This window comes from Desmodus rotundus, chromosome 6 (assembly GCF_022682495.2).
Source record: "Desmodus rotundus isolate HL8 chromosome 6, HLdesRot8A.1, whole genome shotgun sequence".
Lineage (NCBI taxonomy): Eukaryota > Metazoa > Chordata > Mammalia > Chiroptera > Phyllostomidae > Desmodus > Desmodus rotundus.
The window spans coordinates 97,027,782-97,096,473 of NC_071392.1; the positions used below are offsets into that span (position 1 = coordinate 97,027,782).

The window sequence follows — 68,692 nt, forward strand, 5'->3', positions numbered from 1 at the left end:
GACGTGAGGAGGCTGCCGTCTGCTTTGTCCCGCTGCCCGCTGTCAAACGGGCCCTTTGTTGACTCAGCCAGCACTTTCCACAGTGCCCACGGTGCAGTCAGGGCCCGGTCGGCTGCCCCGGCCACAGCCAGACCCCGCACTGGCTGGCTTCCCCAAGTTCCCAACTGGCTGCCAACGAGGGTAGCGGCACCCAAGTAGGACTGATTACAGGACCTGCGAGTCCCCTTGTTCAAACTTACCAATGAGGAATTTCAAGATGGTGATAGTAGAGCAGCAAAGCGAGTGTGGGCTGTGGACCGTACCAGTCACACCCCCGTGGAGGGGCCTGGCCCCTGAGCCCAGCCCAGCCGGGCCTCCTGACCAGCTTAGACCAGACTCTCTCTCTCTAAAGGTCCCCCTGTGGCAGATCCAACCTGCAGTCAGGACAGACAGCACATGTGCCTTCTGGAGGCCCAGGAAGGTGTGTCCCCAGCAGTTGCCAGGGGACATGCACCATTTTCACAGTCCTGTGACCTGTAACTGACTGGGCTGGGCAGTGTGTCCCAAACCCCAGACTTCCTGGGACCATGAGGATCCCTTGGCCCCTCTTCCACCAAGACATTTGGCCTGGGCACCCATGCCCCTGGCGTGAGACTCCTTCCCAGCTCTTGGGCTTCCCCAGAGAGGCCACGCGGACCCCCTGGGAGCCAGCTGAGTCCAGCCCAGGTCTCTTTGTATTCTTTCCAGCCCTTGGCCCTCTCTGAAGCCATCACCTGGATTTACAAGTTTACAGACCTGCAGGAATATGAGCTCCAGGAGGGCAGGGAATTATACCTGGCCCTAGGTAGATGCTCAGTAAATGTGAGTGAAAAAAAAAAAAGGCCACCTCCTCAGGGTGGGTTGCCCCGCGCACCAGGCCTCCAGCCCATCATGACCTTATCTGAAGTGACCTAGTGTGGCTATGGGTTTGCATGTGGGCCTGTAGCCTCCCCTGTCCTCCGCGATGTCGCAGGAGGACAGGGTGTCCAGCACCCAGCACAGAGTTGGGCCCTGAATAGGGAGCATAACGTTTACTGACCGAATGAAGTAAACTTCCCTCCCTCCCTCCCATGGGCTCAGGCCAGCCCAGCAGAGGCACTCTAGCCCTGACACGCCCACCCCCACAGACTCGGCTCCCCAATCCGGGCTGAGGCCTGGCCCTGGGCTCTGTGCCCCTTCACTGCCTATCCCCCACACCACGCAGGGGGCCGAACCCCCACACCAGGGCGGTGCCAGGCATACAACTTTGGAGACACAGTTGTGACCACCATGCCTGACACCCTGCATCAGGCCTCCCGGCAGAACCAACTCAGGAACCAGGGCAGAGACCACTAACCAGTCCCAGGTGCCACCACCAGAACCTCCGTGTCACATGGCAGGCACTCAATCAACCTGGGCAGCGCTCTTGTCCCAGACAGGCCATCCGGAGCTCAGTGTGGGTAGTTTGTTGTTTTTTTTTTTTCCTCTCCCACTGAATTAACTGGTTATTTTCGCCTGCCGGCTGTGTAACCTGGATTGTATAAATGCTGCCTCATTTCCAAGACAATTAACGTGTGTTTCTTCACTGCCAGACAGGCCAGACGTCTGCTAGAGACTTAGAGGAAGGAGGGCAGGGGTGTTGCCTGGCATGGCTGAGTTCCCACCCTCAAGGATAGAGCTGGGGGAAAGTTTGTTGATTGAGTGAATGAAGGAGTGGCTGCAGGGGGTGGGTGGCAGTGATGGTGGTCTCCTTTGGCCTAGGAAATGAGTGGGACCCACAGTCACCCCAGGCCCATCCAACATTGTCAGGGTCCCCCAAAGAATCCTTGGGACCTCCCCCCACCCCTTCAGCTTTTTCTCCAAGCTGCAGAGGCCAAATTGCAGCAAGACCTGTCATCCCCCCGCCCCCTCCCGCCACGGACCTGCTGGTGAAATCAACCCCTTTGCAAGGTGGGGCTGAGACTGCCCAGCTCACAGTAGGGGTGCCCATCTGGGCCCTGGGGCTGAGACCTAGCTCTAAGGTGGAACTTCTCCTCCCAAACAAAGAGGGTCAGGGCCCTTGAACTTCCCTGTGTACTGGACACCAGTGGGCTCCCCATTAATCGTGTACCAGCCTATCACCCCACCAGAAAAACAGTTTCCTGCCTGCCTGCGTGCTGAGAGAGCTTGAGGCATTATTGTGCCTGGTGCAGGGGGAGAACTCACCCACTTCCTGGGCTGGCTTTTTCCAAATTCAGCAAGACTCTGGTTCCAGTGTATGAAAAGGAAATAATAACTTTTAGACCCCCTTTGCTCCTGAATACAAAAATAGGCTCTGCTCATTACTAAAACTCTAGGCATTACAGGGACACAGGGATATTTAAAGAACTACAGATGGGGGCGGTGGGGGGAGGGGAAACCTGCAGATGACCTGGGTTGAGCTTGGGCTCTGCCACTGCGTGGAAGCTCCCGGACTATGTGGTGACAAGGGCCCCCGGGCATTTACCGGAGCTGTCGGGGGCGTGTCCACGTGACCCCAAGTGTCCCCAGTGAACCCCACTGGGGTAGGGTTGAACTGCACCTGGGCAAAGTGGTCTAGGTGCCTCGTGGGGCAGCACACCTGGAGGCGGGGAGCTTCCTGCGCAATCGGGTAATGGGTGATCTGGGGGACAGCCCCCTCCCTTCTCTAACTTCCCCCGCCCCGAGACGCAGGGACCTCATGCTCCTTCGAGGGGACAAGCTTCCCCCAAAGTCTAGGTCAAGGACCCGGCCAATGGAGGGGATGTATGGAGGTGGGGAACGCACTCCCGCAAGTGGGGCTAGAACCCAATTCTGCTTCCCCCGGACTAGGGTGTGCAGGGCAGGGGTCCCAAACTGACCCCTCTAGGAAGGGGATCCAAAGCCCCTCCGCTGCGCGGGTCCCTAGTCAATGGGGCCGCCACCTTCTGGCCCTTTAAGAGCCCGCCCCCTTCCCCGTCACCCCGCCCCGCGGCCCGGGGAGGGGGTACAGGGGAACCTCGCCGGGGATTGGCGCAGCGCGCGCCCTCTCCCCGGCCCCCGCGCGGTGGGAACCGGCAGCCCCGTCTAGCGCTGACGTCAGACCGTCTGCCTGCCTCCGACCGCGGTCTCGGAGCGAAACCCGATCTCCTTGGACTTGAATGAGGAGGAGGCGGCGGCGGCGAAGGAGGAGGCGCTCGACTGGGGGAAGCCAGCAGCAGAGGCTCAGCCCCGGCGGCACCGCGCGCCCCGGCTGCCAGCCCATTTCCCGGACGCCACCCGCGGGCACTGCCGACGCCCCCGGGGCTGCGGAGGGGCGGCCGGGGGGCGCCGGGGAGTGCGGCCCCGCTCACTGAGTCCCGCGGCGCCCCGGAAACTTGGCGGCGTCCCGAGCCCGGCGAGCCGGGGCGCGCCTTCCCCGCCGCGCGCCTTCTGCATGCGGGGCCCGAGCACCGGGCGCCGGCCGGAGCCCCCCCCCGGCCGCCCCCGTGCCCCCTGCGCCCCGCGCTGCGCCACCACGCCGTCCATGCACCGCTTGATGGGGGTCAACAGCACCGCCACCGCCGCCGCCGGGCAGCCCAATGTCTCCTGCACGTGCAACTGCAAACGCTCTTTGTTCCAGAGCATGGAGATCAGTGAGTGACCCCGCGCCCCCCTCCCCGGAGGCCCATCGGGCTTAGACCTTGAGTGGAGGCGCAGCTGCGGGCGGGGGACCGGGCTGTGCGCGCCCCCTCGGGCTGTGAGCCCTGCGCCCCGGCTGCGCCCGCCGCGCCCCGGACGCGCCCTCCCGGCTCGCGGCAGCTGGCGGCCGGCCCGGCTTTGTCCCGCGGCGCTGCGAGCCTGGAACGGCCCCCGCTGCCCGCGCCCCGCCCTCAGGGTCTCGGACCCGGGGCTGAGTGGTGGAGGGCCGCGGGGCGCCCGGCGAGAGAGGGCTGGGGCAGGCGGCTGCGTGAAGTTTCCATTTTATTTCCCGAAGGGGCAGTCGCGATGGACCAATTAGGCCGGCTCTATATCAACTTTGGCTGGGAGGGGGGTGGCGGGCGTGTGAGACACTGTCTGGCCCGCGAGGTGTCTGGGCTCCGGCTGTGTGTCTGGAGTGTGCGTGGTGCTGTGTGCCTTGGTCTATGTGAGTGGGTTTCCGTGCGTTTGTGGAGTGTGCGTGTCTGTGTCTCTGGGTCTCAGGCGCAGCTCTGTGTGTGTGTCTGCGTCTGGGTCGCGGTCTGTCCCAGGAGGACGTGCTGGTGAGTCTCCTTGTGTCTGGGGCTCCTCTCTTGTGGGTCTGGGACCGTTTGTGTCCAGGTGTCTGAATCCAGGGCTCAGCGCCGGTGGGTCTGGCCCAACGTGGATCTCGAGTATGCGTGTCATTGTGTGAGTGTCTGTGTCCCCGACGCACCTATAAATATCCTCTGTCTGGACAGCTTGGCTCAGCCTGACTGGGACAGTGGTTACAAATGAGTCAAAGTTTGGGGCTGGCGGTGTTCCGGACCGCCCGGCCCTGACCGGGGAGGTGGGCTGAGGGTAGAGAGGGGGCTGTGTGAAGCTCATTCTGACTCCCCCTGTACTTCCCTCCTACACAGCCCACCCAGGTGGAGGTATGGTGGGATGGGGAATTGACGGCCACCCCTGGGGGTCTGCCTTCTAGCTGACCCTCCTCCCCCAGCCACCCTTTTGAGGACCCCTTGCCTCTCTGAACTTCAGTTTCCCCATCCTGGCCCCTAAGCACCCCAGACGAGGGGCACACAGCCCTTCCCTGCAAGGCCCAGCCTTCCAGCTGGGACCAGGAGCCAAGAGGCAGCTGCCACTGAGCCAGGGCAGTCACTAGGTGACTCATAAGCCAGTTTCCGCAGGCGGCTGCCACAGTTTTCGGCCCCTGAGCCTGTACAGTGAGGCGCGAGGGGTAAAAATAACCCATGACCGGCCCTGCTGGGGCAGGCTGGCGGACTCTGGTGGTGGGTCCTTCCATTCACCTCGCCCCACTCCCTCCTCCCTCCAGTCCAGGAATTAAAAGCGTTGCTCCCCCCTCCCCCCCGCACCCAGTTGCCCTGCGCCAGGGCAGCGAGGTGCCAGGAGAACCTGCCCAGAGCCAGCGTTTGCGGAATTGAGTTGCATTTGAACCAGATTGCCTCCCAAAGGCCCTTTGTGAACTCGGGAGGCTAATGAAATGCACGAGGATATTATTAAAATATGTTTGCACATGTTTGGACAGAGTCTAGCCGCTGCTAAATGGATTGCTGCTTAAGGCCCCTCCGTGCCTTGTCCTTAGCCCCTCCTTCTGCAAGGCTGCATAGGAGACCTCCTGCCCAGGGGGTCCACCTTGTGTTGAACTTGTCACCTAGAGGGCTGGGTACCCTCAGACTTTCTGTTCTTGTCCTTCCTTTGGGCTCAGGACTTTAAAAAACATTCCTTCTTATTTCTGTCTCTTCTTTGGCTAATATTTCAGCTGACGCTGAGGTGTTGACAAAACCATTGCCTGCAGGAACCCTTGAGGGTAGTGCCTGGAACCCTGGCCTGCCTAGCTGGCCCCCCGGGGGTGGCCCATTAGTCACCGTGTATTTTTTACACAGGGCCCCCTACTTACTGGAAGAAAGCCCAGGGCAGGAGGAAGCAGCTTCAAAACCCAGGTATAATGTAACAGTTTGTTGCAAGCGCTAATCAGATTTCACTGAAGGGTCTGGTTGAGGAAGCCTTGGGGGCCTGGAGTTTACACAAAAAGATAGGGAGGAAAGAGAGGGAAAGGAAGAAGGGAGAAAGGAAAGACACGGAAGAGTGGCCCCTGGGTGTTCACAGGTCAGCACAGCTGCGGATGGGTTTGGACTTCGGCTGCCAGGCAGTGGCCGGTGGCTGTGCTTCCAGGAGGGGACGCTGCCCTTGTTAGGGTCTTGTAGCTGCCTGGGCCTCCGTTTCCTCACCTGAAACATGAGACCATGAGGCAGAAATTTTACCCCCTTTCGAGTTGGGGCCTCTGCGCTCCCAATTGTGTTCCCAACTGCGGCTGGAGGCCTCTGGGCCAGAGGGGCCCTTGCTCCCACAGTGCTGGTGTGGTCTTCAGTTGTCCCCATTTCAGACCTGGCAGGGACCCCCTCAGGGTTCACGCCATCATTTTACAGAGGAGGCAGGGTGGTGATGGAAAGTTTTGCCCCAAGTCCCCCACCCACGCTCGATTCGGACCCAGGGTTCTTCCTCGTGGAGCGCACACACTGTCCCTTGAGTCTGAACTTGGGCGCCAGAGTAGGTCCACCTTGAACTTGGGGGACTCGAGGAAATGAGCGGCATCCCTTTTGCACCCTGGAGACTATGGCGGGTGGAGGGGTGGCGGGGGCGGGGGGAGTGAGTAGGAGGGCTCTGGGGAAGCCAGACACCTAGAAAGGCTTGACTTGACTTCACCAAGATGCTCCAGGAGTCCCTATCTTTTCTGAGAGCCAAGGGGTGATGTCTGAGGGCAATTCACTGTCCCCAAAACACACCCCGCAGAAAGATGCGCCATTCTTTAAAAAGCAGGGGTCTTGAGATTAAAAACAGTGGCCCCCAGTGACAACCCACCAGAGGCAGCAGCCAGCGGGGAGGGGAGTTTGCTCCGGCTCCTTTTGAGGAAAAGGTTTCCCCTGGCATGCATTTTTTTCTTGGCGTTCTTGTTGACCTGCTTTTAGTTCAGCCGGGTCTCTTAAAAATGACCCGTCTTTCTCTGTCAGCTTCTGCTCCTGGGGGTCAGGTAGCAGCTAATTGCTCTCTGGACAGACTGAATTGTCTGCCACACAGCTGTTGTTCCTTGGGGAGGCACCCCCTGCCCCAGACCCACCCTGCTCCCCTGCAGGAAGTATCTGCAGGTGGCAGTTTGGGTTTGTAACCAGGGTCAGTCATTGATCCTCTGGTGCGTCTTCTCCAGCTGGCTGCAGACAAACAGTCTCGCACCACCGCTTTCAGAAACTCACGGGATGCCCAGCCTTCTGATTGTTGGCCCGCCACATGCTACTCAAGGTTCACACTCAGCACTAGGGTGTCTCAACCTCGGCACCGGGTAATTCCTGCGTGTCCCTGGCCCCTCTCCGCCAGCAGGGGTAGCATCTATTCCCCGCACCAAGTTGGGACAACCCAAACTGTGTGCAGACTTTGCCCAACATCCCCTGCAGGGCACCGCCCTCCCACCCTACCCCACCCCCACCCTGGCCGAGAACCACTGCTTTAATTAGTTACTGGTTTCTGCAGGGCAGGTGGGGGGATGTTGGGGGCGGGATGGCAGGTCTGAATCACCAGCAGAGCCTCAGTTCCCTTTAGAAATCGGTCCCTGGAAAGACTAGGGTCGCTCTCCAGTTTGGCACCGGCCACTCGCGCCACAGAGCTTCCCACGGAGGGCCTGCTCTGTGCAGGAGAGGAGGGGCTCCTTCTTGCTGAAGTTTTCGGTTTTCATCATGGATTTGCATTTATTTGGAGGAGAGACTCTGGCACCCGTGAGAAGTCGGTATTTCAGGATTCGGCTTAAACTGCGGGTGTCGAGGGCCCATTATGCCCCTCTGTGGGCCCACCTCAGCTGGGATTTTCAACCCACAACATTTTAGGACTGGGTCTTAGGTTGGGGTGCAATTAGGGGGTTGACTTTTGACTAAACCTCAGGTTGGGCAGAGGGTCTGCGCGGAGCCAGCTACAGCGCCCGGTGTGGCCCAGGGTTGGGGTGAGCTTGGTGTTTATCAAGACAGAATGCGTAATTGCCCCTGCTTGCATGTGTCGCACACATGCACACCCACCCCCACCCCTCGTGTGCACACCCACACACACACACACACGCACATGCACACTCAGCCGCTACCTCTCTGCCTGTCTCGCCAGCTTCTTTTTTGGTGGGGAAAGGTTACAGTCTCTCCTGGGCGTGTGAAAAAACACAGGAAACAGGAAGAAAGTGCACACACGTATTGCACCACTGTGTGCACTCTCCCTTGGAGAGGAAGCGGGGAGTGGAGTGGCGTGCGAGGTGGCTGTTGGGAGGGTCCCGAGGTGGCTGCTGGGCTTCAGCACAGCAAGGTGCGTGTGCCCCTAGAGCCTCAGAGCCGTGGCTCAGGGGCGCCCAGATACCTGCCCCACCCGGGTTTTTCAGCATTTACGGTTTGGTCAGTCGTGCCAACATGAGAAAAGTTTCCAGAAGAGAGTCCAGGTGGCTTTTTTGTGTCAGGTATCATCACTCAGGGACCACGTTTGCAGGCAGCTTGGCCTCTGGGATCCTGCCCAGAGGGAAGGATGTCGGTGCCCCCGTGGAGGGAAAGATGTCGAAGCCCAGGGCCCGTTTTGTGCTTTGTAGCAGGCGCCGCTGTGCCCGCTCCTCTGTGTGCCCAAGGAGCAGTGAGGGGCCCCACGCTGTGACTGGATCCCCGAGCCAGGGTGCCAGGGTGCCAGTTTGCCCTGTGGGGAGCTGCAGAGAATGGGGTACACCCTGAGGAGCCACTGCCACTTGGCTCACCATTGCCACGTGGGCCCCATGGGGCCAGATCTTTCGTTCCAGGGACCCGGACTGCTAGATTTTGATGCAAAACCAGGATTTTAAGTACTGGTGATGAAGTGGGGTGACAGCAGCCCCGTGTGCTGGGGTGTTGGAGGTGTTTGGAAATCAGGGCGCCCTATACTCCTCCGCCCAGAGGCAGGCTGCACCCCTCTGTGAAGTCACGGCAATGCTGAGCGAACCCTGACACCTCGGGGTCTCACCAGGGCCTTGTCAGGCTCTGGCAAGACATGTCTGTCACCAAGCTGGAGAAAGTCCCCGAATGGCTGGCCAACAGGAGCAGGCGGCTTCAGCACCCTGAGGTGGGCCTGGAACAGTTTGGGGCACCCCGGGCTTTCCGAGAGCCACAGATTGGCTCCTCTCTTCTGTTTCCAGGGTGACTGATAGGTTTTTGCTTCCCCTCCCTTTCCTAGTTGGATACAGAGAGCTTATTATATGCCAGGTACTAGTGACACATTTTTCTCAGTCTTCAAAACAACTCTGTGGGAGAGGCGTTGCTAGCACCAGTTGGCCGATGCAAAAGATAGGGTCAGAGAGGGTAAGACATGTGCCCCGGGTCACACAGCCGGGAACTGATGCCCTGTCTTCCTCCCCAGGATGCCACACTGACTCCCCAAGTCCCAGCGCTTTCTTTGCTGGGCTTGATGTTGCCATTGGGTTTTAGAATTTGTCCTGAGAAAACAAGCCTTCCGGGAGGAAAGTGAGCAATTCCCCTGGGAGGGCCCCACACTGGCTGTTCCGAGTGCTGTCCCAGGTGCTCCACAACACCAGGGGGCATCCAGGCAAAGGTGAGGACACACAAGTCATGACGTCATGAGAGGCCTCCCAGGCCCCCAGACTGGTCACCCTGTTTGGGCTCCCAAAGCGCCCCATGAGTCTCCTCCGTCAGAACTGCCGCGTGGCATTGAAAATCGTGTAATTAGTGTGCCATACCTGTTTCCTGGTCCCCCAGCCCTGAGGGATTCACGTAAGATCCCCACAGCCCAGTAGGTCCCTCGTATGCATATGAACAGAGAAGGACGTGGGCAGGCCGGGCGGACGGGTTTGTAGAAGATTCCAGACAGGAGAGGAGGTAGTCAAGATGCAGACTCAAAACCTTCCTTTTTCAGGCGTGCAGATCCCTCCTGAGCCTCCCCCGCCCCTCTGTAAGCTGGCCCCGCCACACAGGACTGCTACTGGGCGGTGGAGGCTCCTCCTGCACAGTGTTACTGTGAATGCTCCAGGGACGGGGCCGCTGTTTGGGGCAGGACGCTGTACCTTAGCCTCTGGACACACTGAAGCTGCACTAAGGGGCTGGTGCAGAAATCCAGCGCAGAGGTGACCCCTCCAGCCCATTGTCCCAGGAGACATCCAGGTTTCTTGGGATCGCCTGAGTGCTGGTAAGAGCATCGAAGTGACAAAGGCGCATCACTGGCGCCTGTCCTTGCCCCAGAGGGAGAATTTCTAGGGTGATTCTCTTCTGCACACACTTGCCCCAGGCTTGGGGCATTTTTCGGTTACTCTCCTTGCCGCCGGCACCCGCGGGTGGAGCTGGCATTTGCTCTGCTGTGATGCGGAGATGCCAGCACCTGGGGCATCTTGAAAGGGGTCAGGCAGCCACGGTGACTCACCTTCAGAGGTAGCAGGCAGAGATGGCATCTCTGGGGTGTTCCGCAAATTCTGTGGTGTGTTCGTTTCCCGTTGGGGCGGGGGTGGGAGGGAGAAGGACTGTGTTGCTTGGCCTAGCATCCGAGCCTGTCTGGACACCGGGGAGGGGAGGCTCTGCTGTTCTTCCCCTGCACATGTGTTGCCCCCCACCCAATCCTCACCTGAGGATATGTTTACTGATTTTAGAGAGAGGAGGAGAGAGAAACATCCATCAGTTACCTCCCATATGCGCCCCGACCGGGGATTGAGCCCGCAGCCTTTTCAGTGTACAGGACGATGCTCCAGCCTGCTGAGCTGCCCGGCCAGGGCTCCCTTTACCTATGTTTTAACTATAGTCATTTATTATTGTTTCAGCGGGTTTGGGAAATGGCTGTACTGGCAGGAAAGGCAGTTTTAACTATTCGGTAACAAAACCCCCGGTGGCTCTGGAACCTGAATACTGGGTAAAGTTTTCTTCTGTACTCTAAAAGCCAATCCCCCCGGGGCTCTGGGGCTCCGTGCTGGGCTCCCCGAGGCTGGACAGATACGGCCTCGGTCTCTGAACAGTCACGCAGGTTTGAAACACCACCTTGCCTCTTGAACTCGGAGTAATTGTCCCACATCCGTTGTCCCCAGTGTGGACTTTGGTGGTGATAGGGGAGGGGCAGCCTTAGGATCCTAGTTAGGACCGATGGAACCTTCAGGACAGACTGGCTGTTCAGTAAACAGTGGCACAGTTGGTGACAGGGAGAACCGATGGTGTTCCTTGGTTTCCCCACTGTGGCGGCAGGGAGTTTGCGGTGAAGTTCTGCAGACGCCAGTGCGAGATGAGTCTGTCTGTGACAGCTGTCACCCCTGGTCTTCTCCGTCGGGGAGTCATCGGTTCCTGGTGTGGGGGTCACGCAGGCTTCGAGGGTGGGAGAATCTCTCTCTGTTGGTCCTTAAGGTGTCCAGGAGCTCATGCTTCCATCCCTGGCTTGGGAGGTGGGGGTAGAAAGTGGCGAATCCAATCATGGATTAGTTGGGGTGTCAGTGATTAAGAATATAGAAATACGTGCTTTTTACATTTAAAACCCCATGTCTGCATATATATAGAAAATATAATTGCGAATCTTATTATCCAAAGTGTAGAATACTCTACTCCCCGAGGCTGAAGGATTCTCTGAGGTCCCTCGACTGGACTCGCAGCTGATGTGACTGGGACCGAGCCTGAAGCTCCTCCCTGGCTCTGCCCTGGGCTCCCGAGGCAGCTGAAACCAGGGTTCCCAGGCTCTATCCTCAGAAGAAGATAAGTGAGGAGCTGAGTCAGTTTCCTAGCAAACTTTAGGCCAAGCCAACTGCCCTTTCCCAAAAGAGGGTTTTCAGCCCTGGTGGTCTTGGCTACCTGCTCACTGCTGCTCCCCTTGAGTAGACTCCCTGAGACCGCAGTGCAGCCCGCCCACCTGCCTTGCTGTGCCTGTGATTGTCCAGGTAGTTGGTGGTAAATGGGACCACTGCCTCAGAGCATAAGCCAGATGTAAGTTCAGTTTTATTCTCTCCTACATCGGCATGCCCACCAGGGTTGGACATCCTGACAGGGACACTTTCGGACTTGGCTAACACTGTCCGATGAGACCCAGGTGCTGGCCGACAGGTTCGGCCCCAGTCCTGTTGGTGGTTAATCTCAGTGCCATACTTCCACGAGGGAGGCTCTCGGCCACAGCAAACACTCCTTCTTCGCCAGCCGACGTTAAAGCAGGTAAAATAGCTTGGATCTGATGCTAGAACTCCAGGTGAGGTCAGTTTGAGAGGTGGCGGCAGAGTTTGGTTCTGTAGACGATGCATTGCAACAGCCTCATCAGAGAGAGGAGAATCTCTGTGTTCTTCTGCGGCCTGTACATCAAAGGAATAAAAAAATAAAAGTTAACGCCAAGATTTTCACTAAGACTGTGGATAAGTATGAATATGTGTGCTTGCTCCCGGTACATTGCTCATCGAGGCCTTCGCTCTCCAGAGAGAAGGAGGACGTGAAGAGGCGGGGATGGAGGGTCCATTCAGGCCCTGGGACCCCTGCAGGAACTGGGTGGCTGTCCCCCACTCCAGTTGGCACATTCCCAAGTCATCTGGCTAATGTGTGGTAGCCAGTCGAAGCCCTGACCGCCTTCCTAAAAACAATGTAGCCGGTAATAATTCTGTAAACCGATGAATCAACTTTGCGCAAGCACCCTGAGTAATTTCTTTGTTCTTCCCTTTCTACTTTGTAATGGGTGTCTGCAGAAGCCAAAGGTTCGGGCTTGCAGGAGGCATGATTCATTTATTGGCGTCTGGGCCGCTCCGCTACCTTTCAGTGGTTTCAAGATGCCGTCTGGGTGAGCCAGGCGTGATTCATCCCGGGCTGAGCTCCGCAGCCCGTGGGGTCATGACCACTGGAGGAAACTGTGTGTGTTTTTTTCCCCCCTAAGCTCCTTAATGGGAGAAAGAGGAGGGTGCGCTGAGATGATGGAGAGGGTGTCAATTACATTAGTGAATATAACTGATTAAATAACAGCAGCCGGCCCTTTAAACACCACTCCATCGGCTGCTGTCGATCGTTCCGATAGACCAAGCTCCGCACACTCTCATCTCGGCTGTATCTCGCCCGTGTTTATGGATCCCGATCCCTGAGCCGGCTGACACGTGGGGCGGACGCCCCATCCAACCCGGAGCAGGGCTTCCAGACGGAAGACGCTGAGGCAGGAAGTGCTGCCTTTAAAAAACTCTACCCGCTGGGTCCACCTGGGAACAGTTGAAACATCTCTGCTTCGGGGTCAGGGGCCACTCCCCACACCCCTGTCATCTGCTGGCAGTGACCATTGTCAGACGTTTGCAGTGGACGAGGCTTTGCCTTAGCTGTGAAGGGTGTGAACTTACACAGGGAGCTTCTGGGTTTACCTAATTTCACTTGTTACTTTGGGCTCTAAATAAAATTGTCACCGTCCTTCCATCGAGAGGGTAATTAGCACCGCTTGCTACATGGCCCAGAGGTGTCATTAGGAGACCAGCTTCCAATCCCCTGTGCGTCTAGGCCCTGCACAGGCAGCTTTTGGAGACTGTTGGAGACTGTTTCTCCCTGCGGCCACGTCTCCCTGCAGCCTCCTCTGGCGGGTTCTCCATCCGCCCTCGGCACCCCCCGAACCAGGGTCCTCAGCTGCTGTGGCCCGTCCGTCAGGGGAGCATCCAGCTGGTATTTATCAAGCTGCTTTGTGACTTTGAAGGTGTGGACCAGGGATGAAGGCATGGCCCTCAGCCCAGTCTGAGACACGGCTCATCCATCCCTGCACCTAGTCTTTTAGGGTCTGATTCCCTCCGGGGTGGAGCTCTGTGTCCGCTCCTCACTGGGACCCGAGCGGTGCAGTTACCCGAGCCTGTGAGCCTCAGGAGGTAAACTGGACACTGTCTGTGCAGAGAACTGGCCATGGGGTGGGCCCTGGGGGCTGCAGGACTCCCGGAAGGAGAAATTCCTCCTGCTTACAGCCACCAGGACGCCCTGTCCGCCACTCTTCGAGTCACCTTGGGGCTTCTGAATAAGTCAGGGACAGTTCCTTCTGTGCCTTCTAAGGATGTCCCAGCCTCTTGGAGGGACCCAACCCCCTCCTTCGGCTGTCAGGCCTGGGTCCCCCTCAGACCCCCGGGTTTATTCATGGCGAGATCTGGAATAAGACCCCACCCACTGTACTCAGCCCCCTAACGGTACTTCACTCGTCTTTCTTTTTCAGTCAGGGTCACACATTCAGTTGCCACAGGAGCCTCCATTTTGCCTTGCAACTTCTTTCCCTGGACGTCTCGAGCCCTACCTACGCATGTTGTAGCATTCCTTTACACTGTAGTGAGAACGAGCTCTGGACCCTTTCCCCAGAATAGACCGGGGTAAGTGAGGGTGGGGTTTGGGAGGAAGGAGAAAGGGAGAGGCTGAGAGGCATGAGCACCCGGCGCCCGGCAACTTTGTCTTCTGATCTCTTCTTGGTGTTTGCTGGTGACAGCGGGGCCTCTCGAATCCCAGCAGTTGCTCCTGGTGGGCTCAGGTGCTCATGGAGCACCGCCTGCCCCGCCGCATTCATCCTCGTGGCAGCCCCGCGTGCATGCAAGGCAGCAGAGCTCAGGCACATGCATGCGGCTGTGGCGATCACCCAGCCAGGAGCAGAGCCAGATTTGAACTTGGGCCACAGGGCTCCGGAGCCTATGCTTTTGCCCACCAGCCCCTGAGCTTCAGAACCACCTCTTACCCGTGGGAGGGTGTGTCCGACATCAGGCCCCTCTGCTCCTTTGCCCTCTGGCTTGTCCAGCTGGGCCTGTGTCCTCTTTAGTCCCCTCCTCCACACACTCCCCTTCTTGGAAGGGTCACCTGGCCGTGGTCCTGGGGCTTAAGGCTGCAGAGAGCAAGAATTTGTCCGGCATCGGGTTGCAGCTGAGGGGAGAGAGGGGTCACCCTGACCTGTGGGGGGCTGGGAGGGGAAAGCCCAGAGATCATGAGGGCTGGAGGGCCCCCCAGCCCTGGCTGACCGTGAACCCTGACACTCCGGCTGCCCCCGGGCCTGTCCCTGGGGGTGGGGCAGCCAGACTTCTTACAGCCCTGGGGTATCTCCAGGGTTTGGTGGCGTGGAGCGCCGCCACCCCCCCCCCCCCCCCCCCCCCCCCCGCATCCCACTTGCACATGGACAAACCGAGGTCTAGAGGGGGAAGGCGGAAGCCAGGCCCGTTTAGAGCCGAGCCCTTCCTGTGACGTTCAGAGGGGCACGCTCACAGTGCAGTTCCCTCTGCAGGCCACCCGCACTGTCGGGGACTCTGCTCCCTTGTGTGTGCCTCTCTCCTTCAGTCGGGCCCTGAGTGCTGTCCCTGTCCTTGTATCCAGCACAGGGCTGGCTTGTTCTGCCGTCTTCCGGACCAGGTGCTGCAACAGCGGAGCGACCCCGCCAGCAGCGCCGGGTCAGGGGGTAACCTGGGGTGTGACGGGCAGGGTGCGGGGGCTGCAGCTTTCTGTCTTTAGTTCAATGAGCGGCAGGGGCAAACCGGCTGGGCACACGGTTCCACGAGAACCAGGACTGGCCTTGGCGTCCCAGCGTCCTGTGGCTGGCTGGACACGGCCCTGAACCTGGCCTTGAGTTGCAGCTGCCCCCCAACGTTAGACTTCGGGGTGCTTGGAACCTCGAGGGGCCCTCTGTCTCCCCAGGGGAGGCTCATCACGTCTTTGCAGGGGTTTCTTGGCACGGGGCGGAGGGAACAATTTCAGAGGTGGGAACAGGGCTGGTGGGTCCGTGGTCAAAGGCGGTAAGTCCCGGACAGGGGGTTTGCTGGCCCCTGACGAGCCCATGCTCGTCTGTCTACCTTGCCATCTCCTTTCCCTCCTTTCTTCTCAGTTTCCTTTTCTGGGAAATGGGCACAGTTGAACCCAGGACTCTTGGGAGAAGAAAGAAAACACTGCAGAGACCCCGTCAGCTGTCCCTTCTCTTCCTTTACGCCATTACATGCCCTCTCAGGCCCCCGCGTGCCCTCTGCCTGGGTGGTTTATTGAGGCAGAGTGACGGACAGAAGTGCAACCTGGGACGGGTGGTGGCAGGCATGCGTGGGAGACAGTGGGCCAGACCTAGGGCCCCCCCTCCCCCCGCCCCAGTCTGCACCTGCGCCCTGAGCCCGGCACACTCGCTCACCAGAGCTCACAGTTTCCTGGGACAGAGCCTGCGTACGAGGAATCACACCCCATGTTCCCTTCTGTCGCCGGGCTCTTGCCTATAGCCCCCTGGTTCTGGGGCCCACCCACACCGCGTGGATCAGTGGTGATTCCTCTCTGACTGAGTTTTCACAAGGGCCCAGAAAGTGTGAAAGGGCCCGGCTGGGCCCAGAGGGGTGACTGTCCAATGGGGCAGTCCTAGCTGCCTCCATGGGGAAGGGTTTGTAACCTGAATCTGGGCCTCATCACAGGGCCTGGAGACCAGACCCTCTGTGCAAACCCAGCGCAGGGTGGGTGAGGGATGGTCTCAGGGTGGTGACAGAGCCCTCGGAGACTCAGCAGGCTACACCTCTACCACCACCTGGCCCGGCCACGCCAGCTGTGCATGCCAGCCCGCTGGGTCACCTCACCTGCCCTGCATTCCTTTTCAGGGAATGAGGATGTGGGTGACTCCAGACAGGTATGAATCACGTCTGGGGGAGGCAGTTACTCACAGGCGGTGAGCTCGAGGCCCAGTTCCTGCCGGCTGACGGTCAGCTCGGACCTCGGAATGGAGCTGAGTGTCCTAGGGGCTGGGCACGCCTGGGTAGAGAGTTCGGGACCTAGCATTCTCTGAAGAACAAAACGATGATCACAGAGTGGCTTCGGAGCCAGGACGCAGTCCAGCCTCATGGCTCCTTCACTTACCCACTTTACGGTCCCCAGTGCGCCCTTCTCGACCCGTAAAACAGGGGTATTAGTGCGTGTTCTGACGTCTTCGCACTGTTACGGGACAACACCTGGCTCACCGCTCTCATTTACTCAGCGCTAGCCGTGCACCAGGCGGTGTGTTCCCACGGCCCTGGAGGGAGCTGCTCCACCAGACCCATTTCTCAGATGGGCAGGCTGAGGCTCCCAGGACAGAAGTCACTTGCCCAAGGGTGGTAATTGGCTGAGCTGCGTCTGGAATCCCTTGAGGCTGCCCCCTGTGTTGTAACTACCCGACTTAATAGGTTTGGAGACATCACGGTCGTCCGTGAGAAAATTCTGGGTGGCGTGCGGACAGGCATTTCCCATTTAACAGTTACATGCTTAGGTTGGTGCATAAGCAGGAATGTGTGTTAGGGGAAAAAGGAACAAGCACCTCATTGATTTCCTGAATGTTGCTGTTTAAGACACAGTTCAGTAGTAAAAGTGAGTCCATTGAATAATTGTTGAAAATGTAAAATGAACATATTGAGGAATTGTAATTTGTTTAATGGGTGTTTGGAAATGGCAAAAAATCGGGAAGGCTGGTCCAGAGTGACGTTTAAGGTGTCCTCGGGGGCTTCACTGAGCAATTACAGGCTCCCGACACCTCCTGCAGAATGGAAGCACTTCACCCTTTGGCCTTCTGAGGTTGCGCAGCCGTTTGAAGGTCAAGGTCAACTCGATTCTAATGAGACTGAGGTCATGGGGTCATGTCAGCCTCTGGAACCCAATGGGAAAGTCCATAGGCGGGGAGTTACGGATGGACAGGAATCTCCTGTACCCCTTCCAGTCCCTCAGCTCAGAGCGGGGTCCAGCTTCATTCTCAGGATGGGGCTGAGGACGGAGGGGCAGCCCTCTGCCCCACGGGACTCACAACCCCCACGCTGGGTGCCGGGGAGCATCTGTGATGTGCCCAGTCCCAGCTGTGTGCCGTCTGCACTCTGGGTTTTAACCACGATCTCTACATTCTTTATTTGTAATGGGGAAAAAATTTCTCCTCTCTTTCATTGCCTTAGTGCCTGGCGTTGTTTGATATTTCGCAGAATGGATCTGTGATTTATTAGCCAGCCTCCTAACGTAGCTTTTGGCTCTGGGGAGAGGAGACATGGTCGGAAGCGAGTGAGCAAAGGTGTGTCTGGGCCCCAGGCCTCCCAAGGCTGCGTGGGCTCCTGATGTCACCCCCACGGTCACTGGTCACTGCTGGGGAATACTCCAGTGGCAGAGATGCTGGGGGAAGAGCGGACACCTGTCTGGATTGGGCTTTGGTAGAGCTGTGCTTATTTCTGCAATGCTATTTTCAAAAAGTGTGCCTGTGACAGGGGGTGGGGGAGTTGTTTGAAGACCCCACAGTGAGATTGGAATTGAACCCCTCGCGAGGAGGCAGAGCTCCCTCGAGGGACTCAGCCTGTGAGTCTGGTGCGGCCCAGGGGAGGACTCGGAGATCAGCCTGGGTCTGATCCTATGGGACTGAGCGGAAAGGACAGGACAGGGCGGTGCCTCCTGCCTTGCAGGGCAAGCCAGAGCCCAGGGCTCTCCCTCCCCTGCCCTCTGCCCCCTGGGCCTGCCTCTGACCTGACTACCTGTCTAGGAATGTTGATTACAGCTCGGCTGGGACGGGAAGAAGGATCCTGGCTGAGCTGGTGGTGGCCATGGTTCCGCTGCTTTGGGGACTGTCTGGGCTTCACATCTCTTTGTGCCCAGATTCTGCCTGGTTGGTTCTGGTTAGGTTTGGGTTTGACCACCTCCCTGAGACCTCGGGCCACGCGAGGACTGAATCAACAGCGGATCGTGATGAGGCAGGAAAGTTAGGAGAGTGGTCCTGAGGGGTCGTGCTCTCGGGCAGCGCCATTGCAACCCCACTGTGTCCCTAAGTATGTTTCCCAGCACCCCCAGCGGGACTTAGGGCCCTCGGTCCCATCGTACAGATGTGCACACTGAGGTTCGAAAGGCGCATGCCTTGGTCTCGCGGCCCTTGTAGCAGAGCCAGGACTCGAACCCCAGCAGGCAGCTGCCACACTCACTGATGTATTGGCCGGGGGACAATTAGGGCCCATTATGAATCTGAGCAACCTTACCAGTCAACTGTCAATCACCGGGAGCGGCAGTGTTTCCCTGGATGGAGGGACCCCACCCCCAGTCTGACCCCAGTTTCTGCAGGCCACCCTGCCAGTGGGTGCCGAGCCAGCAGGCCAGCGGCGTGGGGTAGGCTGCTCTGCCTCTTCTCCATCTGGCAGCCTTGGCTCTCAAGGAATTCCTCCTGGGGCCAAGAGTGGCCGTGCCCGTCCCCTGCCGGCTGTGGGCCAGGTGGAGATCCGGCCGGGCTCCTCTCTAGGGCCTGAGCAGAGGACAGGGTTTGGGGAGGAGGACCAGGCCCAGGGACGCCAGGCACCTGGGATTGGGAGATGGGGGGCTACATGCCCCTCTCCTGGCTGTCCTGGGGTTCCTGCCTCTGGCCTTGACAGCCCCTTGTCTGCTCCTGCCCCCCGTGACTGCATGGGCCCATCTAATCTAAAGTCCAGTCCAGCCTGTTGAGCCCCTGGCGAGGCCAGCCCCAGCATGTAGGGAGTGACTGGGCACTGAGGGCCAGGACCCTCGAAGAGGACAGCCGTGGGGCCTGGCTTCAGCTCCTACCGCTTAGGAGAGTGTCCTTGGGGCTCCTCCCGGCTCTGAGCCCGTTTCCTCAGCTGCAAAACGGGGGTCGCCTCCTGCTTCGTGGGCTCATGGTGAGGATTGGAACGAGAATAGGAGCCTAGCTCAGTGCCAGGCGCCTTGTAAGTGCTCGGAAATGCAGCCTGTTCTCCTCCAAACACGTGGCCAATGGTCAGCACTGAGGGAGACCCGAGAGGGGGACCCCGAGACCTTCCTGGGAGACAGGGGTCGGGGAGCGGCTGGGGGCTCCGGTGGGAAAGGTCAGGCTGGGCCCTGAGGCACGGGCAGGAGTCCTGCCTGGGGAGAGGTTTCCCAGGGAGGTTGCAGGCGCCAGGCGCTCCCAGTCCCCTGATGGGGTGCGGGTGGGGTGGAACGGAGACTGTGGCACCAGAGGGGAGCCTGTGTCCTGTGTGCGCAAGTGTGGACAGTCTCCTCCTGGAGACCTTGGCCGTGGCTCCGCCCCCAGGGCAGCCCCCGGCTGTTTCTTTCCTGTCCTGGGGGTGCAGTGAGTGCAAGCTCCTGGCCATCCCCGCCAGACCTGCCTAGTTTTCCGCGGCAGAGGAATGATTCCTTTTGGGAACAAGTCCCCCCACACCGCACCCCGGAGGAACCAGGAATAGGAGGCTCTTGTCCCCCCCGGGCCTCAGCCTTCTCCCCCCAGGGCAGCCTCCTGACCCCCTCACTGCCTGCCCAGAGCCCCCCAACCCTGCCCCCTGCTGAAGGCCACCCCCTGCCGCCGCTGTGGATGCACTGAGGAGGAAGAGGAGCTAGGGAGGTGGGTCCCCTCGTCCCATACTGATGGGGGGCTGGAGGATGGGGGGAACCTCATCGAAGGGAAGTTTCCTCCATGTTTCACTCCTCACTCATGATTCGTTCAACACATTTATGAAGCACCTACTCCGTGCTGGGCCTCACGTTCTGGAAATACGCAGTACGAAAAAGACAGACACAGATAGGGAGAGGGGGCAGGACCCCCTTCTCTCCTGATCCCTGTTCCATCCACCCATAAACTGGAGCTTGGGTCCCACGCGATGGCCGCATCTGAATTTATCAGGTGCAGCGGTTCTGAACGCGGTTATGGAACTTCAGAGAGAGACTGAAACTTCTCGGCTCTCCCTCCGGGGTGCCGATCCGGAGACCTGGGCTGGGCCAGGGACCTGTGTTTTTACAGTTTTGTTGTAGGAGAAACAGATTCGAGAACCCCAGGTCCTAGATCCTGGGGCTGCGTCCTGGAAGGCTTGGCCCCTCTTCCCGAGGACAGAGTCCACGCCAAGGGATGGCAGGGTTAGCGCGCATCCCTTTCCAGGCTGCCGCCACAGGGCCAGAAGCACAGCCAGGGCCACGGCCGTCCCTGAAGAGATAATTAGCATTTTTGTCTCCCGTGTCACAGTGAAAACGGTGTGACTCTTCCGATTGTAAAGAGTGATACATGCTCCTTATTTAACCAAAGTTCAAAGGATTTGATAAATGGCAAAGACAAAAGTCAAAAACGCCCGTAGTCCCGTCAGAAGATCAGTTAATTCAGGTGATGTGTTCTCTGCAGGCTTGTCTGCAGGCGTTTGCATTGAAAGCCGATGAAGGGCTGGTACCTCCAGTGGTCGGGGAGATGGGCGCAGGCCGCCACCCCAGCGGCCCCAGCCGACAGGACGTGCTCTGGGGCCCGAATCAGCCCTCACAGGGCTGCCTCTCTCCACTGGGTGGACGGAGCTCCTGGGCCAGACTTTCCTTCCACGTCGAAGGCTCCCGCTGGGAAAACAAGTCTGAACCACCACAGATCCGATTCCAGTCTCTTCACAGACGGGTCCCTGAGACCCAAAGAGGGCGAGTAGGGGCCTGGGGTCACACAGCCAGCAGCTACAGTCAGGAGTCCAGGAACGTGTCCCCCGCTTACAGCAAGGACTTCCAGATACAGGAAGAAGACCCCGGGGGTCCCCGTTGCGGACCCTCCACCCTTGTCCACCCGGAATATACATGAAGCTTCTAAACTGATTAGAAAGAGTCACGGCTGCCGCCTGGGTTCAGGAACTTTCCGAGGACTTCCCGGGAATCTGTTCCTGTAGTGACAGCTCAGGAGTCCCGGAGTGTCCTTGGGGACAGCGTGTGCAGCCTGGCAGTGGCCCAGGCTGGATTCCAGGTGCTGGGCTCTGGCCATGTCCCTGTCCCAGGAGGGACAGGCCGTGCCGGGCCCCAGGGAAGTGAGCCCAGTGAGCACCTCCCCGCCGCCGCCCCTGCACCCCGACCTTTCCGCCTGGGAGGCCGGGCGCCCCTCCTCAGGCATACAAAGCCCCTTCTCACATTCAGACTGGCGGTCTAGACGCTCACACTCCCTTTTGTTCTGGAGGGTCAGGGGTTGGGGAGCGGCCCCAGCGAGTGGGATTTGGGCCCAGGCAGGAAGAAATCTTCCCTCAAGAGAAGAAAGGGGTGGGGGTGGATGAAGGAACACCAGTTTCAAAGGAGCCAGCGGCCTCTGTCTCCGCCTGCCCAGCCAGTGACCAGCCCTACCAGCCAAGCACGCCCTGGTTTGTAATGACGGGGGCAGCTCCCGACAGAAACGCTCCGTGAAACCCAATCGGGTTGACGCCCACTTGGGCCTGTGCGCCCAGAGCTGCTCAGCGGACAGCGTCTAAATAAAGCCCGCCGCCCGTGCCCGTGGGTCTGGGCCAGTGCAGCGGCCAGCCAGGCAGAGCCCGGGAAACCCTGGGCGAGGAGGTGCAGCCTGCCACGTCCCCCGCCTCCCTGCTCAGGGATGCGTGCCGCGTCTGGGTGCTTCCGAAAGGCCAGGGCAGACAGAAACATCCCTGCAGGGGGCCCCAAAGCCACCTTGTCCCCTGGCCGTTGGTGTCACTGCCTGGGGGCTGGCACTGGCCAAGGAGAGACGCAGACTGGGCACTGTGATGTTCTGCTCTGGCTCCAAGCCCAGTTCTTGACCTGTAGGGTCTGTGACCACCTGGAGCCTCGGGCTCCTCGCCTGTGAAATGGGGGCAAGAGTGGCCACAGGAAGTCCCCGCAGGGAGAACCAGGGTGGCGATTTCCTGAGAGAACCCACCTTCCCCGCCTGGCGGTGAATGCTGCCACTCTTTCGATGTGGATGGTTGTGACGTGGTTTGGTTTCGGGACAGGGAAGAAGCAAGCACACGCCCCGCCCCCTCCCCGGTGAATTCAGTGGAGAACACTGGCAGAAGCCGGAGCAGGTGGGCTGGCTGCCTGTCAGGAGGAGGTGCAGGGGGCAGCTTGGGCAGGGCTGGCCTCCGTCCGGGACTTGGTGCTGTGTGATGCTGCCGGCACCTGCCCTCTGGGAATGGCCTGTTTCCACTGGAAGGCCCCTCCCAGCTCTGCTGTGCAGGGGAGAGCCCCCGGAATAGGGGTGGTTTACGGCACGTGATGCCCACTCGGGCCTCAGCGCCTGCTGGCCCAGCCTCAGGGAGGGAGAGACAGAGCCCATGTCAGGGCCGGAGGTTTCTTGCTGAGGCCACGTGCAGTGTCTTTGGGGCCATCACAGCTTCCGGGTGGCTGCAGCTGACGGATGAAGAGGGGCCATTAGAGGCAGAGCTGTCAGGCTTACAGGCATTTGGAGTTGGTGCTGGGGTGGTGGGGAGCCCCGTGAGGGTATAGAGCAGGGGAGGGGTGACAGGGCCCAGGTGGTGCTGCGTGGAGAGGGGGCTGGAGGCAGGGAGAGCAATGAGGGGTGGCCTGCGGGGGTCCAGGGCCCCGGCGATGGTGGCTGGACTGTGTGGAAGGGAAGGTGGGTTCAAGGTTATGAAGACAGAGGTTGCAATGGGGCCTGGACCAACTGGCCTGACCTCACGGTGCTCACAGCTGACTGGGGAAGACAGACAGACACAGGACCCAGGGACAGAGGCCACCGGGAGCCTGAGGAGAGGAAGTGGACAGAGCCCGGGTGGAGAGAGCTGCTCACACCCCTCCGGAGCTTCCTGGGAGGCCCTGTGGGGCTGGGGTGAGTTTGGGAAAGCAGAACAGGACGGAGAAGGGCAGGCAGGGCAGGGTCCGGGGTGAGCAAAGGCGTGGGGAGGCTGGACCTTGCTGTGGATGTTGGGAACGTTTGTTCCCTGCTGGCGTCCTGCAGGACACTCCTGTTTCCTCAGAGACTCCTTCTAGGTCACTTCCTTTCAGGTCAAAGACCCCACGACTTTGTTTGGGGAAGAATTGGCAAAAAAAGTTTTATTTGTTTGAGGGGCGGTGATGTCCCCGAGGGCTGGGCCGAGGAGGAGGCCCTAGCCGGCGCTGAGAAAGCTGGGTCACCGATCAGTAACGTTGCCACGGTTGCCGGAGGAGGGTGGGAGCAGGTGTGTGTGGGAGGTGATTGCAGGTGGGTTCTTTCCACCCCTGGCTAGGTCACCTGGGCAAGTCTCGTCCCGTCTGGCCTGGGGGTCAGCGGTCTACGGCAGTGCTGATCCTGCCAGCCCCTGTCCCTTGGTCCTGCCCTGGCGCAGGGGACCACGGGGGACCCCCACCTCCCATCACTCCGCTGAACCCCCTGACCGAGAACCACCATGACCTCCGCGTGCCTGGGTGAAGACAGAGGCTGTGCCCACAGATGGCGGAGCCCTGGGCCATGGGAGGAGCGAGGAGCAGCAGCCTCCCATCAGCAGTGATGAAAAACCAGGGCATGGGAGCTGGGGAGTACAGGGTGGTGCTCGAGGCTGTGGTCCTCCGACCCGGGGCCCGAGGCCTCCCCTTTACCCAAGTGGTTCGAGTTCACTGTGACCTCCCTGGGGACCGATGTGACGGCCTCTGTAGGTGTGGGTGGCAATCCTGCCACTTCTGTTCACGGACATTTGCACCCGTCTGGCCCCCAACCCAGCTCTGCACGGGGGAGCTGTCACTGCCACCGCCACCCACTTCACAGGTGACGGCGGCCAGGCTCGGGGCTGGGCAGGCCTGCAGGGTACCGTGCCAGGGCATCGAATCCTCAGGCCAGCTCTTCAGGGCGAGAGGCCCCTCATCAAGGGAAACTGAGGCTCGGAGCGGTGACTTGGCCTGGGCCGCTGGGAAGGAGCGGAGCTGGAGTTTGATCCCTGCCTGTCTGGTTCCAGTGTCTGCACTGACATCGTGGGAGGGAGGGACGGAGGTCGGGCACGTCTCAGGACCCGGAGCTGCGTCCCACGGGTGGGCCTGGGGAGGAAGGGGCTGCACGGCCAGCATGAGACAGAGAAGGCTGTGAAGGTTGGTGGAAAGAAAGACCCCTTGTTGGGCTCCTGGTGGGCACCAGGCCTTGCTCTAGAAGTTGGCAGCTCCGAAATGAAGAGACCAGAGACCCCCTTTCGAGGGGACCCGCTGCCCCTGCCTGTGGCTCCAAGTTGTGACCTGGCTGAGGGGTGGCCGCCTTGCTCATGGGTACATTTCGTCCTCCATTTGCCCTGGCTGCGAAGGGGTGCTCCCCCTGCCTTGCTCAGGGCTTATGTGGGGTCACAGCAAGCATGTCCCAGGGATGCACCCCTGAAGCCAGCCCACCCTCCACACTGCCCTCCTTTCCTGGGAAGGGAGAACAGCCCATTTTTCGGAGACCCTTTGTAAAAGCAGGGGCGAGCCCCTCCCGCCAAATGCGTGGCTGGAGGTGGTACCAAATTCCTTCTCTCCCATTTATTTTCCCCCCAGGCAGGTGGAGACAAGTCCTTATCCCCATGCATTTTAATTTAACCCTTTTTGCACCTTTTAAAGTCGAACAGTGCCACACAGAAGCTGCCCCCACTAGGTGTTAGAAACATTTTAACAGACGACCTCTTAGAATGAGAGGAGTGAGAATTATCTGTCCGTCAGCCTATTTTAAGAGCAACTTGGAGTGCAGCCCAATCAGAGGTGATCTGTTTTCTATTTCTCCAGAGCAGCCAGCCCCCTGACAAGACGCCCCCCCCATCCCCACCCCATCCTCTGGCAGACCCCAAACCAGACCGATAACTTAGCATTTTCATTTAAGTCCGTCTGACAAATCGTTTTGGACGGAGAGCGCAACACTGCATCTTTAAATGGCTACTTTGTCAGCATGTCTCTGGGCGCTGTAAAAAGTCCTTTGTTATCTCTGTCTAGACAGCACGCCAGCGGGATATTTGGTCTGCGCGAGGGAGAAAGATCTGACAAGGTTGAATTCATTTACCGGCGTATTTAAAGTAGAATTTCAAAACACTCGCTCATAAACTGCGTTCGGCCCAGACCGCCCTGGCCGCCCCCAGCCCACACGGGCCTTCCTCGGTTCATCATTGGTGCGGGTTGCAGCTGGGTGCCCTGCCAGGACGAGACAAGGGTGACTGCGGCGTGCAGCTTTTTTCTTTCTCTGATTGTCCTCTTTATGACTGTCTAGACACCCGGCAGATGTGGGTTCTCAGGGACTGGCTTTTCCCTCCGGGGATGGGACTGGAAGTGGGGAGGCTGCAGGTACCGCCCCTCCAAACACTTGACCACCCACCCCTTCCCCAAACTGCGCCTCCTCTGATTCTTCCTCCCTTAAATTAAGTCCCTTCACCTCCGGGCAGCAGTCTTTGTGTTTATCACACGTAGACTTGACCGTGCTAATTTTATACCACCACCACCAAAAAAAAAAAAAAAGAATAAGTGACATTCCAGGTTTTCTCCTCCCTGAAGGGCGGGCAGAGACCCTCTCACCCCCTCCCCAAACTTTCCCCACTTTTTAGCGCTCTTTTGCAATTTTCTTTTTGGTGGTGCACAGAAACCAATAAAACGCCGGAGGATGGCTTTTTAAAAATGAAAATGTTGCGGCTACCTGCACGGGTCTGAGGTTTGAGTTATTCCAAACAGATGCATCAATTAACCTCGTTGCCACAGCGACGAGGTGAGGTGTTTCCAGCGTGGAAATGGGCAAGCAGTGAGGGCAAAGGGTCGCCCCCTCCCATCAGCCCAGTGACGTCCCACAGGAACTGAGCCTGCAGATGGGCATTGTCCTTTTGGTGGCCGAGAAAGGGACCACTGTGGGCTTCTCTGGACCCTGTAGTGGGTGTGGGAGGTTCCCGCAACACGCCTCCCCTTGTGAGGCAGCCCCGAGGCTGGTGGAGTCAGCACACTGAGCCGTGACAGCTCCGCTCAGTGGTCGGAGCTCCCTTCTGCTGCGAGAGCCGCATGATGGAGAGGTGGCTCGTGCCCTGCCCATCCCCACAGCCAGACCTTCCCTCCGCCCCCCCCCCCAAAAAAACTACTGGCACTGCTGTTGACTCTGCTGCAAAGCCATAAATTTCCACCCTCCACCCCGAAGCCATCAGTCCGCCCTCCGGGTTTTACATGCTAAGGGCGCAAAAGGTGGAGAGGGGGTTGGGGGCAGGCGGCCCACCAGATGTCTCCGGGGAGCCCCACGCTGCCTCTCATTTCTGCCAGACCAAGCAAATCCGGCACGTCGGTCTGCTTTCCTGGGGGGTGGGGGCGGACCAGACATTGCATCTGCACAAGATAGGAGGTAGAGGAAACACGTCTCAAAACACTCTGTGTTTCTTGGCACAATCCTTTGATTTCTACCCCCAAAACAGTTCAGCCCCGCAGGCCGAGCCGTCTGTCCCACTGCACCGCCCGGGGTGCGGGGTGTGGGCTGAGACTGGTGCGGGCATCTCGCCATGGAGCTGAGGCTGCGAGCTGGAGACCATGGGGCTCAAGCCTTCCCTTGGTTTCCGCCTGAAAACCTGTAATTCCCTCTCCCTCGAAGGGAGAAGTCGGGTGACTGAGTCTATAATACTCTGAGCTACACAGTCGTTGAGGTTTCTCCGTGCTCCCATGTTACTTGTAATGCCCATCTTTAAGGAGAAAAAGCCTCAGTGTATTATTTTGAGGTTTAGGGGTCTTTCTGGAAGAAAAAAAAAAGAGGCCAAAACAGTAGCACCAAGTGTGAGTGGGGAGCACACACTGGCCCAGACCCATCCGCCAAGAACGACGGGCTGTTAGCTAGTGGAGCCTCAGGCCGGTGGGCGTGTCCGCACTGTAATTGGGTCTGCCTTGGAAAAATTAAAGGAAAATGATGGGATGAACCCCGACACCAAGCACGTGGGGGCACGGAGTGGCACGGGACTGATTTTCCCTCCGAAAACTGGCCTTTCTCAGCACCTGAAAAAATGCATTCTTGGCTTGAGTTTTGAGAGGACTTTTTTAAAAAAATAATTGATTGCCTATGTCCTGGTCTTTTTCTTTTTCAAGAGCAGTGGGTTCCCCCATTCCCTCTGGTCCGGCAGCTTTGGTTTGCACGGGGAGAGGTGAGCTCTGAGAGCTGATCTAGCATGGGCCGGCCCGATGCCCCTTGAGCCCGCCGTTCTCCTGATGAGGTGGAAAACCGTCTCCTTTCCCAAGCTCCCGTCCGGGAGGCCTGGGCTTCTTTCTTCGCTTTTCTGAAAAGTTGGAGGAGCTGGAGTTTCAAGATGGCCTGGGTGTGCTGCCTAATTTAGGAGGAAAATTGCTGCTCGTTTGTCAGACAAAACAGATGTGGCCAGGAGACAACGTCTATTTTCATAACTTGAAACAAATCGGGTGAGCCGCCCTGCTTTTCAGGGGAGCTGCTGATGCAGAGAGCCCAGCTCCCCGGCGGCAGTTAGCAGACATATTTATAGCTCATCAATTGACTTCCGTTCGGCCAGGAGGAGTTACTTTCTGCTGGTGGCTGGAACGAGAGCTGGTCTAGGCAACGGGTGCTATTGCAGGGAGCTTCAACATTTTGGTAGTGGAGGAATGGGGGTCCCAGCTGGATCCTCTCAGTGGGTCTTCTCATCTTCTGAATGTGTGGGGTGCTGGCTAAAGACCCCTGTTTTCCCGTCATGGTAACCCCTCTCAGTCAGGAGGGGCCATTGGAGGATGAACTTGGGGAGACCCCTCTGGGTGAGCGGCTGGCAGCCCCGACACTCCAGGAAGACCCATGATGTGGGCCCCTCGTCAGTGGGGAGTTGATGCTTTGGTTTGCGAGGGAACTTGGGAGCCTTTGCCCCATTTTGTGGGTTGGGTGAGAAGGCTGAGGCTCAGAGAGAAACAGCTTTCATGTGATAATTTGACAGCGGAGGCAGTCTCCTGCCTTCAAGGGGGCACCCAGCTGCGAACTCACTGTCCGGGAGCCTCCAGCCCCAGGCAGCCGTACACATACACATAAGTAGTTTATGCAGGGACGGGGGGTGGGCCCCGGCATTTGCGGAATTGGCCGTCACCTGTTTGCCGGACAGGTAGTTTGGTTCCTGCCTCATGCCCCCGAAGGAGTGGGGGACAGAAGGAGGTGAATGCAAGGGGCTGGGCTGGACTCTAGTGGGGGAGCAGACAGCAGACGTCAAGCACAAATGTCTCCAGACGTTGCCAGACGTCCCCTGGTGGGCAGAGTCACCCTCAGTGAGAACCACCGTTTTAAGCCCTGATGGAACAACTGGCAGCCTCTTCATCTGTCACATGGGCATGGTGACTCCCCACGGGGGCTGCTGGGGAGCCTGGCATGGTAGGAAACACTTCCGGCCCTTAGCACAGCCCCTGGTGGCTGAGACTCTCCCCAATGGGTGGCTGCTGGGCGGCGGTCACTCAGCCACTCCCCCATCTAGCCAGGGCGCCTGGGGCTGTGGCGCTGGGCCCACAGGCCAGACCCATGTCGCAGAGACGGCAAGGCCACGGCCCTCACCCTCTAGATGGTACGTCATGCTGACCCTAACTAGGTACACCAGTGCAAGTGGCCAGTCCCCAGGGGACTGGAGGTTGGCACCAGCTGTCCAGCTTCGCCCAGGTGTCTCTGTGACTCTGAACAATCGCCATTGGGGACTGCAGCATAAGAATTTACGTGAAACAGAGGTTCCTCCAGGAGCGAAAGCCTGACAGAGATCGTTTTATCCTCAGCGGGCCGCTTGCAGAACAAACCAAATCCTGCAGGTCGCCGGACCCAGCCTGGAAAGGTGTCGACGCGCCCTGTTGGACTCGGGACATGGGGCTGCGTGTGTGGCCTGTGAGGAGCTTCCACAGCACTTCTGACACGAGGCCTTGTCTGGAAACCACACGGGACGGTGATTCTGGATAATTGTCCAGCTCAGTCTCTGCGCAGCCTCTGCTGGCGTATAACACCGGCAGGCTCCCCGGGGGCCGCACGCCCGCTAGCCTAGCTGGAAGCCCCTAACTCCCTATCATACCCTCATGCCTATCTCAGGGCCTTTGCACTGGCCATTCATTCATTTGGCCAGGGGTGTCCCTCCCCAGCTACCCCCATCTTTCAGGTCTTGGCTTTGAGGTCTCTCAGACGTGCTGTCCCCGACAGCCCACCTAAGGAGCCCTCCCACCCCACACTCTGCTCGGCACCCTCTTGCATCACCTTTCTAGTGCCCAGAGCTCCTGGTGCTTAGTGCTTGCTTATTCTCTAGCTCAGTGTCCTCCTACCCCAGCCCCCCGCCCCGGCAGACCTGAGCCCCATGGGGGCCAACACTTGCTTCTCCTGCACCAGCACAGGGCTGGGCATGGACCCCCAGAGGCAGAGGGACCGGTACTCGTCACAGATCAAATCCAGCTCAGGCCAGGTTTCTGGAGAAGTCTGGTGAGCGGTATGTAAGAGAAGAACGCTCAGGTGTCTCCAGACGTCCATGCAGCTCCTGATCTTCTGTGTGTGGGGGCGGCCACTGGCAGCAGAATGTGGAGTCCCTTTATCATGGGCAATGCATTGATACTTTACAGTGAGACCGGGACACATTGATACATTGTATTGGGGATATGCCATTGTGCTGGGGATACAAGGACACTTGGATACATTGTATGGGGACAGTTGATTGTACGGGAACACAATGATACTTTCTATTGGGGGAACCAAACTGCTCTACCTCCCCTTGGGAAAGAAGTTGGAGGTTCTTTGCTTTTTGCTAGGGGGAAGCCAATAGGAGCCAGTGCTTCGAGGTCACTTAACATCTTTCTTTGTTTCTAAATTTTAAGTGGCATGTTTAGAATTGAATCTTCAAACCTGGGAGCCAGACCTGCATGTTGGAAGATGACAGCGAGAGAGGGTTTCATTTGGCTGGCTGCGGGAGCCAGATGGCGGCTGCTGTGAGTGGGAGACGGGTGGAGGCTGGCGGGGGGAGCGGCTTCTGTCTCGGCTCTGACCCTCCCACTAGAGGCTGCCCGCGGTGCCCTCTACCAGTGTGACACGGGGCCCTCCAGGCTCTTCGCTTTAAAAACAAAACCAAAAACTTTATTTTGGGATCATTGTGGAACCGCATGCAATTCTAAGAAATAAGACAGAGCCTTTGTGCACGTCACCCAGCTGGCCCCAGGGGTAACATCTAGGAATAGACAGTTAGGAATAGACATTCAGTACAGCCCACCGACCTCATTCGGGTTGCCCCTTTGCATGGGAGCACGGTCCTGTGCTAGGCATACTCACAGTCAGTTTACCCGCTCGCCTGTCGAAGAGCATCAGGCCATCTCCCTCGGGGGCTGCCACAGATGGAGCTGCTGTGGGCGTTCACGGGCAGGGTCACAGGTGGATGGATGCCTCCCTCCTCTGGGATAAAGCCCAAGTGTGCAACTGCTGGGTCCTAGGGTCATATGGTTGTCGCACATTTGGTTTTGTGAAAGACCCTTCACTTTTCAACAACACCTGTTCGTCCTGTCCTCTGGGCAGAGATTCGAGTCCTGGCGATTGGACCTGGGACTTAGATCCCTTCCTCCTTCAAATATTAACTGAGGGCGGCACATTGTGCCAGGTGTGGTGTTAACCACCCAGGATACGGTGAGAACGAGATAAGCTAGGGCCCTTGCATGGAGCCTTCCTGTTGGAAAGGTGAAATCAGTAATAAACAGGCAAGCACATTAGTAAAGAGGATAGTTTCTTTTTTAAGATTTTATTTATTTATTTTTAGAGAGGAGGAGGGAGAAAGAGGGAGAAACATCAATGTGTGGCTGTCTCTCATGCACCCCCTACTGGAGACCTGGCCCACAACCCAGGCATGTGCCCTAAGTGGGAATCGAACCGACGACCCTTTGGTTCACAGGCCGGTGCTCAGTCCACTGAGCCACCAGCCAGGGCAAGAAGATAGTTTCTCATAGTACACACAGAACACATACGCTATGCTTTGCTACATGCCAGATGCTTTCTAGGTAGTTTAAATCTTCCATCAGGCCATTGAGGTGGGGCTGACATTTTCTCCATGGTGCAGACAAAAAAATATAAGGCATAGAAAGCCAGAATGGGACAGAGCTGGACAGGCCATAAGGAGATGCAGAGTTAGGTGAGTGGCGAGTGCATTTGGACTGGGGTGACCAGGAGGCCTCCCTGAGGTGGGCCATACAAAGATCCCAGGACAGATCTGCATGTGCAAAGGTCCTGGGGTAGGAACAGGAAAAAGGCCAGCATGGCTGGAGAGTGATGAGCAAGGCAAGGCGGTGGTAGGTATGGAACTGGGGTTGAGTGGGCCTTGGAGAGTTTTAATGGGATCGTGAGTCAGTAATTCAATTGATGTTTTTAAAAAATTGCTGTAGCTGCTAGGTGCAGAGTAGGTGGAGGAAGGGAGTCAGGATGCAAGGGAGGAAACAGGGAGGTAAGGGAGGACCCATGGGCAGAGCTTCTGCTCTTGAGGGCTGACTCCTAAGTACCCCCCAGCCTCAGCCTGGGGCGTGGGCCCCCATGTGGGTGGTCAGCACCCTTTGGAGTATAGTCGGGGGTCAGGTCTCTCCACGACTGGAGCCCCTGAGCCGCTGTCCTATGGCTCTGGCCTGCCCGGGCAGGGGAAAGCACCCCCCGCCCCCACACCCTTGAGCGTCTGGACCTTTTTTTCCCGTGTGGACCTGTCTCTGGATGGACTTTTCTGGCTTCTCGACTTTTCTTGCTGTTTCTCTCTTCTCCTCTGCCCACACTAGCTGTTATGTAGATTGATTTACCTGCTCAGGACCAGCCACCCCAGATCATTAACAAAAGGTTGCTGTTGGAACTGTGGCCCTCCTGCCTTGTCCGGCCAGGTAGGGCCGCCTGCCTTGAATCTGAGGGTGGCTACCACTCATTACACCCTTGCTGGGTGCCAGCCAGTTTGGGGAGAGCGCATGTGCAACTGCCCAGCAGTCCTGGGAGGTTCCACTATTATCGACCCCTGCTTTAGGGTGGGGAAACTGAGGCAGGGGGCCAAAGTCACACTTGCGGGATCCGAATTCAGAGCCGGGTCACACTCAGCTCCTGCAGCTTTGCCACGTCCCCTTCTGGGAGCTTGGAAAAGGCACCTCTGGGAGCTTCTGCTTCTCTTCGAGAAGCGCTGGTCAGAACCTGGGCCTTTCCAGCGTTTGGCATTTTCTGTTTCTGGAAAATGCTGTGTCAAAAGGAAGCGATAAAGAGCCGGACTAGTCTCGCCCTGGGGTGGGGCCCCTGGGGTGGGGACCCGGAGAGGCACTGGCACGTCTGGCAGCTTGTAACTGCCCTCTGGTATTCGTTTTTTGCTTGTCACCTGAAAAAGAAAGAGGAAGAAACTCGAACAGGGTGTCAGGGAAAGGCTGGACAGTCACACACACGTGGGGGACACCAGAGTGACAAACACCCCAAGAGAAAAGGAGACACATCCGCAGACGGGCCGGAGACAGACACACAGATGCTGTCAGACGGGCCCAGGCTCTCGGGCCCTGAGAGAGGGGCAGACACACATCTGCTGTCCCACCTGCTCAGGGCCCTGCCTGGCCAGGTGGTCCGTGCAGGGGCCCATTGTCCGTGTGTCCAGCGTTGCTCCCTGGAACCTTCCCCACAAAAGTGTTAAATAAACCAGTAGCAAGGAATGCCCCATCCTGGGCCGGGACTGTACCCAGGGACCCTGGAGACTGTGTCACCGTTAGGTGACCTTCTGGCCCAGTCTGTCATCTCGGAGACTCGGGCCTTTGCCATCTGCTGCTCTTTCTAAGAGGTGACAAGGTCTGGAACAGGGGAAGGGACCGTCTCTGCTTTCGCCGTTGGGGCCCACCAGGAGGGGCAGGTTGTGGCTGCGGCCCTGTATGGAGTTCTTGCCCTCTCTGTCACAGGAGACTATAGGGGTTAGGTGTCCCAGGCCCAGCCATGTGACCTGTGTGAGCTTGGGCATATCTCCCTCTCCCAGCCCCAGATTCCGTGTCCCTCAAGTAGGGGGGGACAGTAGGACCAGGACTGTCTGGAGAGCTGCAGGGAAGGGTCGGTGAGAGGACGGAGACCTCCGACCAGGAGGGGATGCGGTAGGTGCACGTGGGCCTGTCTGGCGTCACTTCTCAGAAGGGCACGGGCAGAGTCCAGATCACCGACCATCTGCCCAGGAACAGGCCCAGCCAGGGGCACCGAGGCAAATCCTGTCGCCTTACAGACGACAAGTCCCTGGAGGACGGCAGTGCCCCGGCTGCCCTGGAAGAAAGCTCAGCTCCCCTGGCCCCTGGCGCATAGTAGGTGCACAGCCATGATGTGATGCTTGAATGATGGTGGGACTGATGAGTCCCCAGGGTAGGCACCCACAGCCTACTGCCTGTCCTTCTGTCCCCAGCGGGTGCCCTTGTGTTTCCGTGGGTCCTTCCCCCAGGGCAAGCAAGGGTCCTGCCTCCAGGACTCGAGGCTCCTGCACCGGCCCCCCGGTCTACCCAAGGCGCATCATTCTGCTGTGGCTGCTCTGCCAAAGCACAGCAGGCTTGGGGCTTCAACCATAGAGAGTCATTTTCTTACTGTTCTGGAGGCTGGAAGTTCAAGTTCGAGGTCTTGGCACATTGAGTTTCTGGTGAGGCCTCTCTTGCTGGCTGGCAGACAGCCACATGGCTTTTCCTCGATGTGTGTGTGCTGCTGTCCCTTCTTCTGAGGACAGGAACCCTGTGGGATCAGAGCCTGCCCCTCACAGCCTCATTTAGCCTCATTAGTCCCTCAGAATCCCCCCGCCTTCAAATACAGCCACACTGGGGGTTAAGGCTTCAACCAGTGACCTCAGGGAGACACAGCATCTGGTCCATCACACAGGTCCCCTTTCCTCCTGATCCAGACGGAGGACTTGGGAGGGCGGGTAAGAACTGTGGGCTCCCTAGGGTTCCCGGTAAGCTTGGTGCCGAGACCGGTTTTCCTGGGATTCTCACCTTGGATCCGCGGGTTTGGCCGAGGGGTCTGAGAAAAGGTGAGAGACGAGCTAGAGAGGTGGGCCCGCACCCAGGTTCGTCTCCATGATGTGAGGCGGGCACGAGTGGCACCTGCTTCTCCAGATGAGGAAACTGAGGCACAGAGAATGAAAACCCTGCCTCACGTCCCAGGTCTGGCCACTGGCAGAGCTGGGGTTGGATCCCGCCAGGCCAGCTCCAGGGCCCTGCTGACCACTGGCGACGACCCCGCCCTGCGTTTACAGAATTTAGTTCTGTTCCTGGGGCCCAGGGAGCCTGTCCAGCCCTCCCCGCCTCCTCCCAACCCTCCTGACAGCTGACCTTGACCCTCAGTCCACCTTCCCCTGGCTTCTGCCCTGGCTCAGACCCAAAGAACTGGGCCCCTCTCAGTCCTGGGTCAGCAGGGGAGCCCTCTAGACAGTGGCCACCCGGCTGGCCTCAGGGCCACTCCAGCACGCGGCCCGTTGATTGAGGAGCCACTGAGAAGTGGCTAAGTAGCTGCCGCATTGTGCCGCCCGATTCAGAGCGCGCTTTGTGTCTGAGAGGCTTGGAAAGGGGGCCAGCTCACCTCCCGTCTCCTGGCGCCGCCGTCCCCCGCTCGTGTTGGGAAACACCAGGCTCTTGAAAATCGGTGATTGAGAGAAAGAAACATCTGCTGGTTTGCAAGGAGCACACGGGGCCTCCCAAGTGGCAGGAGCAAGCGTGCCTTGCATTGTCAGCCACACACAGGACCACACACACACACACACACACACACACACACTCGCGCCTGAGTCTTTTGGGCATGCTAATGAAGATCGTGTTTAAATTAAAGTGACCACAGAATGCAGACAGCATAGAAATACAGAAAGTAAGAAGGGTAGAGGGCAGAGCGTCTTATCCTCTTCCGGAAGTAGCCATGATTAGTAATTCGGTATTTATCCTCATGTTCGCTCTAAAAATGGGCTTCTAGCACCAGTACTGTTCCAGGCTCATTATTTCCACCCAGCAATAATTGCTGGCAACACCACTTCTCAGCCGGGGCGACTCTGACCCACCCCCAGGGGACACGGGGCAACGCGTGAGGTGATGGTGCTCACGACATGTGGGAGGGAGAGAGCAGGGATGTTGCTGATCAGCCTACGGTGTCCAGGACGGCTCCCCAGCAGGGAAGGGTCCGGCCCAGGGTCAGAAGGGCCCAGGACGACTTAGGTATCTTTTCAGTGGCCCCATTGTCGTCCGTGATGTGACAGGCTGGAGTTGGTTGAGTGGGATGTAGGTGGTCTCTGGTTGTTCACTTAAAAAACACTTTTTTTAAACCCTGCTGCGGTGTCTTTATGCATCTCTGCCTTCCAGCCCTTCTGCAAATTTTCTGTCAGATAACAGTCGCGGAAGTTAAAACCGCTGGGTTGAGAGGTAGCATGCATTTTTAATTTTGACAGGCATGGCCAAAATGGTCCCCCAAGAAGGTGGTTGCGGCCATCAGCAGGACCACCGGCAGGCGACTCCCCTCCCCACGGGTCCCCTACTCTTCTGAGTTACAAAACGTATGCAATGCATTTTAAATACCTTCTATCGCCCCTCCAACGGCCCACTGACGGAGCTGGTCTCGCCCCCCCCCCCCCCCCCCCCCCCCCGTGAGTTCACTCCATTCTGCCAATAACTCTCGAACGGTGATTGATCCCGTGCTGGCAGTGGGTGTTTAAAGACGTTCGATGTCGGTGACAGTGGAATAAAAATCCCATTAGCTCTTTCCATTTGGATAATGGCAGGAAAGATAAAAGGCGGCGCTTTGTCTCTCCTTATTGAGGGAGCGCTTCATCACGAGGCTCCGAAACGATGGCACAGACCCTTCGCTCCCCTCCAGCTCTCGGCCCCCCGTCCAGTCCCTGCTCGCGCTTCCAGACCCATGGCCGCTGCGGCAGCCCCCTCCAAGGCCACCTCCCAAAAACAATGACCCCGGCACGTGTGGGGTGAAGCCTCAGAACTTGGGCCTCAGAAGTCAGTGCTGGGTGGCCCTTCACCAGCCGAGGCAAGGGGTCTTTGCGCGGGACGGAGAGGCACACACCACGGGATGTGCGGAATTGGTGATGTACCTGGGAAATCCCTTCGACCCAGTCGTGTGTTGTCTAATTCGTGCACCTTGGCGGGGTATGGTCCCGTGGGCTTCTGGATGCTTCCACGTGCTCTGGGACAGCCTGGCGTGGGGCCTTCTCTGTAGGCTCTGGCTGGGGGAGTAGAGAGCTGTGTCCCGGGTGCCCTCCCTCAGGTGCCCACAACAGAGGGAGAGATGAGTCAGAATTCAGCGTGTGCTGCCCACGTGCTCAGGAGCCCAGACGGGGCGGGCCGAGCCCAGGAGGGAAGCACATTGCACACGTGCGTGCGTGCGTGGGACCAGGGAGGGAAGGAGAGGCAGGTCGTGGCCTTCAGGCATCCAGAACAGTGTGAGCCTGGACCATCTTCTGTTGTCACACGTGGTCTCCAGCAGCCAAGAGGGGTTCGCCACCCTCAGCCCCAGAATGAGGGCCTTGACATATCCCGCCCTGGAAGTGCTGCCAGACACTAGTCCCAGACGCAGGGACCTCCTGGGCAGTGCTACAGTGGGAGCCGCTGTCTGTTCTGGATGCTGCTTCCGTCTTTCCCCCTCTCACTCGGAGTGTAGTTATAGGTGTGTGCAGCGTGCCCGTCCTGTGGAGGGGGCCGTCCCGCTGGGGGCCTCCCGGGGTGGCCACGCCTGCCAGGGATCGTTCCTTCAACATATTTACTGTGCTCCTGCTCCGGGCCAGGCGTTGTCCTCGGTACTGGGGACACTGAGACTAAGCGAAGAGTCACTTCAGGTGACAGTGGATGTTCTAGCGGGGAGAGGCAGGAAATAAACGGTTAGAAATGGTCACAAACAGGATTCCAGATTTAATGCCACAGAGAAAAATAGAGCAGGCACGGGAGGTGGGTCCTGGGTTGGGGACAGAGCGCTGTTTCAGACAGGATGCTCAGGGACACGTCCTGGGGAAGTGACGTTAGAGCAGAGACTGGAAGGTAAGGAGGTATCAAGCACTTGGGTATGAGGAAAGATCATTCCAGAAGGACGGCAGAGCATATGCAAAGGCCCTGGGGTCAGGCTGAGCTTGGCCTTTCATAGAAAATGTGGGAGCAAAAGGGAGAGAATTCTGGGAGAAGTACCTGCGGAGGTCAATGCCCAGAGTGGGCTTCCCTGGCCAAGGGTTCACACTTGAACGGTTCGAGGGGTTATTTCGCTCTACAGAGGTACGAACTCCTGGTTTACACTGTCCGTTCGCCCCGGCCCTGGCAGAGGGCACCCGCACCTCTGGGCCTTCTCCAGCAGCCATGGATTTGGAGGTCCGGGGACCCTTCCTGGAAATGCCGGCTCCAGAGGAGCTCGTGTATTTCTCTCCACGACGGTGTGAAGTGGGGACGGGGTTCACCCTCCGTTTCCTCCCCCCAGACACTCATGGTTGGCCCGAGGCCACTGTACGTGGCAAAGCTGGGGTTCAGCCTTGGGAGCATTGGAGGCAAACCTCACGTCCCTAACCTGCACCCTCAGTTCTGCCGTGAGCCGCCACAGCGGGGGCCTCAGGCCCTGGTGCCAGGCACGGTCCAGGCAGCATGTGACGCGTTTCCCCCTGGACACCAGACGACACCGGGTGGCACCTCAGGGTTACATGTTCAGGTGACGGGCACCAGGCACTCCGCTGCGTGCTGGGCACAGAGTGAGCACTGGATATGCAGCGCAGGCTGCTTTCAAAAGCCGAGGGAGGCAACTGGCCCTAGCTTGCTGCCCAGCTCCGCACCTCCAGGGGAAGACCTCCGTGTTTTTTAACCCGTAAATGATCGTACCCGAAGAAATGAGCGTGCCCGGGAGGGTGTTTGAAACGGCACCAGGAGCGATCAGTTGTCTGGTTCCATTTGATTTGAAAATCTGGGGGTGGGGGTGGGGGAGCTGGGTTCTCGTTCAAAGGCAGTCGGTGGGGGAGGGGGAGGTGAGGGAGGACGGGCAGTGAATGCAGTGGCTGGAACCCCAGGCAGGCCCGGGCCCCTCGGAATGACAATGAGGCCTGCCCTGGTGGGACACATCCACGCAGGCCTAACAGGATCAGATTTTCATAAATTTTAGACAGTGCCAATTCCTAATTCCTCGGTGTGCAGCCGGGAGGCCAGACAGGGCAGCCTGCGCAGGCTGCTTGTTAACCAGGAAGCATTGGCGGCTGCCCCGCCTCCCAGAGCAGACACTGGGGGGTGAGGGTGGGGGGTCGTCTGGTCTGGAAACCTCCTGTGGGCTGGCAGGAGCCAGGTGAGCTCTGGCCCAGCTCCCCTGCTGAGGAAAAAGAAATGAGCCCCAGCACCCCACTGTCCCCCGCCCCGAATCATTCACCAGAACCTCAGAGGCCATTGCCCCCCCCCAGGCCTGGGCTTTGCACGTATTAGCAAATTCTCCACCAGCCACCTCCCCGTTTGCAACTGGGACTCCTGCACTTGGTTCTGGTGGCAGCTCTGTCACCAAGAACGGGGTTGGGGGCAGCACGCGCCTGGACTCAAAAGAATCCCGTCTCTCCCATCGCTGACCTGATCCAGGCAGCAGCATCAGCAGCGCCCACTCTGTGGTCACGGGTGGAAACCACAGGCCTCACGTCCCGTGGAAACCTGCCAGGTGGTATTTAATGCGGTCGGATCCCCGTATCGCAAATGTAATCCTGTGCGTTCTTCCCGTATCACAGATCTGGTGGAGCGTTTCATAACTCTTGAAGTAATTGGTTCCTTTTTAAGCCACAATTTTCATTTAATTTTCACGACCGTATTCTGAGAGCGCATCCCGGCTTCCTTGGCCGCCAGCTCCATGGCTGATCGGGAGGAGGTGGAAAGCCAGGGCCTGAAAGCTGTGGGTTCGGGACTGCTCCCTGGCTCTGCTCCTGGCTGTGTTGGGGGCCCGTGCTGCACCCCAGGGTGGGTGTGGGACCTAATAGGGGAACTCTTGTCATGGAGAGGTGCTTGGTCACAGGTGGTGGCAGAGGAGCGTCCAGCTGTGAGTGAGTTCGCAACATGCCGTGGACGGTGCCCACAGCTCCCCCGAGGGTCTGGGCAGAGGTTCCTTCCTCTCTGTCCTGTGGTTTTCCTCTGTGTTGGCTGGAGAGACAGGCACCACTGGCCTCAGATACTGGCTTCACAGACCCCGTGGTGGGTGATGTTCCCGCCTGGCGACCAGTCCCCTGAACACGAGCCCTTTGCTGGAACCCATGCTGCTTCCATCCTTCTGGAGCCGTGGTACAAAGGACCGTGAGGTGTGGCGTGGCGCCCCCTGGGCTCTGTGGCCTTCAGCCAATCCCCTCGCCTCTCCCAGCCTCAGTTTCCTCATGTGTAAAGGGGCCGAGAGGTCACGTTCGAGTTTGTGTTGCGGAACGACAGTTTGGATTCGGTGTCCGCAGGATTAGGGCTGTGCCTGGCTGGCACAGAGGGATCAGGTGTGCGTGCACACATCGAAAGTGACCGTGTCTGTGTCTGGCAGAGAAGACAGCAGCGAGAGTCAGGCTGCTCCGATGAGGCAGAGCCACCTGTTTGTTTGAAATTGTTCATGGAGAAAGAGGACGCTAAATTATATTAGAGTGACCTCACTTTGCACGTGGAAGATGGGCTTCGTCCCCCCAGAGCCCACAGCATCCATCACCCACCCCGAGAGGGGCAATTACCAAGGACAGTGATGGAGCTGCTTTCCTGCCCTCCCCATGGCAAGCAGACTTGACCCCAGAACAAAATGAGGGAAAAGTGATTTTCTTTCCCAAAGGCTCCATTCTCATGGCTGCGTCCTCAGAGAGGAGATCAGTGGCCCTAAGTCCCTGGTGGCCTCGGATCCAGCTGCCACCCCAGTGACCCTTTTGGATGACCCTGTCCCAAGCCCCCCAGCCCAGGGACAGATCCAGCAGGGCACGCCCAGCGTGTCCAGGGCATCAGCCGGGATGTGGGGTGCCATTCGTCCCCACAGGGACGTTGGGAACTGTGACAACCGTGACGACGGAGCACCTGTCCTGTCCCAAGCTCTTTACAGGTGGTAGCGGGCACTCACAGAGGTGCGGGTGCCCAGGGCCCTGCACCTCCTGGCTGGCAGGTGCAGGGGGGCAGGACCGGGAGTCCTCAGAGGTGCTCAGGGTGTGGGGAAGGGAAACTAACTCATACTTTGGTGAGGCCGGGAGAATTTACCAGAACAAGGCTCTGTCCCGTCCTAGCTGTCTCAGGGAGGTTCATGGGCCCAGCCCTGCGTTTCTGGGTGTGACCTAAGGCAGCTGCTCCTCAAGCCTCAGTTTGCTGGTCTGCAAGTGGGGGGGCAGGGGGTGGTGACGGCGCCCACTTCATGGCTCCGGTGAAGAGAGTGCAAAGCTGGGCCAGTGCTTTGGTTGTGAGTCCTGTGGTCACCAGCCATCTGGGGACTAAGGCTGGGGGAGGGGGCCAGTGGCAGGAACCACCTCTGCTTGTACCATACAGGGCACTTGGCTTCATGTCTGAGTACAGGGGAGGCCTGTCAGATTGGGGAAACTGAGGCAGGGCCCACCTCTGCCATTAGCAGCTGAGTGAGCTAGGACTCTTCCCTTGACCAGAAGTCCCGAAGCCTCCCGCCCAGTGCTTTAAAACTCTCTAGAGTGTTGCGGGCATTAGAGGTCAGGCAGCTTCGCGGCAGCCAGCCTCTAGGTTCCAGAGAGGTGGGGAGGCGTGGCCCCTTGGGGCAGCCTGCCTGTGGCGCCGCCCTGTTGGCCCGCTGGGGTTTCAACCAGCAGTGCCTGCGTGGAGTGGAGTGTGGACTGGGGACCCGGGGGTGGGGGTGGGGGGCGCACAGCAGTATTGCCAGGAGTCCTGTGCTCATTTCTGGGGGTGATTCTCTCACTCTGGACACTGGGCCCCGGAAACCAGACCCTCCTGCCCTCTGGGCTCCGCTCAGCTGGTCCGTGGAGCTGTGGGAGGTTTCTTCACAGCCACTCAGTTGCCGGCACCTCTTCCGTGGCCCCTGGCGGCCCCCACAGCCTCGCGGCTTCAGCCACAGCCACTGTTTGGACTCAGACGTCACCAGGGGAAGAGCACAGCCCGGCATGGGCCCCGCAGGACACTGGGACAGAGACAAAGGCGCCCCACAGCCCTCCCCCGCCCTCCCTCCAGGCCCAGCATGGGCAGGGCCCCAGAGACAGTGGGGGAGGGGCCGCGGGGTGCCCACCACCGGGGTCCTGCTGGGGTGAAGAGTGCATGGGGCTGGGGGAGGGGGTTGTCGTCCCCTCTGCGGCAGGAGGCCATGGGTTTTGCACAAAGCAGGCCTGTGTGTCCCCTGAATGGGTGGCTTTATCCCGGGTCCTCACGGGCAGGACCTGGGCCCTGTGGCATCACGCCAGGCTGCCAGGCCCTGGACCAGTCTGCCTGGGGAGGCGGGAGGTGTGGCCGCTGTTCCTAGGGAGAGGCCAGAGGCCTGGCCTTTGCCTGACCCAGGCTGCCGTCCTGGCAGGAAAGTGAAGGTGTCTTGAGGGTGGTGGAGGCTGCCGAGTACATGCCGGGCGGATCCCCCACCTCCTCAGAGCTCAATGTGTCACCAGAGTCCCCGGACAGTTCTTCTTCACTCCTGATCTCTCCAGAGCAAAATGGAGACACGGTCCCTCCCCTGGGCCGGAGCCAAGACCCAGGCTCCAGACTGAGTTCCTGGGAGCAGTGGACGGTCAGGTGGGAGGAGCCACTGGCTTCGGGCCGTTGGGCTCCATCCCTGAGTAGGTCACTTGCCCTCTGAGATGGGATGACAAATGTACCCTGCACAGGGACTCAGCTGTGCCACTGCTGACCGGACCATTCTCTGTGCTGGGCCATCCTGTGTACATAGGGGGCCCCTGCCCACGAGATGCCAGGAGCACCCCTTGTTGTGACAGCCACTCCTGTCCCCAGATATTGCCACATGTCCCCTGAGGGGCAGACTTGCCTGACCTACTGATGGTGCCCAGTAAACTTGGCACAGTGGGGCAGACGTATAATGTGTCGTGAGAAGGGAGGTGTCCTGGAGAGCCAGGGAGGGATGGACGAAGGGGTCGGGGCCCCGTAGGGCATATGGATTCTGTGTGGAGAAGCTTCCGTGGCTGTACCAACAGGAACGGTGGTCACCCAGGAGGCATTGCTTTCCCCCTAGAAGCCTCGGGGAAACTGAGGCCAGAGGTGGGAGGGACCAGCCCCGCAGGAGTTTGGGGGGGCGCAGCATGGGGGTCAGAGCCCTGACACAGCCATACCGCACCTGCAGCCCGGCCTCAACCCTCCAGCTCCATTTTTCTTGGAGGGGGAAAGCCTGAGTCAAGGGGCTGTGATTTTGAGCCTGTGCCCTGGGGGCCTTCAGCCAGTAGCTCATTAGTGCCTGGTGGCATGGGGGTGTCTTCCCGCCTCCTGCCCCATCTGGGTCGGGGAGACATTCCCCTGCTTGCTGAGAAGGGAGCTCTGCCCCTCAGGTTGTCGGCTGGCTTTGGGCTGGGAAGGGCTGGCCTCTGCACCATGTGGGCCCCTGGCAGTACCAGCGCCAGCATCACCTGCTGCGGGGTGAGGGTGGGGGCGGGGGGCTCGCTGCTGAGACCCTCCGCATGGACCTGCCTGAGTCAGCAGAAATGTCCCTGGCCCAGGCAGGATCAAAATCCCCTTCCTCTTGAGAGTCTTTCCACTTGCGGGGAGAAAAACAGAACCACACCAGAAACAAGGAATGAGCATCACAGCCCCCGGGACTGGGGCTTTTCTGAGCCTCGTCACAGGAGGGTGTGTGTATGTGTGGTGTGACTGTGTCTGTGTTGTCTGTGTGTGTGTTGGGGCATGAAGAGGGGTGTCGGGTGTGTATGGGCCGAGAGACCCCTGAACCCCTGCCTCCCCCGGGTCCCTGAGGCCTCACGCGCGCCCTTGGCCTTGCAGCGGAGCTGGAGTTCGTTGAGATCACCATCATCGCGGTGGTGGTGCTGGTGATGGTGGTGGTGATCACGTGCCTGCTGAGCCACTACAAGCTGTCCGCGCGCTCCTTCATCGGCCGGCACGGCCAGGGCCGCCGGAGAGAAGACGCCCTGTCCTCCGTAAGTGCCCCGCCCTCACCTTGGGACGCTCCCGGGGTGTCCCCAGGACCTGGGGGGACACAGCACTGGGTCCAGACAGAGGCCCGATGGGACCAGGTCGTGGGAGAGGTGCTTAGTCCTGCAGAGGGGACCCAGAGTTGGGGCGTGGGGGCAGGGGGTCTTTCCCTTGAGCCAACACCCTGCAGGCTCTGGGCCAGGGGTTCAGGCCTTGGAGGCTGCAGGTCACACGGGGAAAGGCCCTTCTGGGGACCAAGTTTAATCCCAGCTCTACTGGTCCTGGCCCTGTGCCCTCAGACCAGTCCCTGACCCGTGCATGACATGGGGCATCAGTCCCTACTCAGTGTGTAAAAGCCTGAGGCAGAAGCTGAGGCCCCACGGTATATCGGTAGGACTGGGATGAGGGAGATGGCGGCAGGCAGGTGGGCGGCCCGGGGCTGTGGGCTGCGCACATCTCTGAGCCTATGGGAAGGCAGTGGCAGGCCCGGGAGGCAGTGCTGGGTGTGGCCTCCCTGTTCCCGGGGACACGTGCTTGAGGGCTGTGCTGGGTCCCTGAGGCTGAGCCAAGTCAGCCGGCAGGCCTGTCCCGGCAGGCTTGGGATCTCCGCTGGCATCAGGCCACAGCCTCCACATGTCACCAGGTTGCCGGGGCCCGGAGTGGCCACTCTGATCCCTCTGGCAGGAACACTGGATACCCCACCTGAGACCCAGCATGTGTCCCAAGGGCGCGGCTGCTCTGGAGGAACCTGTGCTTCCACCGCCAGGGCTCCCCCATGGGTTCAGTTGCCCCTGTTGTTACCCCCACAACAGTGCGGCAATGCTCCCATCTGCTGCACCTGCGCTTGCCGGCTCCCCCACTCTGCGGCAGCACGGGAACCCTGTTTTACAGAGGAGAAACAGGCTCAGAGAAGTGAGAACACTTGCCTGAGGCCACCCAGCTTTTAAGTGACAGTTTGAAGAGCACACCCTCCGTTTTGCCCTCCCTCGGCCAGCAAAGGCACTTTGCCCAAAGGGGAAGATGGTAGCCCTATAACACAGGCTCCAGGGTGGGTCCCCTTCCTCTCTGAGCCTCCTGTGAGCCTCTGGAGAATGGGTGGAGCTGGCCTGTCTCCTCCCACTCCTTGCGGTCCATTGTATGGTCCTGGGAGGATGAAGTCAGTGAGAGCTTTGGGGGGGGGGGGTGTGCAGGGTGCAGCAGAGGCTCCCGCAGGCGGTGACCTTGCTTCCAGAGAGCTGGAAAGCTCAGTGTGCAGCACCTGGGACTTTGTTCCCAGATGGGGGTTAGGGTTCAGGCCCTGGTTCTGGGATACCTGGAGCTAAAAGAAAGCCATCCCCCTCCCTCCTCACCCACCCGGCCACCTGCGCAGGCCCCCGGGGGATGCCTAGCTGGGTAAACACAGAGCCTTGTAAGTGTGGCGCTCCCTTGGGGATCCCCTGCCAGACAGGGCACATCTGAAGAGTCTCGGGGCCCCGAGACCTCCCAAAGAGACCCAAACCTGGCCACTGTCGGCCGGGGGCTGGACTCGCCCCTGGCCTTGGCCATCCTGCTGCGGCCCTTTATCAGGGTGACTTCCCGGGTGTGTGTTTCCTCGTTGGCACACAGCCAAGCCCATTCCTGTGGTCTCTTCTGTGGTGGCTGCATTTGCCCTCAGCAGCGTTGGTAGCGATGCAACCTACTGTCTACCCCATGAAGACACGGTTTTACTCTCTAGCCCTTTAAGGAAATGGTTTTCGGACCGCTGGTCTAGATGGGGAAGCCGTGGCCAGCTGGAGGAGCTCTTAGAAAGAAAAGGTGCAAGGAAGCTCTTAGAAAGAAAAGGAGCCAGGTGGAGCCTGAAGTGTCAGGGAGAGGCGGGGGCAAGAGGGAGCTGTCAGGAGCAACCCTGGGGTCTGGCATTCGCACCCGGAAGGATGTCAGGGCCACTTGCTGAGCTGGGAAACAAAGTGTCTTAAGGACCTGGCTTCCGGGCAGGCGGGTTCTAATTGAGTGCAGCGCAGCCAGCTGGACAGTGAGTTTCGTAGAGCAGGGCCAGGCTGATGGAAGAACCAAGATGCTGCGGGAGCCTCCGGAGGAGTGTCTGGCCTGGTGGATGGTTCCTGGTGGGTGGTTCCTGGAAGGCTCCCTGGAGGAGTTGACCTCCAGGTGCTCAGGTTGGAGGTGGGTGGTTCTGGGGTCTATGGTGGGGCCCCCAGGCACGGGTGGTTCTGGGGTCTGTGGTGGGGCCCCCAGGCACTGATTGGTGTTTTCCTTTCTTTTTTAAATTAATTATTTTTTTTCTCCTCACCTGAGGATATATATCCAGAGACGGAGGAAGAGAGAGAAACATCCATCAGTTGCTTCCCTCATCTACCCTGACTTGGAATCGAACTCTGTACCTTTCAGTTTACAGGGCGATGCTCCAACCCACTGGACCACACTGGCCAGGGCCTGATTGGTGTTTTCTTAACCTCCTTGGGTAGTGCTACTTTGTAACCAAGTGGAGAACCCTTGAGCTGGGGCTCAGGGATGGGGATGGGGGTGGTGGGAGAAGGTGTCGGGGTCCATGTCATGCAGGACCTCAGATGCAGGGTTTTAGGCAGAGGCTCATCTGGGTCCCATTTCGTCCAGGCCACCTTGGCTGTTCTCACCACTGCCCTGGCCTCCCGAACCCACTTGGGAACAGGTGGTTTATTGGGAAAATCAAGATGGTGCTTAAAAGAGCCAATCACAGCCTGACACCAGGGCAGCAGTTGATACGTCATTATTAATATTAGTGACAAAATGGTCATTGACGACCATGTTAACAGTAACAGTGTACGTCTGCTCTCTGCATCCCCACACCTGGAACACACTAGACCCTGGTGCGTTGTCTGGGTTCAGTGCGTCCCTGATGGGACCGTTTTGAGAGTCACAGGGCCCCCTAGTGGCCATACAGGGAGTTGCAGCCCTCCAGGAGGTTCCTCCCTGGACTACAGGTGGGAATCCTCAACTGGGAACTCACACGGAAATTAACGGGATGATGGATGTGTTTGTTATTTTGATTGTGGTGATGGGTTCCTGGTACATACATATGCCAAAATTTAACCACGTTATATACTTTGAGTGTGTGCAGTTTGTTATATGTCAGGTACATCTCAATAAAGCTAACTTTAATTTTTAAAAGAATACATCCTGCCCTCCAGGTCTCTCCCCGTGATGTGGGAATCTCAGTAGACAGGGAGGGGGTCTGGCATCTTGGGTTGAGAGAGGCCCTTAGTGCCTCAGGCAGGGTTTCCACCTCAGTGGGAGCTCAGGGCCCCAGTGTGGGAAGAGTAGGCTGTTCCCTGACCCCTTGGCCCCTCTACGAGTGAGCTCACTATCTCTAAGCTTTATCCTGTAGCCAAGGCCAAGGTCAGGGTAGCCTGAACGGGGCAGGCGCTGCTGGCGGGTGGTAGTAGGGGTGAGGGAGCCAGGAGTGTGGCTAGAACTCACACTGGGTTGTGCCCCCACGTAGCTGGCTGCCCCTGGGCAGTCTGGAGTCCTGGGGGTACGGGGTGTGGAGCTGTAGGTCCCACCCAGAATTTCAAGGCAGAGAGCACAGGCTTTGGGAGGCGGCAGCCGCATGCCCTGCCCCTGGCCGGGAGCTTGGCACAGAACCTGGTGCCACATCCACATGTGTTGTTGACTCACTGAGTCATTTGGTGGCGGAGCAGCCAGGCGGGGGCCCTTGGCTTGTTAACTCTCATTTCTTCACCTATAACCTGGGCTCACAATAGGGAGGCCAAGACGGGTCAGGAGCCAAATAAACATGTAGATAAGATGATTCTCTTGAAGGAAATAATTAGATGACAGGTTTTTTCATGGTTGAGGGCTCTTTAGATAATGGTGTCAAAGAAAGTCTGCAGGGGACCCTGGAATGAACAAGTAAAGGGGTGGCCTTGCCAAGGGGTGGCCCTGGGGGCACAATTCGCACTTCGGTGCGCTGGATGGTGGCCACCCTGGCTGGAGAGAGAGGGGTGAGGGCCCCCAACATTTTAATAGGCTCACTGAGGGCCACCCCCCCCAGGGGTTTGCATGTTCCATGCCTGCAGTTTGGAAACTAAGCAACTCGCCCAGGGTGACAGCCAGGAAGGGGTGGTCAAGGCCAGGAGAGCTAGGTCAGGCCCCGCTTTCTCTGCAGCCAGTTTGTGGCTGACTTTGGATTTGTTCGGGGGCCCCCCCGGGATGTACTGGAGGGCTCTGAGAAGGGGTCCAAGAATCAGCTGTGTGTTTTGCAAAGTGTGGAGGGGTGTTTTCAGGAACAGAGTGGGAGCCCAGAGGTCAGTAACGAGGCCAGGTGTCACATCTCAAAAGAGTCCAGTGCCTGGGCCAGGGGAGTGGGTGGGGGTGGCAAGAAGGAGATAGTTCTAGATCTCATTCCAAATGGAAGATGTCAGGGTCAAAGCCGTGTGGACCCTGGACTCCCTCAACTCTGTTTGCCCTGCTGACCTGTCTCTCCCCTCCCCACACAGGAAGGATGCCTCTGGCCCTCAGAGAGCACAGTGTCAGGCAGCGGAATCCCAGAGGTGAGCCCCAGCGCTGCCCCCCCCATCCCCTGCCCCTAGTCCTCAAGGCTGCTTTCATGGATCCAAAGGTCCCCTGGCCAGCAGGTCCCTTTCCCACCTCTGGGCTCACACCTCTGTGCTTCTCTGAAGAAATATTTTTGGTGGCTGGGATCCCCCCTGCTGGGACAGAATACACTCCCTACTTCTAGGAAAGCAGCCTGGAGTCTGACAGGCCAAAAGCCACCCCTTTTGCTGCTCTGTGATGGTGTCACAGGCCAGGGCTCCCCTGGGGCTCAGGTGGAGGCTGGGCTCCGAGCTCAGCTCCTTCCCATCCTCTCTGCCTCCCTGTCTCCCTTTCCCCAGGGAGCAGAGTCCCTGCCCCAGGGCCCTGCTTCTGGGGACCCTCACTGTGCTCTGCCCTCTCCAGCCCCAGGTCTACGCCCCACCGAGGCCCGCGGACCGCCTGGCTGTGCCCCCCTTCACCCAGCGGGACCGCTTCCACCGCTTCCAGCCTACCTACCCCTACCTGCAGCACGAGATCGACCTGCCGCCCACCATCTCGCTGTCCGATGGGGAGGAGCCACCCCCCTACCAGGGCCCCTGCACCCTCCAGCTTCGGGACCCCGAGCAGCAGCTAGAGCTAAACCGCGAGTCGGTGCGCGCGCCCCCGAACAGAACCATCTTCGACAGCGACCTGCTTGGCAGCGCCGTGTTGGGCGGGCCCTGTCCCCCCAGCAGTAACTCGGGCATCAGCGCCACGTGCTATGGGGGTGGCGGGCGCATGGAGGGGCCGCCCCCCACCTACAGTGAGGTCATTGGGCACTACCCCGGGTCGGCCACCTTCCAGCATCAGCAGAGCAGCGCGCCACCCGCCTTGCTGGATGGGACCCGGCTCCACCATGCACACATTGCACCCCCGGAGAGCACGGCCACCTGGAGCCAGGAGAAGGATAAACAGAAGGGACGCCCTCTCTAGGGTTCCCGGCCGGGCCAGGGCAGTGGTGGGGAAAGAGGCGAAACACTCCGCACTTCTAAAAAGAGAGAGGGGGCGGGGAGGACACACGGAAACCGCGGGCATCACCATCCCCTCCCCCACCTCTCTGTGTATAAATATTTACATGTTCTGTCTGGTCTGAATGCACAAGCTAAGAAAGCTTGCAAAAAAAAAAAAAAAACCTCAAAAAAAATGTTTCTTTGTTGAGCTGTGTCTTGAAGGCAAAAGAGAAAAAAAGAATTCTACTCTAGTCTTTTCTGTTCCTAATTGAGCTGCGTGAACGCTTACCTTCTGTTTGTTTATGATGACTTAACTTTAAAGACATTTGCACAAAACCTTTGTTTAAAGATCTGCAATATTATATATATAAATATATATAAAGTAAGAAACTGTATGTGCGAGGGCAGGAGTATTTTTGTATTAGAAGAGTCCTATTAAAAAAAAAAAGAAGTTGTTTTCTGAACTAGAAGAGAAAATGGCCATTTTTGCGTGCCAACTCAGAAAGTGTGCATTACCTTGTAAAGAAAACAATGACAAAGCAGGGGTTTAGAGTTATTTATATAAATGTTGAGCTTTTGCACTATTTTTTAATATAAATATGTCAGTGCTTGTTTGATGGAAACTTCTATCATGTCTGTTGAGACTCTTAAGGGAGAAGCGTCGGACTCCGAAGGCAGGCGGAGGGTGGGCTCCGCGCCGAATTTGGACAGAGACGTCTGGACGGTCCGCGTTCCTCAGAAGCGGAAGCTTTGTCAAGTGACAGGTTATTTCACCTGGTGACACATTCCCTCCCGGAGGGGACATACTTCTTTCCCCTCTGGGTCAGAACAGCCTTTGGCTCGCACGAAATAGGAAAGTTATTCGAGGCACCAAGTTCCAGGTGGTGGCTTTGGCTTTTCCCCCAAATGAAAATAAACTGTTACTGAAGGAATTTAAGTTTTCCTCCTTTTTTTTTTTTTTAAAACCGTGACGCTCCCGTTGCCGTGTTACCCACGGCACGCCAGAGGGGTGCAGACGGCTTCTTTGCGCAGAATGCACTGGCAGCTCCAGAACCTGTCGGCCAAGGTCGGTGCCGTCCACTGGCGTGTAGGAAAGGCCCGAAGTATCAGGAATGTGCCCTAGTCCCTGTCTCTCTCTCTCCGTAACGACTCTCACCTGACAGGCCAATAAACAGAAGACCAGAGATGAAAAAGAGACACTCGCAGGACGTGTGGAAGGGTTGAGACGAGAAAGACGGTCAAACCTTCCCCGCGTGACGCTTGAGAAGCCGAGTCCTCTCCCTTCTCTCCACCTCCATTCCCTCCTCCCGAAGCAGGCCTGTTCAGGGTGTGTTTTCCTGAGTGTCCTTCTCAGACACAACGCTTGCTGGCCAGGATTTTCCTGAGTAGATGTGGGTGTGGTGAGGCCCCTCCGAGGTGGTGTGCAGGCGAAGAAGTGTGCACGGGCACACGTGTGTGTAAGTAGATGTGAGTGACAGGAAGTGGAGTGGGGGTCCCTTGGCATCTACCGGGGACAGTGGCTGGAGCAGGAGGTCCTTCCTTCCCCTGAGGGCTTGCTAAGAGTCCATGGGATGGGTGACACCCCAGATGGAAGAGCAGCCCCCCCAAACCCCCGCCCCACAGAGGGGTCTTCATGTCTGGCAGAATACTAACTAGCCCACGCACATAAGAGAAAGGTATAAGAGGCAATAACTATTGTTTTAAAGCAACTTTTGTATTACTTGAGCAACAAAACCCCAACAGTTATGACCGTTAGAGCTCCATTTATATCCACATCACAGGAACCTCGTGACCAACAAGTGAAGGGCCGGCTGAGTGCCCACTGACCAGCCCAGGAGCGGGAAGTGTTTCTACCTTAGTGATAAACCCGCCTCTCTGGGGGGAGGGAGGCCTTCAGCCTGAAATCTGCTTCCCTCAAAGAGGATTCTTTTGGAAGGTCGTGCAGAGAAATCCATCTAGTTTGTTCTGAAAGGTACAGGGACACCTTTATAGATAACATTTTTTAAAGACGTATTTTCCCGTGGAGCATCTCCCTAGTGCCTTACCGAGGAAGCACTTGACTCTCTTCTCTCGTCACCGGGCCAGGCGTCCCTGGACAGGTCCTGGCTCACCGGGGACTGGTCCCGCTCCTGCTCCACAAAGGGCTGCTGCTTCTTTTCAAACGTCCCCGCGCCTTCTCATGTCCCGTCCCTCTGGCCCCCACCCCCAGACTCCCTTGTCAAGTACTGTGCTTAATGCCCACCTGGGTCGAGAACCTAGAAGTGGACCTCATTGGTGTGAATAGCATCAGCCAAAGCCAGTCCCAAGCGTCCCCAAGGTCCTCTTCAGCCGAACTCTGAACCTTGTTGCTGGGTGGCGGGGTCCACATCTGCTGTATTTTCAGAGTTAGAAGGAAGCCGGAGTGGGTGGTGGACCTCAGGGTGCTAGAGGGCAGAGCACAGCCCTGGGACCGTGCCCCGGTATTGCAGTCCAGACCACCATGCTGCGGTGCCCCCGGGCTTCGTGCCAGCAGATGCCCATCGCAGAGGCACTGGCGGAGTGACTCGCTAAAGCCCGAGCGCATCTCGAGAAAACCAGTGGTGTGTTTGTGGCAGTGACCGCTGGAGTTAAGATCCCTTGGTTTCTCTATGGACCCCAGAGCTAGGGGGCGGGGGTGGGGCTGAAGGTATGCTCTTTAGGTGTTGGCTCTCACGCTGTTATCTTTGAAAAGCCTTTAAATACCCTTCAGGAGGCCCCCTGTTTCCAGTAAAGAGTTGGGGAGTCTTCAGAAATGGCTGGTTGGAGGGGGACCAGGTTGGGCTCAGAAAAGGTGGCAGAACTCAGCTTTCTTCAGGCTCATTGTTTTCCTGCTTGTCAATCATCACATTCGCTCCCCCCATCCCCACCCTGCAAAGCCCGGGTCCACTAAGAGCCATCCATGTTCCCCCAGAACCCCATGTTTGTGCGAAGAGCATGACATCACGTCTCTTCCCCGTCCAGCGAGCACCAGGGCCAGGCAAGCACCACATCCGCTCCCTGTCCTGGACCATCTCCTCTGTGAATTGTACGTTTCAGAGATTTCTTTTTTCTACGCGCAACATAAAGCTTCCAGAGCCGCAAAACATCCCGACGGTAAGGAAAGAAACATATTTCTCCGGAATCCGCACTTCAAAAGTTGCTGTGTGGTAGAGCGGAGAGAGAGGGACGCTGCTCTCTCGTGTGCCTGCCTCACTCTGTGGCGGCCGTGCTGACGGCGACGCTTTCACACGGGGTGCTTGGCGTGGCCTTTGCCGCCCAGGTCCCCGAGTTCTGTTAGGCCGTAAGCCGTCTGGCACGCTGCGTGCAGGGCCCACGTCGCTGCTGCCTGAGACTCTGTATTTGGATGCCACTCCACAGGCCTGATGAAATTGCTTGTTGTGTATCAATAATCACCCGTGGCAATGATGACATCCTGAAAGCTGCAATACTGAAACAATAAATTTTGCAATTCTTTGGAAGGAGGCTGTTTTATTTCTTTCGTCCGTCTGCCCCCACCACCCTCAGCAACAACCCCAGCATCGCTGGGAGCCCGGTACCACTCTGACCGCCCCCTCCTCCTCCCCGTATCAGGGCGGGCAGCCCTCGCAGGCAGGTGGTTGGTTTCACCAAGAGAGGGAGGACTTGAGTTAAAAGGATTCCCAAAACACTGCCTACTTTTCCTCCTCCTTGGAGAATCATCAATCACCATAAATTGACCAGACCTCTGATAAGGTCTGCCAGATGAAACTTCCTTAGGTAAGGTTTTCCCAGAAGTAAACGCCAAGACGTGCCCCTGTCCGAAGGGATGGATCACGGCTGTCTCCCAGGGGACACAGGTGGGGGAGTCGGGAAGAGGACAAACAGAAGGGGGCCACAGAACCCCCAAAAAGGGATCCCAGGGGGTCTGAGTGAGGCACCCACAATGCGCATGACAGAAACTCCTACTGATTTTAATGTCTTTATTGTCTGAAAATGTGTGTGTTTTTTTTTAATCAGCCTAAACAGAGTGTGTAACCTGCAGGGATGGCCAGTTTGGCCTTGGTCCCAAAGCTGCTGGTCCACAGGCGTGTAAACCCCTCCCAGTGTGTGCGGGTGGAACTCGGGGCACACCAGCCCTCCTGGCCCTCTCTCTGGCACACAAAACCCTCAGGGGTTAGGAAGACTCGGGCAGAAGCTGGAAGAGCTCGTTAGCGTTCAGTGCCAAGGGCAGGGCGGGCAGTACAGCGCTGCACCCAGACCTGAGTGCCTCTTACTGGTGGTCGCTCCCCTGCTGGCCCTCAGCCACCCCCGCTGTAGAATGGGTTGATGGTGGTACCTGTGAGCTGGTTGCACCTGGTGTCCAATAAGGTAATGGCTGCAAGTCCTCAAAAGGATGCCTGCTATATGCAAACGTGAGCCGCTTTATCAGTGATGGGCTCCCAGGAAAGGCTTTCCTGCCACCGAATGCCCCTGGGGGCTTCTGGGCCAGTTTCGGGTCTGGGGCAGAGCACACACAGCCCCACCTCCCCCAGGTAGTTAGGACAGAACAGAGCCTTCCCCAAATGGAGACCCCCCCCACTTTGACTTCTACTACCCCCAAGGAGTAGAGCCATATATCCGTCCAGAATAATGACTGAACTCTCCACAGCTGGTGTGTGTTGAGCACCTGCTGGGTTATAAACATGACACAAAGTGATTGGCCGAAGGTGGCTGCCCATTTGGGCGCTGAGGAGACCACTGGGGGTACCTGTGCATCAGACCCAACCCCAGGCCTCAGAGAACTCACCTGGGACCACAGCATGAATGATGAGGGCAAGAGTGGGCTGTTGGGGGGGGGCGGGGAGGGCTGAGCCCCTCACAGGCTGCACAATGGCCAGGAAGGGTGGTGGGCGTGGCCTGATGTGGGGTGGGGGCACTGAGAAGATGGTTAGGGGCATCCCACGGGTAATCGGATGTAACAGAAAAGGGCCGAGGTCCCACATGGAGCCGATCCCGTAAGCAGGCACCCTACACCCGCTCTTGGCCAGCGCCAGGGTTGACTCTCTGGGTTCAACTGCCTGCAGATTTCGCTGGGGGGGTGGGGGGTGGAGGGAGGGGTTTGTCCTGTGGTCTCAGGTGGCTGGTGGGTAAAGAAAAGTTGGGGATCTTTAGCTTGCTTACCTGTTTCATCCTGTGAGGATAAGCAGGATGGCTTCCTGGCTGTTCGTGTGACAACGGAAAACAGAAATTCCCCATGTCTCTCTCTCTTTTTTAATTTTTAGAAGTTAAGATAAAAATTCACATGCCGTAAAACCCCCCTTTTGAAGTGTACGATTCAGTGGGTTTTAGTACAGGCACAACGTTGTGCAACCATCCCGCTGTCTCACTCCAGACCATGTGCATCCTCCCCGGTGAAGCTCCGCCTCCGCCCCCCCCCCCCCCGCCCCCCGCCCCATCCCCCCTCATTCAGTCACTGGCTCACTGCCCCCTGATCTGCTTTCTGTTTCCGTGGATTTGCCCCTTTAAACATTTCGTGTAAGGAGCCATACAATAGGCGCTCTTTTCTTATAGGATGCGTCTGGTTTCTTTGATGTTTTCCAAGGCTCCCTCCTGTTGCAGCAGGCATCCACGCGTTCTTTCCCATTGAGTCACATTCCGTCGTTCGGACCCATTCCGGCCCTTGTTTATCCACTCACCAGTCGATGGCCGTTGGGGGCTTTCCGAGTCTGGGCTGCTTGAGCCGTCCTGCTCTGCGTGTCTGCGCACCAGCTTTTGTACTCACCCACACTTTCATTTCTCCTGGGTGTAGACCTCAGAGAGGAACGCATTGGCTGGGTCTCATGGTCATTTTTATGCTCGACTTTCTGAGGAACTGCCGAACTGTCTTCCTCAGCAGCAGCGCCCGTTTACATTCTACCAACATTGTGTGAGGGGCCCAATTTCCCCTCATCCTCGCCGACGTGTGCTATTTCCCTTTTAAAAAATGATTACGGCTGAGGCCGTGGGGTGGCGGTGGGGGGTGTCTCCTTGTGGTTTTGATTTGCATTTCCCCAATGACGCTTCTGAAACGACTGCATCTCTCCTTTAGGGAAGTGTCTATTCAAACCTTTTACCCATTTTTTATTTGGGTGATTTGTCTTCTCACTGTTCGGTGGCAATGTTTATGGATTCTGGACACTAGACCCCACTAGAGAGACAGTGTGCAGAAAAGCCCGCCCACTGTGTGCGTGGTCTGTTCACTTCCTCGATTGACGGCATTCTCGGAAGCACAAACGTTGGATTCCAGCTTTTTAGCTTATTATTTATTGGTTTCTTGGTTTTTTATGTCATATTTAAAAACCGTTGCCCAGTCCAAGGTGGTGCAGATTTATACCTGTTTCCTCTAAGAGGTTTATAGGTTTAACTCTTCTTTTCAGGTCTTCGGTCTATATTGAGTTAATTTTTGTATTCAGCATGAGGCAGGGGTCCAAATCCTTTCTCTGGCGTGTAAATGTCCAGGGTTTGGGTTTGGTTTTTTTTTTTTTTTTTTAATTTTTGCATCATTTGATGAAAGACTCTTCTTTCTGCTACTAAACTGTCTTGGCGTGCTTGTCAAAAATCAGTCTACCATAACGCCATGGCTTTATTCCTGGACTCTTGATTCTATTTTACTGACCTGTGTCTCTCTGTCAGTTCAACACAGCCCTTGTTACTGTAACTTTGTAGTAACTACCCTCTGATTTTGTATTCCAAGGTCGTTTTGCATATTCTGGGATCCATACGAACTTGAGGATCAGCTTTTCAATTGCTGCAAAGCAGCCAGCTGGGAAATCAGTTAGTATTACAGTGGATATGTAGCTCTATTTAGGGACTATTGCTGTCTTAACGACATTAAGTCTTCCAATCCATGAATGCGGGGGGCTGTTTTATTTATGCAGAAATTACTTAACTTCCTTAAGCAAGTGATGTTCTGTTGTTTTCAGTGTACAAGTCTTACACATTGTTTTGCTAAATTTATTTCTAAGCAATTGATTCTTTTTGATTCTTTTGCAAATGGAATTGTTTTTCCAAATTTTACCTCTGAATTTTTCATTGCTAGTCTAAAAGAATGCAGTTGATTTGTATATAATGATATCTTCTACAACCCTGCTAACCTTGTTTACTAGGTTCTGTAACTGAAAAGCAACAGGCCAGAGCTGGGCTAAATCACAGGCCACCCCATCCTCATGTGCACAGGTGACGTTAGGAAGGTGTCTGTCCCCACCACCAAACTGCTCCTCTGTTTACTAATTGTCCTCTCCTGGTCCCATCTTCTCACCGGGCTCATTTCTAACAGCTCTAAATCAAATGAGAACAAATTAGTTCCCAGTTCTCCCACCAAAAGTCCCAGAATTAAATCCCATTGGCTTGTTTTAGGTCCTGTGCCCACCCCTGAACCAATCACTGCAGCCACAAGAAGAGTGCTCTGATTGACCAGGTTTCAGTCACATGTCCTTCCCTGGACCTGGAGGCAGGTCAGCTCCCTCCCATACAAATGGATTGAGGAGAGAGAGAGGTGATTCCCCAAAGGAAAATTGGGGTGATTTTTCCAGAAGAAGGGGGTCGGGTGCTAGGCAGCTAAAAACAGCAGATGCCATTACACGGGGCCAGTCAATGCATTAACGCTGAAACACAAAGCTGTTTGTAAACACGCCGACCGTCTGGCCCGGTGCAGGCCCTCCGGCCTTCCCCTTTGCACGGAGCGGGAAGGCAGAAGTGCCTGGAGCGGCGCTTCCAGCTGGTTCTGAGTTGATGTTTGTTGAAATTGTTTCAGCGCGTGTGTCTGGCTTCCTGTCGCAGGCGTAGACGGCACGTTCGGAGGAGGGAGGATGTGCCAGCCAGCGAGGGAGCCGGAACACGGGGCGTCTGCCAAACCGGCGTCGCGCTTTCTCTAACACTCTGTACAGTTGTCCCGAAGAGAAAGAACTGTTTCTAAAAATAAAACAAAATATTGTAAAAGCCTCACAATCAGACGATGTGGAACAAGTGATAGGCTTAAGTGTGCGAGTAAAGTGTTAAAATAAATACCCACCCGTGCGTGGACACGTGTGCATATGTGCGTGTGTGTGTCCCCTCAGACTCTTTGACCCCTTCCTCCCACCCCCTCCACCGCACGCCCTCCCCCCATCGCTTCTTCCTCCCCTCTGCGCCCCCTCTGTGCCTTGACCGGTAGTCCTGAGAGAGAGGGCTGAAATCATGATGTTCGGCTTATTAAAAGGCTTTTAATGAGCTCAAAACAATTACATTTGTCTTTAAAAGCATCTAACTTGATTGAGTAAGCAACTTGAGAACAGGTTTTTTTTTTAACTCATGGAGTTAGATGCCTTTTGCCTGCCCTTGCCAGGCCCAGGCAGGGGAAGCCACAAAGCCTGAGGTCGGGGCTGGGGCTGGCCTATGGGTATTCCATCCAGATTCAAATCCTCACCCTCCACCCCCACTCACCACTGGCTGCAACCCGGAGGGACTCCTGTCTCTTAGGGTGTTGTCTCCCCCTTTACTCATTTTACTTTCTGGGCCTGAAGTCTTTGCACCTCAGCCTTCCAGATGCCTTTGAAAATGTTTGAGCTCCAAAATACAGAGAGAAAAACTCGCAAAGTCAGAAGCAATACATGTTTAATTAAAGGTCTATAAAACCTAACGTGTCAAGTTCATTAATTGTTCCATTTAGTCATCATAAAAATTTCATGGCACTTAATTATACTTGAAACAAATTTACAGGTAAAATAGTCTCGCTTTCAGACAATTCCCAAGACTCCTGGACACTCGGTGAAGAATTTGTGGCCAATTGTAACTGAATACATTTCTTGTAGGCAAATAATTTTGGGAGCAAAATGATTTTCAAAAAATCATTGATTTAATGATTTTAAATGATTTTTAATGATTTAAAAACCATTATAAAAATAAAAATGAGATGTGCGTTCACTCTGTATATCTGTCCGGAGCTGAGGAAGGGCTTTCCTCGATGAGTTGCGGGGGGAGGAAGGGCGTGAGCATAGCCGGGTGCTGGCTACTTCCCCTCTCCCCTGCCACTGTTCTCAGGCACCCAGGGCCACCTTTCCAAATCCCCTCCTCCCCTTGGGTGAAAATCCTCCAGTGGCCCTTCCTTCGTCCCTGGGAATAATGTCAAGTTACTACTGGGGCCAAGTTCCTGGGCCCGTCCAGCTCCCTAACTCAGTCCCACCTGTCCAGGTCCCCTTTGCTGGCCAGTCGTGCTGAGAGAGAGGGGAACCCAGGACTGGGCCTGATGCACCAGTCGATCCCTGGGCAACGTGGCCTCCTTCACAGCCAGAGTGGGAAGCGAATCCAGGAACGATGAGGGGGCCTTTCTCCTGCTCCCCATTCCCGCGCAGACCCCAGCGTGTGGCCTGGGACTAAGAAGGCACAAGAAATTATTGGGTGAATGACCAGCAGAATAAGTGGGACTGCTCTGTCACCTCAGAGAGGGACAGCTGGAGATCCTACCATGATGTTACGACCAGTTCCTGTTTATGGGGCCCATGCCACGTGCTCAGGGCTCTCTGCTGGCACCCTTGGAGCGTGATCTCATTCAACCTTTGCAACAAGCCCTCAACAGGGGCTCAGGAAAAATGGGGGCTCACTCCAGGCACAGGACTAACAGGTGGGGGGCCTGGACCAGAGCCCCAGGCCTGCATGGCTCTTGTGGACACAGCTCTGGACACAGTCTCAGCTCTGCTGTGACAGGCAGCAGACAGAACCTGGGATGCAGCCGCTGGTCTTGGCCTTTGTTTCCCTCCCTCCTCCAGTAGCTCCCGCAGCCTTGTGCAATCCCTGTCCCTCTCTGGCCACCTCTGGTTCTCTGACCTACGTCCTTGACCAAAGATGTGTTATTCTCCTCATTGGGCGCCTTCTGACCTTCCCCCTCTCACTCCCGTGACGAGTACACAGAGCGAATATGGAAATGACAACCAGGCTGCCTGGGAGGAAGGAGCCTGGGTTTTGCCAATACCATGTGCAGTAAAAATATCTTGTTTTTAAAAGAGAGCGAGGGAGAAATTTAAAGACTCAAGATCAGTAACATGTCATTATCACCTGGTTTGGGCGGAGAGTTCTAATAGTTTCCAGAAAAACACGAGCCATGAAACAGAGTGTGCTTTTCGAGGCAAAAAGAAATTTCAGGGGGCACCGGTGTCCCTGCCTCCCTTCCTCTCCCCTTTTGCCTTCCACGCTGGGCAGCAGGCTCTGAGTGTGTGGAAACCACCCTTGACCTCAGCCTTGGACCTGATCAATAAACGGGCCCTGTGAGTGGCCAGACCGAAAGGCATGTAGGAGGGAGCCTTGCTCCTTCCTCAGAGGAACAACAGAACCTTGCAATAGAAGGGACAGCTACATATCTTCCAATAGCTGTTGTCTCCTATTTTAAGTAGTAGAACCCTCAGTTTCAGCTGGGTGCATTTCGGCTCAGAATAAAGACTATTTTTCCCATCCCCCCTTGCCTAGACAGGAGGCAAATGGGAGGTCAGTGGAATATGTGAGCAACTTGCTAGTGTTCTGAAAAGGGAGACACAGGCCCTTCTTCCCTTCCCTCCTTCCTGCTGGAAGGAATGCAGATGTGATGGCTGGAACGTAAACAGCCATCCTAGAACACAGGGCCAACCTCAGAATGGAGGCCACAAGTGGCAGAGCAATGAGACGGAGGGGGCCCGGGTCTCAACACCATGGTGTGGCACACGGACCCTGGACCATCCTCTGGACTGTTAGAGGAGGAAGAAAGAGGTGTCTGGATTGGTTCAGCCATTGATGTTTGGAGGAAAGGCAATCCTTAAAGTCACAATGACCTTGAAAATCTCTTAAATTGAGAAGAGAACTAAAAGACAATCCAGATCTTCAAAAGCAAGCACCCCACTCAGCGTGGTGAGGCGTTGGCACAGGTTCAGGGCTTCCGAGAATTCCAGGCGTGCCGTGCAAGGCTAGGGAAGGTGGGACCCACCCAGATCGAATCATTTTTTTCTCCCTCTTTGTCTCTCACTTTCTCTTCTTCCGCCTAGTGCCTAAGGCTGTCGTGTAGAGATGCGTCGTGGCGCGTTTTCTAACTTGTGAGCAGCTACGGAGCACACAGATACGCCTTCTCTTCTTTATCATCTCTGTTTTATAGTTAAAGAAGCTGAGGCTCCCGGAGGTTGTGACCCTCACCCAGGTAAGAGCAGGGCCTGTCTGGGAAAAGAAGGCGATGCCTCGCAGGGCGCTCCACCTTCCTAGCAGGGGTTCCTGCCACAGGTCCCTGGGGACCTCCCAGAGAGCTACCGGGGAGGCTGTACGTGGCTTCAGGATGGGACCCTGGGGACAGGAAGGGGCCATCCAAACACTGCCTGGATGGCCACAAGGGTGCCAGCCTTCACCACTGAACCACAAGTGGTCCTTCCAGAAGCCAGCCTGACCTTCAGGGTGAAGCCTGAGTCCCTCAACCTGACCTGCACACCCACCAGACCAAACACCTGGGTCAACAGGTGAGCGTCACTCTGGGAAGGAGCCAAGGAGCCCAAGGAGGAGAAGCCAGCTAGGACACAGGAGAGCCGGGATCAGGCCAGATGGACTCGAGTCTCCCTTGGGAGATGATGGGTAGGAGGTCCCTCCCCCCTCCATCAGGGGGACCAGGCAGTGGTGGGCCCGGGCCCCGGTTGGTGAGCAGGAGCCACCTGGTGGCCAGTCCTGGCATGGTGCCTCCCAGTGTCCACTGGCGGCTCAGCTGGACCCCCTTCCACAACCTTCCTTAACACCCACGACTCCACGCATTTAAATTAATTCATCCATTCTTAAAGAGATACACGTTTCTTCGGTTCTGCATAAAAGAGGAACAAACACACCGCTGTGGTTTCCTTATTTTAATGAATGGGCCAACTCCCACCACCGCACAGAGATTCCAGTTTAATTGGCGGGGATGTGGACTGGGCAGCAGGACTTTTGAAGCTTGCTCTGCAAAGGCAGCTGTTCTTCACCCCACCTTTGCTCCCAGCTGGTGTCCTCCAAGGGAGGAGCGGCATCCTTGAGCCCGCCCAGGCCTCTGCAGCTGGGGCCTCCAACTGGGACGTCCTGGGCTGAGGTCTGGATTCTCTTTGCTGCCTCACGCAAAACCCTTCGTTCCTGTAGGCCGCAGTGTCCCCTCTGTTGCCTGAAATAGAGCAGTGGCCCTGAAATGCTTGGGGATCACTTATGAAAATGATGGGGTTTATTCGCCCTGAAACATGTGGGTCCCCCACCGTGCTCCTGACTGTCCATGACGCTGGAAGCCCTGAGCACTCAGCGGGATCATCTCCTTGGTCCTCACCACGACCGGCCCACTGAGGGCTCTGTTTTCATGACCAGACGCGTAAGCAGGGAAGCTAAATAACTTGGCCAAGGTCACAGAGCCAGTAAACATGTGGGGGAGGGGCTGAGTAAGAACTCAAGCATTTCTACGGCCTTGGACAAGTGAGCTCGCTGACCTGAGCCTCAGTGTCCCCTCTGAGAAAAGAGGCCAGTGCTAGTCCCCACCTTGTAGGTAAGTTGCGGGGGGGCGGGGAGGTTGACACAGGAGATTTAAAAGCACATAGTAGGCGCTCGTTAAAGACAGTTGTCACTTTGAGATGCACACGATTTCGGGCACCCATCCACCCACCCAGGTGTCTTAGCCTCTGCTGTGGGGGTGTCAGTCAGGGCAGGCATTGAGGGACACCTGGAAGTTTGGGGAACCCCTGGCCCACGGTGTTCTGGTCTTGCCTTACTCACCTCTTCCCTACCACCGTCTAGTCAGAGGCCCCACTCCCTCTTGCTCATCGATTTTGCTTTCAATTTTGTTTCTTTCGGAAGCCACGCGCAGGAGTTTCATTTTCCTTTTCTCTACTAAGCTGATCAGTTCGGGCTCACTGGGCCTCTCTTTCTGTGTGTGAACAGCTGACATCTGCCCCGTGAAGCTGGTCTCTTGTCACAGCTGCCAGAAGCCCCAGGCTCGGCCACACAGGGATACCAGCCTCAACCCAGCACACCCTCTCCACTGCTGCCGCGCCCCCGAGGCTCCAGGTGCCTCCAGCAGCTGCTGGCAGATGGCCGAGGCATCTGCGGACGCTGGTGAGACAGGTACTTTCCTCCTTCCAGGGAAGAGTGGGAGTCCAGGGAGCACGGAGCTCCTTCGCTTGGCTCAGATTACAGCAGTTACAGCGAAGGTGCCCTGGTGCACGCAGCCCCCAGGAAGAGGCGGTGAGCCCAGGCTGGTGCGGGAGGCTCGCTCTGCACAGGGCACCTGGCAGCGTGCCGGCCTTGAATTTCACAATAACCTCAACGGTGAGCACAGCGATGCTTCCACTTTTCACACCGGAGGTCACTGAGGCCGGGGAGGTAGAATGACTCAGGGCTCGGGGCAGACGCCAGGGGCCGAGTACCCAGCTTCATACTCATTTGGAGAAACAGCAGCCGTCGCTTTGATTTAAAAAAGCACACTTTCCCTGGAACACTCTTCCCTCTGATGACGCCCCCCGCCCTCCCACTGCCCAGCTCCTGCAGGTGTCCTCCCAGCAGCTGGGGGCTGTGGGTGGGGCTTGGGGGTTTGTTTGTTGTTGGTTTGTTGTTGTTATTATTGTCATCAGCTCATTTCATCCTCACCACAATTTTTGAAGTAGGTGCTATCACCCTCACTTCACAGGTGGGGAAACTGAGGCACGGGGAGTTCACACAGTTAGGAGGTGGCAGAGCTGGAGATCGCAGCCAGGAAACTAGCCCTCAGAGAACAGAAAAGAGGAAAGGAGAGGGTGCTAGGGAGGGGGGAGGGCAGGGTGTGGCCCAGGGCCTGGACAGGTCCGGAGGTCTCTGTCATACTTCCCAAAGAGGGACTCACAGGCACCGGTCAAGGGCACTTGGTAACCAAATGTTACATCTTCCCTGGGGTTTTCCTTTCCTTGCCAACTGATCAGTTACCCACACCCCCCACCCCGTCCATTTCCCAACTTCCCATTGCTGGAGGACTCAGCCCCCAGGGCCAGCCCTGCCCCCCTGCACCCCACCCCGCGCCCCATCTCCTGTTCTGCCTTCCCTAACCCAGGTCTCCACACTTCCGACCTCACGTCTCCTTTGCGATTGGGGAGGTGGACAAGGGCGGAGGGAGGAGGCTCACCAAGGGGCAAGCTTTTCAAGAATCAGAACTCTTTTCAAGACAAGGCGAAGCCAAGTGTATTATCGATTGGACGAGGGTTTCCAGGGGCTGATGACTGTTTGGGGCTGAATTTGATGGGTGGGGGAGTGGGCGCCCCCAAGTGTTTGAACCACTCTTCACCTACCCCGCAGCAACAAAAACATTCTGGCCACAAAGGCGAGCTGCAACCCCCAGGTGTACACCCCGGAGCCAGACAGCCCCTTCCCCCACTAGCTCTGCCACCGCCTGGAAGGGGACCAGACTTCCCCAAGAGAACCCTGCTTATCATTTCCCTTGGGGTTCTTAGGGGCCGGCACTTCCTGGTGACAGGCTGGGCTGCCGCCTACGGCAGCTCTCAGCGGCTCCCTGAGGCAAGGGTGGGGGGCTGGGGTGCCACGTCTGCACCAGGCGGTCCTCATAGCGCCTGCAGAGCAGCTGGCGGGGTGTGCAGGACCCTGCCCGGGGGAGGTGGAAGGGGAGGAGAGGAGGAGAGGGAACCCGAGAGCACCGGGAACAGTATTGCCAGGGCACCGTGCATGGGCACTGGGAGAGAGATGTTTCTGGACGGGGCAGCACAGGCACACACTGGCGGGGATGCCGAGTCCCAGAGCGGAGGACGGAAGACAGTGGGAGCTGGGAACAGAGTGGTGTGCCTCCTGGGACGGGGATGGGGGGAGACTGTGCCCACTGCCCCTCCCACTCCCCCCCCTGCCCCCCCCTCTGCTTTGAGGACACCTGCCCTCCAGCCACTCACAGTGGGCGGAGGACACACTAAAGGCCTGGGTGCCTCCTCAGGCCACCAGGCTGTCCAGTCCAGGTCATTTCTGACCAGCCCATATGCCCCGCACTAAACAGAGGTGTTGGCAGGTGTCTGCATGGGTCTCTGCCCCAGGCCCCTCTCTTGGGGCCTCCCCTGCCCCCCAATCAGAGCCTCCAGCCCAGGCTCCCCAGTGGGGCACTCAGATCCCGCCCCTGCACCCCTCTCTCCTCTACCAGACCTTGAGCAGAAGATCCTCCAGGTGCTGAGGGATGCTGGATCCCCGGTGAAGACTGTGCAGCTGGTGAAGGAATGCCAAGTGCCCAAGAAGGACCTCAACCGAACTCTCTACCGGCTGAAGAAAGAGTCCCAAGTGGCCCTCGCTGGCACTGCCACGTGGCGGTTGGGCGGGCCTGGGACTGGAGAGCCGGTCTCCACAGAGCTGGCTCTGCCCCGAAATGGTAACCTGCCATCCTGGGGGGCAGGTGGGATGCAGCACCAGTAGCCCCAGTGACGGGCTGGCCGGATCTGGGCTTGGGTGTGAATACAGGCTCCGCCCCTCAGAGCTGCATCTCCCTCCCTGTGCCCTGACGGCCGTTTCTGGCCAGTGGACGTAACAGTAGGGCTGCTGTGTGGAGCTGCGAGAAGCTTAGATAGAGGCCAAGGGTTCAGCCTAGTGCCGGCACACAGTAGGTGCTCAGCAAACTATAATAATAATAACAGGAAGTAATGATGATGACAGTAACAATGATGCTGCTGATAATAACAGAACGAACTTACATCCCACTAACTCCTCTTCTCTAGTTCTGCAGCCCACACATGCCCCTAAGGAGCTGGCATTTGTTGAGCGCTTACCACGGGCCCGTGCAGTGCCCAGGCTTTGCCGGACGGTGGGAGGCAGTATTCGACCCCCTTCCCCAGGGAAGTGAAGCAGCAGGGAAGCAACAGCGGGGAAGAGGCAGGGCAGGACCTGAAGCCAAGTCTGTTGAACTCTGGAATCCGAGTTTGGAACACCGGCAGCCCATCTGCGTCTGGCAGAGTCCTTGTGCCCTCCCCTGTTCCTCCGCCCCACCCCCCTGACCCCTCTTTCTTTCTGCAGCAGAGAGGCCCCGGCAACTCATGGTTACAGTTCCACTGAAACCCAGCTGTCAGCTCAGCAGACAGCGTAAGCACCTGTCTCCTTTCAGATCCTGGGACGGGGGGGCCCATGTCCTCTGACCCCCACTCTGACTCTCCTTGGCCTCTTGAGGTGTTATAGGGGTTCGGGGGCGTGGCCCGCCCACTGAGGGGCCCCCACAGTGTTCGGAGACAACGCTCAGTCTTCACAGGGGAAGGGCTAACTGCCCGAGAGCTGATTTCTCTGATTGATAGTGGGCATTCACGGTACGCCCACAGGGGCCGCATACCGCATGGAGCGCCTGTGGTCAGTCCCTGGTCCTCAGGACCGCCCCTGTGAGCGTTGGTGTTCTGCTCATTTTACAGATGAGGGGGCTGGGCGCAGAGGGGTGGGTCTGCCCAGGGTCACACAGCTAGGAAGCAGTGGAGCAGATTCAAACTCGGGGTGGGGGAGCTCCTCCTTGACCACCTGCCGTCCTGCCTCCCAGAGGAAGAGATCTACAGGTTCCTGGAAGCCAATGGGCCCTCGAAGGCCCTGATCATCGCCCAGTCCCTGGGGCTGAAGACGGCAAAAGAAGTCAACCCAGACTTGTACGCCCTGAGGAACAAGCACCTTCTGAACTGTGACCAGAACTCAAATGCATGGGCAGTTTATCAGCCAGGTAGGCCCTTACCTGCTTCCCACACCTGGGGAGAGCAGAGGAGGAGACACCCCTAACACCCAGCACTTGGTCCTTGCTGGGCACCTCGCTAAGCACTTGGCCTGCTCTATTTTCAGAACTTCCCAGAAGCTTATGGTGGAGTTCAGTGGTGTTGCTGACCAGCCACAGGGAGGGCGTTTACCAGGCCCCCCCCCCCCCCCCCCCCCCCCGCCCGCATGCTGGGGGAGTAACCAGGGAGGGCTTCCTGGAGGCGTGGCCTGAGGCTGTAGTTGCAGAAAGCAAGGAGCTGGAGGGACGGGGGCGCCCGCTCCTGACTGTATCAGCCCCAGGGTGCAGGGCTAAGCCTGAGTTTGCTCACAGTTTTCCGCAAGGACTTTGCCCAGCTTGGAAGGGACCAGGTGGGGCTCAGATACCCTCAGGGTGGAGTCCCAGGACACCTCATCCATGAGGGGCAGCAGGCACAGGGCCTGGAGCGCACTGCACTTTCACAGGCCAGAGAAATGCTCTAATTCTCTTCTAAATCAGAAGGAGAAAACGAACATTATAATAATAATGAATGGCTAGTAATGACTCTAGCCTAGATTATGTGTCTTTATCCCAATGTGGCCATAACCTGTACTCTAAATGTTTTAATAATGGCAGAAGGGGCTCACAAGAGTGAGAATGTGGCCCCGTGTGTGGAGTCGCCGAAGCCCCGGGCTGATGGCCTCCTGGCCCACGTGGGGCGGATGCCCCTGCTCGTGGAGACCCCCAAGGGGATCTCAGCATCCTGGGAATGATAACCTGTGACAGCAGCTGGATTTTAAACATTGGTGACAAATTCAAATTCTTAACAATGCCTTGTGAGGCGAACAAAGTTTATCTGGTGGCCGGAAGCAGCCCACAGATGGCCACCTTGCAGCCTTCGATGGAGGGCGCTCAGTGGGCATCCAGTGGCTGCCTCGAAGGGAGAGGGGCAAAGGCAGGGGGAGCAGTGAGCTCCCATGATTCTCTCTGGGTGGCAGAGGACACACAGGTAAGGATGACCTGCCATGACGATGTCCAAGGGAGGGTCATGCAAGTTGCCAGTGGCATTTGTCAAACATGCTGGTGACGCAGCACCCCCGGGGTGGGCACCTGGAAATCTGTGTCTCCAAGCTTTCTGGGGGACTTTGGTGCTACAAGCTGGCATTGGGGCCTCCTGCCCGAGAGGGGCAAAGGGATTGAGTGAAGTTTTATTTTGCAGAAGATTCTAGGGAAAGAAGTCAGTCCACCAATATCATTTACCAGCAAAATCCAATCAACATGATCTGTCAGAATGGACCGAACAGTCACATTTCCATCGAGAACTCCGAAGCCGTCCAGATCGGGCATGGGAACAGCATAGTGAGACAAATGACCCACGGGGACAACAGTGAGTGGCCAGGAGAAGGCACCTCTGGGGGTAGCTGCTCTGTCTGGGAGGGTGTGGGGAGCAGGGTGGCTTTCTGATGGCCCAGGCCCGCCTTCATGGCCTGCTGGGAACAAAGGAGTCTTTCTTTGTGCCTGGATCAACCCCCTCCTGATTTCTCTTCATTCCTATACCTTTTGCCTCATTTTCCATGGGACCCGACATTTTCCCATGAGAAGCAATTCAGTCCACTCTCCCTCCATAGAACGTCCTGAGGGGTCATTTCAGTGTTGGTTTATTCTGAGACACACTGTTTCCCCCCTACGTTTTAACATCTCACATACTGGAGTGCCTCTCACCAGCGGCATCCTAGTTGTTTTTTATAAATCTTCACTTGAGGATATGTTCATTGATTTTAGAGATAGGGCAGGGGAGAGAGAGAGACAGATAGAAACATCAATCGGTTGCCTCCTGTCTGTGCCCTGCCCAGGAATCGAACCTGTGACGTTTGGGTGTACAGGGACAATGCTTCAACCAGCTAAGCCACCCGGCCAGGGCAGTGGCATCCTAGTTTTAATGAAACACTGTCCTGTCAGGCACCTGGGTGAGAGAGCACAGGGCCACCCTCCGTCCCCCCAGGGGACACCAGTGAGCACAGCAGACCAGAAGTGGGAACCCTCCATGTGACCTCAAGAGACCCCCTCTCCTCTCTGGGCGTCCGTGTTCCCAGCTGTGTCACTAGGAGCTTCGTTCTAGAATCTAGATCGACGTTTGCCAGACGGCAGCCCTCTGATCTCCCCGGCCCGGTTCTGGCCAGGCCCGTGTCTGGTTGTTGACCTCCTGTTTTTGAATGGCTTCCCTTTCCTTCTCCTCAAATTCGTTTTAAAGTTCCGTATTTTGCCATGTATAATGCACCCATGTTTTGGGCCCAAACTTTCAGGAAAAAAAATCTTTCATTTTAATTTTTAAATTCAATTATTTATATATTTGTATTTAGAAACAAAAGAGATGATTCTATTCCAGGCTATTATTTTGCATACAGATACTGTTATTGCTTTTTAGAGTTACATTTTGCATGAGTTAGCATAAATTAAAAAAATAAAAGCATTTATATAGATACGGAATTAGTACTACCCATGTATAATGCATGCCCTTATTTTTCCCTCAAAAATTTGGGCAAAACAGTGTGCATTCTACATGGCAAACTACGGTACATTTGCATCGCATTGCCTGATGTTGGAAACCAGCAGGGTCACCATAAAAATAATACTGAGAAAAGAAAAGCCTCAGAAGAGTCCCTGAGCCCTCCTTAAGGATGTGCTAACACCCAAGGGGGCCTTCTCCCGAGGGGCTCAGCAGACTGAGAATGACTAGCAAGCAGAGGGTGTGCTCACTGTTTGAGTATCGAGTGCCCTGGTGACACCCCCAGCACCAGGGGTAGGACCCAGGGAACCCCGCACGAACTGTTCTCCTGGGCCCCCCTGTCCAATGGTGCCCAGGAAGAAATCAGAGACCTGTCTCCTCTGTCCAGCCAGGACTTTGTGTGTGTAGGTGTTGGGAAGGTCAGAAGGTAGAGGTCAGAGGTCATGTTGCTGTGTTTCCTTTCCACAGATCCCCTCTGTCTTCCTCCACCGGCACCAGCTGATTCCTCAACTCAGGACCCCTTGGCTGGATCCTGGGGGCTCCAGGACATCCACTTAGAGAAGTCTGTCCTCAGACGGGTGCAGCTGGGACACGGCAATGAGATGAGCCTTCACGATGTGCCAGCCACGCGCCCCGGCCACAGCCCCTCTGTCAGCCCCCCAGGTGATCACCCAACCATCCTGCCCCAAACTACCCCATTCGGTTCCTCGCTGGATGGAAGGAACCTCAGCTGGCATTTGCAGGCAGAGAGGCATGATGGGAAATTCCTTTCCATCCACCAGAGGATGTACCACAGAGTGGAGCGGTGGTGCTCTTAGAGCTGGTACTTGGGCTCCCAGCCCTACTG

The 68,692-nt window shown here is 57.4% G+C and overlaps 2 protein-coding genes across 4 annotated transcripts in view; both read left to right on the top strand.

Moving 5' to 3' along the window:
• The first annotated feature begins 3,051 nt into the window (after positions 1-3,051).
• On the top strand, positions 3,052-51,792 carry PMEPA1 (prostate transmembrane protein, androgen induced 1). Its single transcript, XM_053926995.2, has 4 exons — positions 3,052-3,608; positions 43,059-43,213; positions 47,681-47,734; positions 48,141-51,792. Exons 1-4 carry the CDS (start codon positions 3,410-3,412, stop codon positions 48,687-48,689), a joined length of 957 nt encoding a protein of 318 aa, XP_053782970.1. The 5' UTR covers positions 3,052-3,409; the 3' UTR covers positions 48,690-51,792.
• Positions 51,793-61,513: 9,721 nt separating this feature from the next.
• Positions 61,514-68,692, top strand: part of ZBP1 (Z-DNA binding protein 1) — an 8,855-nt gene continuing 1,676 nt past the window's right edge. The window contains exons 1-6 of one of the 3 annotated variants that reach the window (XM_045195042.2): positions 61,514-61,750; positions 63,795-64,016; positions 64,658-64,720; positions 65,160-65,333; positions 66,559-66,726; positions 68,314-68,508. In XM_045195042.2, coding sequence (XP_045050977.2) covers positions 61,717-61,750; positions 63,795-64,016; positions 64,658-64,720; positions 65,160-65,333; positions 66,559-66,726; positions 68,314-68,508 — 856 coding nt within the window. In that variant the 5' untranslated portion in view covers positions 61,514-61,716. Of the gene's footprint in view, positions 61,751-63,794; positions 64,017-64,654; positions 64,721-65,159; positions 65,334-66,558; positions 66,727-68,313; positions 68,509-68,692 lie in introns of all 3 variants that reach the window. The other 2 variants (XM_045195043.3, XM_024559308.4) reach the window with 2 other exon arrangements.

What these genes read in the sequence shown, in the direction of transcription:
- PMEPA1 (XM_053926995.2), top strand. Translation starts at nt 3,410, where the DNA reads ATGCGGGGCCCGAGCACCGGGCGCCGGCCGGAGCCCCCCCCCGGCCGC. An exon ending in GTTCCAGAGCATGGAGATCA is followed by an intron (nt 3,609 to 43,058) that starts GTGAGTGACCCC and finishes TTGGCCTTGCAG; the next exon opens with CGGAGCTGGAGTTCGTTGAG. An exon ending in GAGAAGACGCCCTGTCCTCC is followed by an intron (nt 43,214 to 47,680) that starts GTAAGTGCCCCG and finishes CTCCCCACACAG; the next exon opens with GAAGGATGCCTCTGGCCCTC.